The sequence below is a fragment of the Oculina patagonica genome, chromosome 2 (genome assembly GCF_052425735.1).
Source record: "Oculina patagonica isolate OP01 chromosome 2, crgOcupat, whole genome shotgun sequence".
In the NCBI taxonomy this organism is placed as follows: Eukaryota; Metazoa; Cnidaria; class Anthozoa; order Scleractinia; family Oculinidae; genus Oculina; species Oculina patagonica.
The window spans coordinates 4,175,617-4,246,079 of record NC_135759.1 but is presented as its reverse complement, the minus strand read 5'-3'; the positions used below and the strand labels follow the sequence as shown (position 1 = coordinate 4,246,079).

The window sequence follows — 70,463 nt, the reverse complement described above, 5'->3', positions numbered from 1 at the left end:
GTGTGTTTGCCAGAGAAAAACGAGCGAGATAAAATTGAGAACTAGTAGTTTTTCAAATTCGTTCTGTTGTAATAACTTTAAAAGGAAACTGCAACTCAAGAACCGGCCGCTGATTCATATTCTGCGGGTCTTCTTTACTCGAGTTAGGTCGCCATACGAGGAAGGTAAGATCTCAGTAGTCGCGATAAACATATAATGCACCAACTGCCGTCTTGGTTAAATTTGTAAACTTTCGATTCTTTGCAAACTTAGTATGTTGCAGGACTTTTCTAAAGGTATGCTGCTAAGACAAGTTACAGTTGAATCCCGGTAACTCGAACCCTCAATAACTCGAACCTCCCGCTGACTCGAACCTTTTTTAATTCCCGTTTAGGTCATTTTCTTACTAATTTTACACTCGGTAACTCGAACCTTCAATAACTCGAACCTTTTTTAATTCCCGTTTAGGTCATTTTCTTACTAATTTTACACTCAATAACTCGTACCTCCCGCTAACTCGAACCTTTTTTAATTCCCGTTTAGGTCATTTTCTTCCTAATTTTACACTCGGTAACTCGAACCTTCAATAACTCGAACCTTCCGCTAACTCGAACCTTTTGACTTCCTATTCCCCTTTAGGTAATTTTCTTACTAATTTTACCCTCGATAACTCAAACTCCCGATATATAATTCGAACCTTTTTCGATTTCCCTTGAAGGTTGGAGTTATCGGGATTCAACTGTACATGCTTTTGAACAGAAGAGCGCTTTTTTGTAAGTTGCGTAGTTGATCGTGTATAGGCATGAATAGATTGTGCTTGTAAATTCAGGAAATGTTGCTCCACAATATACCCAAAAGTTGCTCTAAAGTTGCTCAAATATCAAAAAGTTGCCACCAAAATTTAGAAAAGTTGCTTGCTCTCTAGAGTCGTTTTGTTTTAGATAAATACTCAAAACGTGTTTGTTCGTTTGCCATCTAAACATTTTCATTAAATATTCTTACAATTATTAAAAGGATCCAAAAATCAATTGTTATGCTGTGTGCTACTCACTAGTATTTTTAAAATAAAAAAAACAAAAAATAAATAAAAAAATTAATTAAAAAATTTAAAAAAAAAAAGAGTTTTGATAAAATCCTTCGAAATGAAACGACCTTTTATGGTTTGGATCGGTTTTATATCAATTTTTTGCTCAAAAGTTGCCAAGGAAGGCAAAAATTGCCCTAGGTTGCTGGTACTTCAAAAAGTTGCTCAAAACGCTAAAAGTTGCTCAAAAGTTGCCGAGCACAATCTATTTATGCCTACTGTCTAGCGCGTGTTGGAATTTAAAATGAATTAGTAAGTTAACATGGAACAGTTACATTAACATCAACAAGTTGGGTGGGGTTAGATAAGTAAATTATAAGTAAGGTACCTAAACCAATTTGTAAGCAATCAGGTGTAAGAAAGCGTTTATAAAATAAATGAGAGTTTTTACTGATCAATTTTAACAATGTAGCTGTGTTGGAAAGCGTGATTTTCCGGTTTTCAATCTTTTGTTTTAAAATTTTCCCGCGAAACTTCCACTCGGTCCTCTCCACGTCTACCTCATATCCAAGCGCTGTGCTGCTGTATTTCGTCAATTAATAACGGAAAACAGTTAACGCGAGGCTTGATGATCAGGTGCCAGAGCTCATCTGCCTTTTCGTCTATAGCAGTCCCACAACTCCACGCGCTCCGAGCACTACCATGAAACGACAATTCAACTGGTGACGACCTCGTCAGCCTTAAAAATGCTGGGCTGATTTCTGCTATAATTTGTCGGTGAATTTTCGGTGTTATTGTAAAAAAGCATTTCTATGATTTGCCCTCCCAAAGACCAAAGAAATAACGCCATAACTTGTACAAACTTTGCAGAAATAACGCCATAACATGTACAAACTTTGCGGCTTTAACCTCAGGCTCGTGGTTTCATTTGAGATTTGAAATTTAATTTCTTTTCAACAATTAGACTACGAGCCCGAGTTTTCTATGAACGAATAGTCAACGAGGAGCAGCCAAGTCGACTATTGCCGCTAGAAAACCAGGGATTGCAGAGGATTGCAGTCCTAAAACTACAATTTTATGCACTTTTAATCCAATCTGGATTTTCAATAGAACATGGCCGAGATTCTACTAAAGTTTATTAAAGTCCTGGGAAAAGGTGGTCGATTTATTAATTATAATGTTTCTCTATCTGAATCTTCAAAAGATTTCACCGGTCAAATACTATACTGGAGCACATTTGCATGGAATTTTATAATAATAGTAAGAGTAGAATGAAAAATTTTAAAACCTATCTGCAAAGGAATGATCCTAAAAAGTTTCTTTTATCTATTGTACTACTTCAATTGACATGCCCGTTCTTTATCCCTTATGGGGGGAAAGGCTCTCATCATTCAATCCTGAAATATCACGTGACGTACACGTCCTAATTTCTCATTAGTATTTAGTGCGTGCATCAGCCCTCCTAAAATCCTATTGTTCTCTTAGGAGGGTCAATAAAAGCCACAGAAAGAAGCTGCCTGGAATATACCCAGTAATGCTGTGAGCCGAAGTAATTATCTATATTAACTACCCATACTACCTTTCTTGTCGCACAAGCTTGAAGCTTTGATTAGACAACATTGATTGAAATAGCTTTATATATTGACATTTTGGATATAAATATATTATAACTTGGACATAAATATAGCAACTTGACATATAAATATCATTTTTCGACTATTTGATCATATTTGACAAGCATTTAGGCCATACAGATCTTAGTATTTCTCCACACTAGGTACCAAGTATTCCCTGTCCGCTGTTCGTGGTGAAATCTTCTTCTTTTCATTTCTTAGGGAACTTAGAAGTATACATTGTCTGCAAATTGGTAGGTTTAACTGTTTTTTGTTTTGCGAATTTGTCACAATTTTGAAATGTTTTGAGGATGATTTGTTGAGATAACAACGACTACATAAGCAACGTGACCGAGTGTGGACAAAACCTGGGCCCGGGCCCGGGCCCATGGGCTAGCCCATGGTCCGGCCTATGGGCTACCCTATGGGCTACCCCTAAATTTTATTTTTTTTTAATTTAATTTTTTTTCAGACTGTTATTAATTATTAATTATGTATTAATAAATTATAATAATTATTATATAAACATCAATGACATACTAGGAAATCTTTCGCAGGAAACGTTGTCTCACAATACTGAATAAGCCCAAGTTTATCGATATTAAGTCAAAACATCTTCCGGATTTTCCTCGGCAATCTTCGGAAGTCTTCGCAAATTTTCGGAAAAGTTCGAAAACTGTTTGAAAACATTTATATGACCCTCGGACAACATTTTGAAAATCTTCGGAAATCTTCGGAAAACGGTCGGAAATATACGGAAAATCTTCAAAAGCCTTGTTCATGCTTGTTGGTTGCTTGGAGATATGAAATGTACCTTGCACACTCGAAGATAATTTCATATTTCCACACAACCATGTATTATCTTCTATATATTATCATATATTTTTACATAAGGAAAGCTGGAAACAAGCAGCAGGGTTTTTTCCTGGGGTCCCAACTTATCAATGAATTATTGAGTGTTTGCCGCGGCCCTGTTAGGGTAGGTATACATGTCTCCCGTCTCCTTTTTCAAAGCTTGCCATGTCGCAACTAAGAATGGTCCGCATGTCACTGTCGTAATTTCGTCTTTCGTCTAAGGACGGGCGCGAGTAACAGAGCAGAAGCTTCTCAGATATTTTAATTTCTCAACCAATTAAAAACGTGGTCCTGGCCGGCGTAGTTCGTTGGATCGGGCACCCAACGAGAAAATTTTACTATAGGTGTCGGAACATCGTTTTTACGTTATAAGTGTCCTTTTTGTGTGATTTAAAGCCTTATTTTTAAACACTAAGAAAAGTGTATCTTTTCGGATACGCAAGCTAGTACTTTCAAACTTCAGAAAATTTTATGGACCAAAATACTATTACCCGAATTTACACCGAAACGGTCTGCTGGGTGCCCCTGTATTTTAAAAAGGGAGTTCATTTTTTTAATATCTGGACCAATTAAAAACGAGCAGTAGTTTTCGAGCAATTAAAAAACGACATGACTCTGAACTAAGTACACAGAGCAGAAGTTTTTTCGTGCATTTTTTTAAAACACAGTACACGTGAGTAACCTAGGTACACAGAGCAGAACTTTCTCCGGTATTTTAAAAAGGCAGTTAATGTTTTTAATGTCTCGACCAATTAAAAACGACGTGATTAAATTAGGTACGCAAAACATCGCAAAACATTTCTCCACCGATTTCTCGACCTCGACGGGCGATTAATTTTAGACTGCTGTCCGCTGTTTCAGGCGTTCACTGTCAATTTTTCAAAGGTGGGTTTGACCTCGCTCGGCTGAAATGACATCTGGGCTTGTTTGTCTTATTTCTTTATACTTTGCTATGCTTTATCAGGATGAAGTACGTTAGTTGGTTGCCAGCTCAGTGATTATAACAGCAACATTCTCGCTCTTCCGCTCTAATGCAAACCCTCATTAGTTTAACCTGAGTTTGTTCCTTTCAACTTTTTTTTATTGAATTTATAACTTTTTGATCAGCCACAGCCATAACGAATAAGGATCTGTCATATTGTACCCTTTATAGCGAAATACTGGTGAGTAGGACAAGCAAAGAAAATTTTTGACTGTTTGTATTTATCCACTTTTCGACTTGATAGCTGCGGGACCTAAAAGCATTCCCTGCATGCTGATGGGGCAGGGGATTTGTGTCGATTTGTGACTACATCAGGTTCGCCGTCGACCATTTAAGAACCCAAGAGATTCGCCGGTTTTTTTTTTTTAATTTTTTCCTTCGCTGTCGCTATTTCAATAAAAGTCTTGTCGTTCGTCGCCATTTTATTTTTTCCATGTCGCTGTTTAAACGCCGTGTCGCTTGTCGGAATTTACCCTTAAAGGGCCTCTTTGCCTTGCTAGCCGTTAACGAGCAGCTGTAAGATGTTAAAAGATAGTACATTTGTACAGTGTTTATACTGGCTAAAATAGCCGAGGTAAATCTGTCATGAAACACGATCACGATCAAATCGAATTGGCGGCCAAAGAAAGAGAAAAGCTGTGGCTCTTATTTTTGAGCTGCAAACTCACGTCTCAAGATTTCAGCGGTCTTACCTTTGCAGCACCCCAAGCTCAAGAAGTCGAGGCCAATTTCTCTTTGAAAGACAATGCGCGCTGGACGTGCAAAATCTTGGCCGAGAAACCAATTCTGGTTTAAATCCCTTTAACCCAGAAATTTCGTTGATTACATTGTCCTAGTGGTTGCTCCGGATTTGGCAAAGAAGGACGCCAGATTGATAGGTAGATTAAAAACGTGGAAACAATCAAAACGTGATAGAATGAGACTGACACAATCAGAAAATGGTTTACGGGGAGATCGAAAATGATCTTAAAAGTTATATTCCTTGCGCAAGTCAACAGACGCGCAGTTTACCTCGGGTTTACTTGTTTGCGCCTCCACGGCTGCCATCATCATGATCTAGACCACAAATGATTGTGTGAAAACGAAACCAAGCTCAGAATTGATCAAGTTCGCTGAAGTAAAGGACAAGGCCCAAATCAATTGTCTGTGCAGAAAATTTTTCTGCTCCTACAGAACTCCTGCCATATCAGTGTTATCATATGTGTTCTTCGATTGTCAGCGGTTTTGTGCTAACAGCATTTTTCTTCATTGTCTCTAACAGGGCCACAGGGCAGCAGCGCAGGATTTAAAATGGATGTGGCCAAAACGAAACTAAGGCTCTTTTTTTGCTTCTTCGTTCTGACGAGGAAACAGAAAAGAAACATACGAGTTTGTTTTGGCACAATCTTCATATTGTTGGCATTTTATGGAATACTCTATTATATTCAGGAAAAACAATCCCGCGGTATCAGCGTGACAAGTCCTGAAGCGTTTCAGTTAAATGCAACAAAGTTGATCTTGGTTTACACTCCACGGCGTTATGATCGCCAGCCATGGGGTCCACGATATGCCAAACAAGCGCAAGGTTACAAATTGGGTGTTGGCGTGACAAGTCCTAAATTAAAGGGAACAAAGTTGATCTTGGTTTACACTCAATGGTATTTCGAGCCATTGGGTCCACGAAATGCCAAAGAAGCGCAACGTTACAAATTTACAGATTGGGATGGCACTCCTTGCGAAGAGTCAAGATGTCAAATCACTTTTGATAAAGGCTTACGCAACGTTAGCGATGCAGTGCTCGTACACATCGGAGGAACGTACAGCCCCACATTTGACACTGAAGAAGCAAAGAGAAACAGGCCGTCCGCACAGAGATGGGTCTTGTACTCAAAAGAAAGTCCCGCAGTGGTGCCCGTAGGACCTCGAGCTGACGGTGTGTATAACTGGACTGCAACATATCGCCTAGATTCGGACTTTTTCGTCCCTTATGGATCTTATGCCCCATTGAACGTCCGAAACAAAGCAACTGGAGATGATATTACAGATGTCGAAGTAACTTCCGATCAGATGACGAAAACCACCAGGGACTTAAATATACAACCCGACGAGAATGTGAACTACGCACAGGGAAAAGATAAAATGGTCACTTTTGGTGTCAGCAACCACTGTGATGGACATAGAATTGAATTTGTGCGCGCACTCATGAAACACGTAAAAGTAAGTCTGTTTGGAAAATGTGCAACTAGGTTTGAATCGAATAACACGTGGAACTGTCCTCACAACATGGGAGATGGTTGTCTTGAAGAGTTTCAGCGCCACAAGTTCTACCTCGCATTTGAGAATAGTTTGTGTGTAGATTACATAACAGAGAAGTATTGGAGGAATTCACTAGAGCGAGGATTAGTGCCCATCGTTCTTGGAGGCGCACGTTACAGCCCCGAGCAGGTAATTCCTGGGTCTTTCATCAACGCAGCCGACTTTGATTCCGTTAAAGATCTTGCAGATTATCTAAAGTATTTGGATAAGAACGACACTGCCTATAACCAGTATTTTCAGTGGAAAACCAAATACAAGGTTGTCAAGTACCAGTTTTGGTTATGTCATTTGTGCAAGGCCCTTCACGATCCAACGAAACCGCACAAAATTTATCACAAAATGTCAGAGTTTTGGGGGGTTAAAGGAGCTTGTAAAGTTGGCGAAGAGCGCATTCAAAGAATTATCAGCAGGGGCTGAGAAAAGGGCACATTGGTTTAGAACATCCTACAATTTAGAGCAAAAATTTGTGCGATTTTATGCCTCAAGTCAGATTCTACCAATACAAGTAATGTGTCGTTTTTTGTTTTGTCCAGCGCATTTTCTGCAATTTATTGGGATTTAAAATGATTGAGTATGTCAACATGGTACAGTTACACCTTTCCGGACACCTTTGGGACCGGCCGCAGCTGTTCGTCTTAGAGAGGGTGTCCGCTCTGTAGAGAGTCGAGGTAATTTGACACCAGTAATTCTGAGATAATAAAGCTAAACCTTTGCACAATGCAACAAACCTTGCTTACTGCAACAAGACACAAATAATAAAAGGACCGTAGTTTCTTGTTAAAGCAAAAATTGAGAGTATCTACAAACTGTAATACTGTAAGTAGAAAACGACCTCTTTAGTGTCCATACACGTAAGCAGAGAAGTAATCCGTTAAAGCGTCATTGTTTGTGGTTAGTAAGCTTTGTAAACACTTATCCTTAGGGCGCTGACTAACTTTGCTTTAGGTCGATACGAAGTTTGGGCGTATTTTTACTAATAAAACATGATAAAAACACTCCTCAAGTGTCCGTTAATGATTTCAAAGTGTCCATTGTCCGTCTTATAGGGAGTTTGGTTACAGTAAAATGACTGAAAAACGGCAGGGACCATCAACAGGTGTCCGTCTTATAGAGGTGTCCGTTACGAGAGGGTTGACTGTAGTAAATTATAGGAAAGCTACCTAAACCAATTCTGTACGTTTATAAATAAATTAATTCTGAAATGAATTGCAATGTAATTCTGACTTATCCTGCAAAAGAAGGAAAACAGAAGTCCACTCCATGAGCACGCCAACGAATTAAATGGCTTTCCGGCTTGCACCGGAAAAAACATCCTGGCAAGACATGAAATAAGAGTAGGGAAGCACATGTTACTTTTAATAAACACGCTAATTAACCAAGTATAGGAGATACTGTGATATGAAATTTATTGCTGGCTGAAGATCGACTGTGTCGACAGTGAGGGATCTCAGCTGCTTATCTCTTTACGAGCGGAGGTCACAATAAGTCTATTCAGATTTCCAAATCGTTTCTGGAGAATGCCCCCACGCCCCTTTGTACTTGCTACCCTGCAAAAGTCTTGAAAGAGCCTTTCCCTTCTCTCTGCCAAAAGCTTATCTTCCAAATAAATACCCTGCCTTTCAAGTTGGCTGAATTATGCCTTAGTTCCTTGTGTTTCCATCAAAAGTCCTTGTTTTTGGGTCTTCAGAATTGCTTCGGCTAATAGATTATTAAAACGTCTGCAATTAATTGGTTGCAACCGGCGTAAATAACTACATAGTCACGGCCGTTTTCGGTGAGAGATGTGGTGAAAGTGAAAGCTGTTTGCTTCGTTTGGCTGCTTTCAGTGGATACTGGCACTTTTACTCCTAATTTTCGGTGACACCCAATATAACTCGGTTGACCACTCCCAGTAGAGTCAAATATATTTTTTTTGCTCCATTCTAAGTCCAGTCCACTTCCTTTAATGCTTCTTTTTCATCAAGAACTTCAACCAGCCTGTTATTCGTTATCTTAAGTTCTTCACAAAGTCTCATTGCACTATCCATCATATATCCCATGCCTTGGACTCTGGCCCCTTTTTCCTGGATAAGTCGATCAATGTTCATCAGGTCGTTGCGTAATTCGTCGTCTGACGGCGCCTCAGGCACCATAACCCTGTCAGTGATATCAGCGAGTGTCAGGCAGTCTTTAGATGTTCCTGTGTTATCCATATATAGAGCGAATGGAAGTGGAAGCGATCCCACTTACAAACGGCATTGAGCCGGGTGTTCAATCCATAAAATAAACACTGTTTTCAAATTACGCCTTGTTAACACTCCACTCTTTAAGAGAAAATCCGTCTTGAAGGACCAAAATTGTGTGCAGAAAATTGCTTGTTTTAGTGAAAACACGACATTTATTACAACGTACAGACAAAAAAAATTTGATCATAGAATACACTCGGCTGGTCGGCTAGATAGCTTGCTGTCCCTATGTTGACAATTAGGGGTGGTTGTTTAGGCGGTTCATGGACCGGTTCCACAAGGTAGTCTATGACCTGGGTCCAAGTTTTGCAAACCGAATAAGGAGCGCACCTCAAAATTACCCAAAAATACTATACTGACCGCCGTTCGTGGTTGAATTGCTCCCTTTTCATTCCTTGGGAAACTGCATTGTTTGCACATTGGTAGGTTTACTTTTGTATTGAGAATTTTATCTCGATTTTGAAATTTCCTGAGGATAATTTATTGTGGATAACCACTAGTATTTACGCAAAGTGACTTGAGTGCATAAGGCAGCCGCGTTTCTGACACGAAAATTCTCTAACTCTTTCTTCTTGCACGAACGCACAAATAACATTGTTCTGTGATTTAATTTCCTGTCATCAGTAACTTGTATTTTTAAAACATTTTGCTTTGGAAAATTAAGCAATAATGTATGTGTATTTTTGTTCCTTATTCCCAAACTACCTATGGTTTATATCGTAGATTACAGTCAAGTTAGCGACATGATATCGAAGGATATAACTCTAGTTAAAACTTGAGTTGCGACGTCCTAATCTTATTAAGCAAAATTGAATAAAAAAAACAAAAACTACCATTAGGAAATAGATTTTAATACTTTTCGTGGCTTAAGAGAAACAATATTTATTCATCACTGTCTTATTATATCTGAACTGATATAAATGCAAATTTCAGATCAGTAGTTAGCACAAACGGAAGCGTCATACGCTATAATCTAAGAATATTCACAATAACATTTTCAGCCTAACTTCGGCCGAAAAATAAGAATGTTCAGCTTGGGCCGGAAAAACAATATTCTTATAGAAAAAAGAGTGTACTCAGCAACGATAAACGTAGTAGTGAGAGGCGAATTAAAGTTTTTAACCACACGAACCAAAAAAAAAAAAACAAGATAACACCATTGTAGCAAGCCGGCGCTTCGCAAATTATAAACTGGAAAACCCGCAGGGTAAGTCAAATTACAGACAATGAGTAAAATAAACGAAACTCTGAAATAATTGCGTTGTTAAATGTTATATTCCTTGTGCAAGTCAGTTGAAGTAGTTAACATAGTGTTTACTTGTTTACGGCTCCGCGGCTGTCATCATCCGCCGACTATAATCTGATTGACAAAATAGGCGTACGAGGCGGGAGGGCGAGGGGGGGCTGCAGCCCCCCCCCACTGCCAAAATTTTTCGGGCAAAATGCTTTGAATTCGGGCAACAAGCCTAAAAAAAAAATAGAAAATAAGCCGAAAAGTCTATATAGTCAAATTACGTTCAAATCGAATTACTCCAACCGGAAAAGTATTGTAAATAATTTATACCTAACTTTGTTGTTCAAAAGTCCAAATTTCTCATTCATCTGCGTTCGTTTCCTCTCGCAAATTGCTATGATCATGTTCGATTTTTCTCGCAAATTCTGCGTGATTGACTCCTCAGTTGCAATCAGCTTTTCCATAGCTTGAGCGTTTGTGCACAGTGGATTTAGTGTAAGATCTTTAAGGTGTTAGAAATGTTATGAAGCTCATGCTTTCGACTCAAATGTTGAGTTCTAGCTCAGGACTAGCTGAGGGTGCTAATGGGGTTAACAGTTAACTGACAATTGGCCAAAAAAATAGTAGTTAACTGATATTTGGCCAAAAAATTAGTAGTTAACTGATAAATGAAACGTTAACAGTTAAGTGACATTCTATTAATTTTACTGAATACGATTGTTGCTGTTATTAAAAACAACAAGTTTTTTCCTAACACCAAAGCCATTTCGTGGCATTTACCTGCCCCGCTGCGTGACCAGGTGGCATATTAACTGATATTATAATTATGTGGAAGGTACCAGGGTCGTCCCAGGCACATGTTGATCTCCGCATGGTGATGGCGTCAAGTGGGGTGTGGTCAAAGTTATTCTAAGTTTTTATCGAGATGATGACGAAGGATCGACATTCAAACGAAAACAGAGTTCGCGTACGGCTTGACATGGCAAAGCACAATTCAATGGACATAGCTTGTAAACATTTGATCGATTTCATGGAAATCAGTCAAATGACAAGCGGAAAAGTTTGGACTCGCTGCATTTGATTTTAAGTTGTTGCCTACACACGGAACTGCCATGGACACTAAAATGGCGGACGCATCATACTAGTCAGGGTTTGTTTCAGTACACTTCTCGTGTCACCCACCGAAAGTTAGTAAAGGTTTTATCAGTGGGGACGCCTGAGACTGCTTAGAACAAATTCCTGTCAAACAAAGTTTGATGAGAAAATCCAATCAAGAGAAAAGCCCTAGGAACGAGGTTGGAAAAAATCAAGCACTTCCAATCACATTTTATAGAGAGAGGTTACCCATAAAGCTTAGTCTAAAGAACTCTCTTGGAAGTTAATTTTGAAATCAGGGAGTAGACTCTCCAACCAAAACTTAAATCTTGCCTTTTGTAACGCAATACCAACCAGCAGTACCAAACACAGTCCGAACTTGAAGCAAATACTCATGAAAAATTGGCATTTTATAGAACAACAACCATTGCACAAAAAAATATTCAAAGAACCTTCCTTAATATTATACAAAAGGGGTATTAGGTCTTTCAAAGATATACTCGTGAGATCGAAATTATGAAAATGGCTAATACACGTGCGTGAGAGTCATGCATGCCTGTATTTTTATTTTTTATCACTGACGTGCTGAAGTAAAGAAAATTCAGGTTATGACGCAATAATTTTCGCTGTAAGAATAGGAAAGTTAATAGATAACTAAAATTAGTAGTTAACTGACAATTGGCCAAAAAAATAGCAGTTAACTGACAATTGGCCTACAAATTAGTAGTTAACTGACAATTGGGTACCCCCATTAGCACCCTCCTAGCTTGAAACTTTCAACGAAATGTTTCAAAACCAATTCATCCCTGCATGTTTTACACGCTTTTGTATTACTTTCAAATGGAGGAAAACAATGTAAATTGGCTCCCCAAAATTAATATCATTTTTTTCTGAAGTAGAGTGAATAAATAAAAGATATCCGAAAAAGGATTCAGTGCATTGACCCTTCGGATAACGCCACGAAATTAATTTAAGAACTTAAGCACGCAGGCGAAGTTTGTACACAACTATTTCAATGCATGTTTTATTTTTTCATTTTACATGCCTCTTTATTCGGCTTTCAACCCATGCCATTTTTTTTTTCGGGCAAAAAGGTTTCCGCCTCCCTGGACCGAAGGTGCCCGTACGCCTATGCTGATTGTGTTAAAACGAAGCTAAGCACAGAATCGATCAAGTTGACAAACATAAAGGACAGGACCCAAAGAAAAGACCCAAATCAATTGGCTATGCAGAAATTTTGCTCTATTCCTACAGAACTTCTGACCTACTCACGATTCTTCCTTTGACAGCGCTTTTGAGCTAACAGCATTTTACTTCATCGTCTCTAACAGGGCCAGAGGACAGTAGCGCAGGATTTAAAATGGATGTGGTGAAAAGGAAACTGTGGCGCTTTTTCTGCTTATTTCTTCTGTCAAGGAGACAGAAAAGAAACTTACGGGTTTGTTTTGGCGCAATCTTCATATTGTTGGCATGTTATGGAATATTCTATTTTATAAAATAATTAAGATAGTACGCGCGCTCTCATTGGTCGATAGGTGTGTTTAGATGAGAGTATGTAAACACGGTTCTGACGTCACGCTTTCTGTGTTTCCCGGCACAATTTTCTTACTAATTTTCTTACTAATTTTACCCTCGATAACTCAAACTCCCGATATATAATTCGAACCTTTCTCGATTTCCCTTGAAGGTTCGAGTTATCGGGATTCAACTGTACATGCTTTTGAACAGAAGAGCGTATTTTTGTAAGTTGCGTAGTTGATGGTGTAGCGCAGCAAATTTGCGAGTACGCGCTTGCGGATAAATAATAATACATGTAATCACGAATATCGCATAAAAATTAAGCTGCCCTTAGAAACTCGAAACTTTCTAAAACAGCCGGTGTTCCTAAGGCCCGGTTCAGACGCCGTACTTTTCATGAGCCGAATTCAATTCGAATTTGGACCGACCCAAATTGACAAAAGTACGCCTCTCGATTCAGACGCCGTACTTTTGGCCGTTCCGAGGCCGTTCCTAATACAGATCCAATAAAACCAATCAAAGTTTTCAAAATACATTATAATGATTTATGAATTAGGATCGGCACATGAAAAGTACGGCGTCTGAATCAAAGCCGTTCCACAGGCGAAATTCTCGGCCAAGCCAGGCGGGAAGAACGGGTGAGCCGTTCCAAATTGAAATAGCCGTTCTAATTTGATTCAGACGCCGATCTTTTCATGTACTTAATTCAAGGAATTACGGTTCGGCTCATGAAAAGATCGGCGTAAAAACTTCGCCTAGATTCTTTCTATTTTTCTCAGAACACGCTGATGTTTTCTGAGCCTCGTGAGGGGTATATTCATTTGCATTCTTTTTTCAGACCTCGCACGCGCGGGCTTTGCTATTGCTGACTCTTCTTAAGACCACTTAATGCTTGGTGTGATGTTTGTAAATTTAAATTTATATGTAGGAGACCAATTATATTTTTGACGCCCATCAGTATAACCGGTATTTTTATCTAGTCCCTCTGGTCCCCTTGCGTCTGCGGAGAAAGTTGAACCAAATCCATTCTTATCCGCAGACGCGAAACGTCCATACATTTTCCCTTTTTTATTTTACGCACGTAAAGCCAGTAAAATTCGCGTCCATTAACGTGTGTGAAATTATGCAACAGAGAAATCTACCCTTACAGCCGCGTTCCTGATGCGAAAATTGCTTAACACTCCCTTTTTACGTTGTTCTTTGATATATTTCCTGTAATTTCACAACATTTTGCTTTGGAAAATCCCGAAATAATGGATGTACAATTCCTTTTCCTTATTGCTACTTCTGTTACCACCTATTGTTTATATTTAACAATTATTCAACAATTATCACTGAGCCTGAGGCGAATGATTGTTTAAGTATAATTTTTAGAAGTGATTATCAAGAACTGAAAAATAACAAAAGAACATAAAAAGTGCTCGCGTGCATACGGTGTAAACCAGTTTAATTCATCGATTGCAATCAGAATTTACACTTTTAACCCTAACACTAACCCTAACTGCACTCTTAAAAAGACTTTAAGCAATAAAACGGAACAAAGCAAACGCTACGAGAAAGATAGATATCCGGTGCCTTTGTTTAATTGTTTATGGCTTCTGAGCGAACATGCGAGAATCCTCTCCAAAGCTCCTGTCAGAAGAGAATTGAATAATGTTTGCTCAATCGATCTGACTGAGTTTTTCATGGCCGCGTACGATCTCCAAAATCACCGTGTTTACGATCAATTCTAATGCCTTGAGAACCATCTCTTGAAAATATTTTCGGTCCAAAAGCCTCGGTAGTCAATTTGTAAAATTCCAAATGTTGTAAAAATCCATAACTTGAAGTGGTTTCTTTCAAATGAAGGAAAATTTTACTCAGCAAAAACGTCCATGTTCACTTGCCTTGATGTCACAGAATATTAGGAACCTTCAAATCGGAGTACGAGTACGAGATAGAGTACAAGTACGACTTTCAAATTTCAATCCTGTTACGTTCCCAGACTCTTTACTCCTCCCTGGTGCCGACCAGTTGAAAAGAAGATTATTGGAAAGAACGATAATGTCGTCTAGACGTCTTTAACATCTAAGACGTTAAAGGCGTCTGGTATAAAAACGGGACGCATTTAGTGGACAGCTTTACAGAAAAAAATAATAAGAAAGATTGGGTTCGACACTCGGCGGACACTGGACACGAAAACGTAAAGCCATCAGACGTTAAAGGCGTCTGTCTTATATACTGTTTTTATACTAGTTAACGACGTCCCGTTTTTATACTAGACGGCTTTAACGTCTGAGACGTTAAAGCTGTCCGATAAGAGCGTCGTTCGGACGCTTTTACGAAAAGACGTTAAAGCCATCAGACGTTAAAGGCGTCTGTCTTATTTACCGTTTTTATACTAGACGTTAATGTCGTCTCGAGACAGCTTTAACGTCTAAGACGGCTTTAACGTCTCTAGCATAAAAACGGCCATTCTCGTTACCGTACTCCGATGTGAAGGTCCCCATTGTCAAGTCAGTAGCGACTTCCTTTTTATTGCAGTTTTTTTGCAAATCTTCGTTTTTTTTAAAGCAGATCTTCACTTTATCTTCGTTCTTTTTTTTTCGCGAAATGCGGTCAATGTAATGTTTACGAGTTTTGACAGTTTTAGATCTGAGTGTTCAATTTGATCACGCGAATTTAAGTCAATTTCAGATCTTCGCTTCAATATTGAGATAGTTTTTTCCGCGGTGATCTTGGCGTCCTTGATTTCTTCGGAAGTACCCATAGAGAGGCTCTACTCTAGTAAAACATGCCTTGCGTCATCATAATCTTATTAAGCACAATTGGATAGCAAAAAAAGCAAAAACTGATGTTAGGAAATATATTCTACACTTCCCTTTACTAAAGAAAGAGCAATTTATTCATAACTGTCCTATTATGTCTGAACTATAGATATGGAAATTTCAGATCAGTAGTTCTTCTGAAAGCGATTGCAGTTGCCAAGGCTATGAAACTCTTATGCATTTTTATGAAATTAATTAGATACTACGCGCACCCTGATTGGAACATATGTACCACTACCGGTAACCCCCGCTTCTCTCCATCTTCCCGATCTCACCACTACGCTCGAGTTATTTGAGTTCAGACCGACGGTTTTTGCCGTGCATTGCTTATCAAAGCCAAACGGAGTACTTAGCGACGATAAAAGTAGTATTGACAGGCGAAGTACTAACAGAAGATAAAACAGTATACTTCAATATACAATATCACTTCAAAGCAAAACATCTTATTATATTAAGACATTGTTACCCAACTGCTTTATTTTACTTGCAGTTTTTTTTCGGTGAGTGTAGCGAAGCCTCACACACGTAAATCTGGTGTCAGCATTACCGTAAAGCGCGATTCATTGAATAAAATCAGTACTTGTTTACTCCCACTATCCACGAAATGCCTGTTAAGGTTTAGCGAAATCAGCCTCTAAACGCCCAAGATATAATGCTTTTAAATGTGGTATCCCTGCCAAACTTTGGCCTTGTGAATTTATTCATGGCTTGGTCAACCTCGTTCCCAGGGCTTACCAAGGGAAAAGCCCTGGGAACGAGGTTGTGGCCAGGTATCCCCTGCGATCTTAAGGCGCCCAACTGGCTCGACTCGCGGCCGAAGAACTTGGGCTGTATAGAAAATGGCGGTTTTTCAAAATTCTCAAAATAGAGAACAACCTGGTGAGGTAAACCCAAATTTCCGAAAAAATTTCCCGAAAATTTCAGTTCCATTCAACTTTGTTCCTGGAATTTTTCGAAATTTTTGGATGAATGGTTCGCATTTCAGAAACTCAACAATTTTTCTGATTTTCTTGAAACTTTCCCAGGAAATTCATGTGCCATTCGCTCCTGTTCCGAAATTTCTGTAATTTTTAGCCAAATCGAAAGCGCCTCCTGAAAATGGCACCATCAGGTAAATTCAGAGTTAAATACAGGGCAAATGAATAAGTGTAAAGCTCCACTTTTAGGCTTTTCTTGTATTGGCTAACACATTTACGCAAAACATTTTCGGTTTCGTTGCGAGTTACTTGAGTTCATACGGTATGTCCCGTATATTGTTTATCAAAACCGAAGGGATACTGTGCAACTACAGTATAAAAGTAGAACTTTATAGAAGCGAAGTACCGAGCAAAGATGATACAGCCGAATAGTGCAATCTGAAATAATGTTTTCAGCCCCACGGATGAAAAACAAGATAACGCCTTTGTAGAGAGCAACGCTTCGCAAATTATAAACTGCAAAGCCCGCAGAGCAAGTCAAATCACAGGCAACGATTAGAAACTACTCAGCCGGACACTACAAAGCTGCAACTGAAATGAGAGATTTATTATTCAACGACGGGAAATGAGAACACGAGATTAATTCGGGTCGTATTTTCTGCATTTCTCAAGTGTTTGCAAATAACACTTGAGACACCAGTAATTCTGAGATAATAAAGCTAAACCTTTGCACAATGCAACAAACCTTGCTTACTGCAACAAGACACAAATAATAAAAGGACCGTAGTTTCTTGTTAAAGCAAAAATTGAGAGTATCTACAAACTGTAATACTAGTAGAAAACGACCTCTTTAGTGTCCATACACGTAAGCAGAGAAGTAATCCGTTAAAGCGTCATTGTTTGTGGTTAGTAAGCTTTGTAAACACTTATCCTTAGGGCGCTGACTAACTTTCCTTTAGGTCGATACGAAGTTTGGGCGTATTTTTACTAATAAAACATGATAAAAACACTCCTCAAGTGTCCGTTAATGATTTCAAAGTGTCCATTGTCCGTCTTATAGGGAGTTTGGTTACAGTAAAATGACTGAAAAACGGCAGGGACCATCACCAGGTGTCCGTCTTATAGAGGTGTCCGTTACGAGAGGGTTGACTGTAGTAAATTATAGGAAAGCTACCTAAACCAATTCTGTACGTTTATAAATAAATTAATTCTGAAATGAATTGCAATGTAATTCTGACTTATCCTGCAAAAGAAGGAAAACAGAAGTCCACTCCATGAGCACGCCAAGGAATTAAATGGCTTTCCGGCTTGCACCGGAAAAAACATCCTGGCAAGACATGAAATAAGAGTAGGGAAGCACATGTTACTTTTAATAAACACGCTAATTAACCAAGTATAGGAGATACTGTGATATGAAATTTATTGCTGGCTGAAGATCGACTGTGTCGACAGTGAGGGATCTCAGCTGCTCATCTCTTTACGAGCGGAGGTCACAATAAGTCTATTCAGATTTCCAAATCGTTTCTGGAGAATGCCCCCACGCCCCTTTGTACTTGCTACCCTGCAAAAGTCTTGAAAGAGCCTTTTCCCTTCTCTCTGCCAAAAGCTTATCTTCCAAATAAATACCCTGCCTTTCAAGTTGGCTGAATTATGCCTTAGTTCCTTGTGTTTCCATCAAAAGTCCTTGTTTTTGGGTCTTCAGAATTGCTTCGGCTAATAGATTATTAAAACGTCTGCAATTAATTGGTTGCAACCGGCGTAAATAACTACATAGTCACGGCCGTTTTCGGTGAGAGATGTGGTGAAAGTGAAAGCTGTTTGCTTCGTTTGGCTGCTTTCAGTGGATACTGGCACTTTTACTCCTAATTTTCGGTGACACCCAATATAACTCGGTTGACCACTCCCAGTAGAGTCAAATATATTTTTTTTTGCTCCATTCTAAGTCCAGTCCACTTCCTTTAATGCTTCTTTTTCATCAAGAACTTCAACCAGCCTGTTATTCGTTATCTTAAGTTCTTCACAAAGTCTCATTGCACTATCCATCATATATCCCATGCCTTGGACTCTGGCCCCTTTTTCCTGGATAAGTCGATCAATGTTCATCAGGTCGTTGCGTAATTCGTCGTCTGACGGCGCCTCAGGCACCATAACCCTGTCAGTGATATCAGCGAGTGTCAGGCAGTCTTTAGATGTTCCTGTGTTATCCATATATAGAGCGAATGGAAGTGGAAGCGATCCCACTTACAAACGGCATTGAGCCGGGTGTTCAATCCATAAAATAAACACTGTTTTCAAATTACGCCTTGTTAACACTCCACTCTTTAAGAGAAAATCCGTCTTGAAGGACCAAAATTGTGTGCAGAAAATTGCTTGTTTTAGTGAAAACACGACATTTATTACAACGTACAGACAAAAAAAATTTGATCATAGAATACACTCGGCTGGTCGGCTAGATAGCTTGCTGTCCCTATGTTGACAATTAGGGGTGGTCGTTTAGGCGGTTCATGGACCGGTTCCACTAGGTAGTCTATGACCTGGGTCCAAGTTTTGCAATTGTGTACGTCCGAATTCGAAGGAGTCGCTAGCCTCAATATTACCCAAAAATACTATACTGACCGCCGTTCGTGGTTGAATTGCTCCCTTTTCATTCCTTGGGAAACTACATTGTTTGCACATTGGTAGGTTTAATTTTGTAATGAAAATTTTCTCTCGATTTTGAAATTTCTTGAGGATGATTTATTGCGGATAACCACTAGTATTTACACAAAGTGGCTTGCGTGCATAAGGCAGCCGCGTTTCTGACACTAAAATTCTCTAACTCTTTCTTCTTGCACGAACGCACAAATGACGTTGTTCTTTGATTTAATTGCCTGTCTTTAGTAAGTTGTAATTTTAATACATTTTGCTTTGGAAAATTCAGCAATAATGCATGTGTATTCTTAATTCTTATTCCCGAACTACCTATGGTTTATATGGTAGATTACAGTCAAGTCAGTGACATAATATCGAAGGATATAACTCTAGTTAAACTTGAGTTGCGACGTCATAATCTTATTAAGCAAAATTGAATAGAAAAACAACAACTACTACATTAGGAAATTGGTTTTAACACTTTTCGTGTCCTATGAGAAACAAAATTTATTCATTATTGCCTGATATATATGCAAATTTCAGATCAGTAGTTCTTCTGAAAGTGATCGCTGCTGTCAAGGCTGTCAATCGTTATGTATTTTAATAAAATTACTTACATACTACGCGCGCTCTGATTGGTCAAAAACATATGTACTATTGTACCGGTAACTGCCCAATTCCCGATATGACAACACTACGCTCGAGTTACTTAAGTTTAGACGGTTTTTGCAGTGAGTTGCTTACCAATACCAAAGAAGTACACTATTTTTTATATAAGAATTTATTTTATAAGAATATCGAAGCTGAAATTTGCCAAATTTTAATGAACAATTTAAGAATACCCCCCCTAGGCTAAGATTTTAAAGGATATTATTTTGTGTGATGAAAATTTGTAAATACAATACTATTGTATGTTTTTAACTAAACCGTATAAAATTCTTCCTTTCTCTAAACTGCAAAGCTAGCCAATAAAACCAAAAGACCTCCACTAGCCAAATGTTTGATGCCTCGAATAGCTAGGCTAATTGCGGAAGGTGAAAAATATTGTAAATAATTTGATTGCCTAAATGAAGTTTTGTTGTTTGTTTGTTCTTCGATGAATAGTACATGTAACACATATGTATGGTTTACAGCACAAACGGAAGCGTCATACGCTATAATCTAAGAATATTCACAATAATATTTTCAGCCTAACTTCGGCCGAAAAATAAGAATATTCAGCCTGGGCCGGAAAAGCAATATCCTTATAGAAATCAAAGGCCCTTCGAGCAACCTCATGGTAAGTCGATGAAATGGCGTCCTACGCTTTCTTTTTTTTCAAATACCGTATTTACTGGAATAAGCACCCAGCGCTTATTAAATTTTTCGCGCCTCAAATGCAGTGCTTATTTAAAAATTGGACGCCACAAAGAATCAAATCTTTTACCGTAATTGAAAATGGCGTCTTTTAATTGTCAGTCTTCGTCTCTTGCTGATGAGAGAAGTAGCGCTAGCTGTCCTGGCAAAGTCTGTGGCCTTCACAACATTTACAGAATAACGTATTCGAAAAACAAATGGGCGAGCGGTAAAACAATCGCTTTTCATGGAAAGAAATGTCCAAGTTTGTTTTTAGAGTTGCTTTGTAGTTCTGTTTTTAGTTAAACGAAATTCCTGTGGCGGTAATTCGGGCGCGGCGCATATTAACTATTTGGTCCTAAATGCGGCGCTTATTCGAATAAATACGTTAAGCGTTCAATAATGTATACGTAACGGTCTCACTTCATGTGCCTTTGAATTTTTTTTCATGGGAGTTGCGCCAATGGGTCACTGATGCCGCCTTTGTGCTCTCTGGCGTCGTATATTTTTTCACCACCAAAATAAAGTGTAATTATGGTAACCTTTGAATATGTTTTTTGACTGTCTGGGATGCGCTGAAGTACTTTTCTGTCAGCACGTAAATTATATACGTACCGGGCAGCGACAAGCGTTATTTTGAGCAGCCGATGAAATTTAAGAGAAAGATGCGCCAGAGCATTTCCTGTTTCTGCTCACCTCAAAAAGATGAAAAAAGGGATGACGTGACGCGAAACAAAAACGCGCAGTGTGAAACTCCCGTTTTTCAGTGAGCTGAAACGTTTACTAAATCACGTCACATGGCAAGCAAAACTGCATGTATCTCATACCTGCTTTCAGTAAAAGTCACATTCTCACTTTATTTGCCTCTTTGAATGTTTTCGTTTTTAATGGGAGTTGCCCTCCTGCCGTTGTACCAGCCTTGCAATCAATCTGGTTTTATAAGCACCTAGAGTGACGTCTGGTACGAGCATTTCTTGAGCAAGAGATCCGGTAGCAGACAAGCCAAGCAGTTTTTTTTTTCTTCGTTGCGTGGTCCCCTGCATCCAAACTGTTTTTGGTCATTGATAGCTTGTGCTCTCAGGCTTCCAAGGGGGAATTTTTTTATCAAAACGGATGACGTGACAGTGACGCGAAACAAAAACGTGCTGCGAAACAAGCTAAAATGTTTATTAAATCACGTCACATGGCAAGCGAAACTGCATGTATCATACCTGCTGTCAGTAAGTCGCAATCTTACTTCATTTGCCCCATTGAATGTTTTTTTTTCTACATGGGAGTTGCCTGAATGGCTCATTGATTGCTTGTGCTCTCAGGCTTCGTAAAGCCAATTTGTTTTACCACCAGAATAAAGTGTAATAACCCTTGATCCTCTTTCACATTTAGGAATTTTTTTTTGTAAATAATTAACCTCGTTCCTTGGAAGAGAGAGACCCTGGGAATGTGGCTGGAGAATAATTTGTTTTTGATTGACATGTGCTGAATGGCGTTTTAAAGAACCTTTCTGACAGCACGTTTACCGTTAAATGCATGAATTAATTGCGGTTTAATATCAGATTGGAGTGAGTGTTCGAGTGAGGGAAACGCGTGACTTCGAGAATGATCACTAAACCTTCATTGCCATTCGGTAAAAAGAGTGTACTCAGCAACGATAATAGTAGTAGTGAGAGGCGATCGAAGTACCAAGCAACCTTTGACTAGTTTATTACGTTAACGAGTACAATTTTTGCACGCGAGTTGCTCGGAGGTGAATAGTTAACAATTATCCTGCGAAATCGCGCGGAATATCGCCTGATACTTAGCCGACGAGGCCGTAGGCCGAGTATGGCTAAAATCAGACGATATTCCGCAAGATTGAGCAGGATAATTGTTTTATTATTCAACAAATTGTCAACGAAACACATTTTGCAGATAGAAAAACTGTCATTATGCAGCGCTTTACAAGATTTCGGACGAATCTTCGATATCGCAGATATCGCAGGATATCTGTTATGTACGGATGACAGATAACGTTAACATTTTGACCATATATGGGCAGCGCCCGCATTTGTTGAATAATAACGAAGGATATTCGGAGTTTGAGTAGCCAATCAGCGCGCGCCAAAAACGCTATCGACTGTTTGAGTATATACTAAAACAGAATAGTTCGACCTAAATTAAATTTTTCAACCACAGGAACCAAAAAAATAAACAACAAGATAACGCCGTTGTAGCAAGCAACGCTTCGCAAATTACAAACTGCAAGCCCGCAGGGTAAGTCAAATTACAGACAACGGGTAAAACTACTCAAAAAACAAAACATCTACAGTTGAATACCGATAACTCAAACCCTCGATAACTCGGACTTCCCGCAAACTCGAACCGTTTTCGATTCCCCTCCAGGTCATTTTCTTACTTATTTTACCCTTGAAGGTTCGAGTTATCAGAAATAATGAGAGATTTATTTTCCAACTTCAATATCCAACTTATCGTACTTTATTTTACTTGCATTTTTTCAGTGAGAGTATTGAAATCTCACATGCGTAAATTTGGTTTCGTTGCGCGGCGTTCACTTTGTGAGATAAATAAAACACTAGGAAAGCTTTTCTTTCGAAATTAAAGTTTCGGCCAACGAAACTCTGAAATAATTACGTTGTTAAAAGTTATATTCCTTGTCGACTGGAGCAGTTTACATCGGATTACTTGTTTACGGCTCCGCGGCTGTCATCATCCGCCGACTACAAACTGATTGTGTTAAGGAGGCTCGATGTAGTTTCTTCAGCCCTAAGGTGGTCGTTTGGAAAATGAAAATTTTCCTGGAAGCCAATGTTCGATTTTTGCCAAAATTCACCATAATGGTCAAATATGACCAAAGTTTAAGTTTTTAATTGTCACCTCGTCACAAAGATTACCATAGCAACGATTGTCCTTTTCTTTTGTTTTCAAACTGGCTTTATTTTCTCGAAATCTAGATTGACACTTGGTATTCGTTTTTTGATATGTTCAAGTATAGTGGATTGACTACCTGTAGACAAAATTTTAGAAAAATCTGTAAGAGCGTTTTAGAGTAAATAAAGAATGAAGTTATTGGTAACTTCTTGTAGTTTCCTTCAATTGACAGTCGATATATTTAAACAAATTACAGCAAAACTCTCTCGCTTTTAGTAAATGGTCTTTGATGGCTTAAATATTAATATTTTATTTTGAATAACTGAGCTCAAATACTACGAAACAATTTAAACGCGCCTATTTCACATTAAAACGGGATTTTTTAAAAAACTTCATTCATGATTTACTTGAAAACGCTCTTACAGATTTTTCCAAAATTTCGTCAACAGTTGGACAATCTACTAAATTTCAACATATCAAAAAATGAATACCAAGAGTCAATCTTGATTTCGAGAATATCAGGCTTGTTTGAAAACAAAAGAAAGCGACAATCGTTGCTATGGTAACCTTTGTGATTAAGTGACCAGTAAAAAATTCAACTTTGGCCATATTTGATCATTATTGTGTATTTTTGCAAAAATCGAAGATTGGCTTCTTTGATAATTTTTATTTTCAAAACAACCACCCTAGAGCTAAAGAAACTACATCGAGCCTCCTTAAACGAAGCTAAGTACAGAATCGATCAAGTTCACTAAGGTAAAGGACAGGCAATTGGCTATGCAGAATTTTTTTCTGTTCTTACAGAACTCCTGGCCTATCAGTGTTGATTACTATTCTTCCTTTGTCAGCGGTTTTGTGCTAACAGCATTTTACTTCATTGTCTCTAACAGGGCCACAGGGCAGTAGCGCAGGATTTATGATGGATGTGGCGAAAAGGAAACTAAGGCTCTTTTTCTGCTTATTTCTTCTGTCGAGGATACAGAAAAGAAACATAAGGGTTTGTTTCGGCACAATCTTCATATTGTTGGCATGTTATGGAATATTCTATTATAGTCAGGATAAACAAGCCCGCGGTCTTGATGTGACAAGTCCCAAATTAAAGGGAACAAAGTTGATCTTGGTTTACACTCCACAGTTTTTCAAGCCATTGGGTCCAGGAAATGCCAAAGAAGCGCAGGGTTACAACTTTACAGATTGGGATGGCACTCCATGTGAAGAGTCAAGATGTCAAATCACTTTTGATAAAGGCCTACGCAACGTAAGCGATGCAGTACTCGTACATCTCGCAGCAATTTTCCGCGCCACATTTGACATTGAAGAAGCAAAGAGAAACAGGCCATCCGCACAAAGATGGGTCTTCTACGCAAGGGAAAGTCCCGGATTGGATTTCGTAGGACCTCAAGCTGACGGTGTGTTTAACTGGACCGCAACATATCGGCAAGATTCGGATTTTTTCGTCCCTTATGGGTATTATGCTCCATTGAAAGTCCAGCATAAACCAGCTGCCTATCACGTTACAGATGACGAAGTAACGTCCGATCAGAGAACGAAAACTACCGAAGACTTTGAGGCACAACCCGACGATAATGTGAACCACGCACAGGGAAAAGATAAAATGGTCACTTTTGGTGTCAGCAACCACTGTGGGGGACTACGATTTGCATTTGTCCGCGCATTAATGAAACACGTAGAAGCAAGTCTCTTTGGAAAATGTGCAACTTGGTTTGAATCGAATAACACGTGGAGCTGTCCTCACAACATGGGAGATGGTTGTCTTGAAGAGTATCAGCGCCACAAGTTCTACCTCGCATTTGAGAATAATTTGTGTGTAGATTACATAACAGAGAAGTATTGGAGGAATTCACTAGAGCGAGGATTAGTGCCCATAGTTCTTGGAGGCGCACGTTACAGCCCCGAGCAGGTAATTCCTGGGTCTTTCATCAACGCAGCCGACTTTGATTCTGTTAAAGATCTTGCAGATTATCTGAAGTATTTGGATAAGAACGACACCGCCTATAACCAGTATTTTCAATGGAAAACCAAATACAAGGTTGTCAAGTACCAGTTTTGGTTATGCCAGTTGTGCAAGGCCCTTCACGATCCAACGAAACCGAACAAAATTTGTCACAAATTGTCAGAGTTTTGGGGGGTAAAAGGAGCTTGTAAAATTGGAGAAGAGCGCATTAAAAGCATTATCAGCAGAGGCTGAGAAAAAGGCACATTGGTTTCTACAATTAGAGCAAAAATTAGTGCGATTTTATGCCCCAGGTCAGATTCTACCAATACAAATAATGTGTCGTTTTTCAGTTCTTTTGTTCAGCAATTTTTTGGGATTTAAAATGATTGAGTAGGTTAACATGGAACAGTTACATTAAAATCAACAAGTTGGGGGTTGTTAGATTAGTAAATTATACGAAAGCTACCTAAACCAATTCTGTAAGCGATCAGGTGTATGAAAACGCTTATAAATTAATTTATTATTAATTATTATTAATTGCAATGTAATTGTGACTTGTCCTGCAAAAGAAGGAAAACAGAAGTCCACTCGATGAGCACGCCAAGAAATTAAATGGCTGTCCGGCTTGCACCGGAAATATCCTGGAAAGACATGATAAAAGAATAGCAAGCACATGTTACTTTAAATAAACACGCTTATTAACCAAGTATACGAGATATTGTGATGTGAAATTTATTGCTGGCTGAAGGTCGACAGTGTCGACTGTGAGGGATCTCAGCTGCTCATCTGTTCTTTCCAAAATGACTTGATTGTTTCCCCCAGCGGAGGTCTGTTTCACGTGCCACAATAATTCTTTTCAGATTTCCAAAGCTTTCCGCTCTCCCCAATGCCCTTCTGTACTTGCTACCCTGCAAAAGTCTTGAAAGGGCCTTTTCCATTCTGTCTGCCAAAAGCTTATTTTCCGAATAAATACCCTGCCTTTCAAGTTGGCTCTTGCTATGCAATAAAGTATGTGTGTATGTATGAATTATGCCTTAGTTCCTTATGTTTCCATCAGAAGTTCTTGTTTTGGGTTCTTCAGAATTGCTTTGGCTAATAGATTATTAAAACGTCTGCAATTAATTGGTTGCAACATAGTCACGGTCGTTTTCGGTGAGAGATGTGGTGAAAGTGAAAGCTGTTTGCTACGTTTGGCTGCTTTCAGTGGATACCGGCACTTTTACTCCTAATTTTCGGTGACACCCAATATAACTCGGTGGACCACTCCCGGTAGAGTCAAATATGTTTTTTTTTGCTCCATTCTAAGTCCAGTCCACTTCCTTTAATGCTTCTTTTTCATCAAGAACTCCAACCAGCCTGTTATTCGTCATCTTAAGTTCTTCGCAAAGTCTCATTGCACTATCCACCATATATCCCATGCCTTGGACTCTGGCCCTTTTTTCCTGGATAAGTCGATCAATGTTCATCAGGTCGTTGCGTAATTCGTCGTTTGACGGCGCCTCAGGCACCGCATAACCCTGTCAGTGATATCAGCGAGTGTCAGGCAGTCTTTAGATGTTCCTGTGTTATCCATTTATAGAGCGAATGGAAGTGGAAGCGATCCCACTTACAAACGGCATTGAGCTGGGTGTTCAATCCATAAAATAAACACTATTTTCAAATTACGCCTTGTTAACACTCCACTCTTTAAGAGAAAATCCGTCTTGAAGGACCAAAATTGTGTGCAGAAAATTGCTTGTTTTAGTCAAAACCCGACATTTATTACAACGTACAGACAAAAAAAATTTGATCATAGAATACACTCGGCTGGTCGGCTACCCCCCCCAAAACACGACCGATAGCTTGCTGTCCCTATGTTGACAATTAGGGGTGGTCGTTTAGGCGGTTCATGGACCGGTTCCACTAAGTAGTCTATGACCTGGGTCCAAGTTTTGCAATTGTGTACGTCCGAATTCGAAGGAGTCGCTAGCCTCAGTATTACCCCAAAATACTATACTGACCGCCGTTCGTGGTTGAATTGCTCCCTTTTCATTCCTTGGGAAACTACATTGTTTGCGTATTGGTAGGTTTTACTTTTGTATTGAGAATTTTATCTCAATTTTGAAATTTCTTGAGGATGATTTATTGCGGATAACCACGAGTATTTACGCAACGTGACTCGCGTGCGTAAGGCAACCGAGTTTCTGACGCGAAAATTCTTTAACTATTTCTTCTTGCATGACGCACAAATTACGTTGTTCTCAGATTTAATTTTCTGTCTCCAGTGAGTTGCAATTTTGAAACATTTTTCTTCGGAAAATTCACCAATAATGCATGAGTATTCTTGTTACTTATTCCCAAACTACCTATGGTTTATATCGTAGATTACAGTCAAGTTAGTGACATGATATCGAAGGATATAACTCTAGTTAAACTTGAGTTTCGACGTCTTAATCTTATTAGGCAAAATTGAATAGGAAAACAAACACTACTATTAGGAAATAGATTTTAACACTTTTCGTGGCTTAAGAGAAACAAAATTTATTTTATTACTGTGTTATTATATCTTAACTGATATATATGCAAATTTCAGATCAGTAGTTCTTGTGATATTGATCGCGGTTGTCAAGGCTGTGAACCGTTATGCATTTTATTAAAATTACTTAGATACTACGCGCGCTCTGATTGGTCAAAAACATATTGTACCATTATCTCTTACAGAGCCAGAGGACAGTAGCGCAGGATTTAAAATGGATTTAGTGAAAAGGAAACTGTGGCGCTTTTTCATCTTCTTCCTTCTGTCGAGGAGACGCAAAAGAAACAAACGGGTTTGTTTTGGCACAATCTTCATATTGTTGGCATTTTATGGAATATTCTATTATATTCAGGAAAAACAATTCCGCGTTGTCGACTTGACAAATCCCAAATTAAAGGGAACAAAGTTGATCTTGGTTTACACTCCACAGTATTTCAAGCCATTGGATCCAGGAAATGCCAAAGAAGCGCAACGTTACAAATTTACAGATTGGGATGGCACTCCTTGCGAAGAGTCAAGATGTCAAATCACTTTTGATAAAGGCTTACGCAACATAAGCGATGCAGTACTCGTACATCTCGCAGCAATTTACCGAGCTACATTTGACATTGAAGAAGTAGAGAAAAACAGGCCATCCGCACAACGATGGGTCTTCTACGCAAGGGAAAGTCCAGGAGTGGAGGCCGTAGGACCTCATGCTGACGGTGTGTTTAACTGGACCGCAACATATAGACAAGATTCGGACTTTTTCGTCCCTTATGGATCTTATGCCCCAATAAAAGTCCAGTATAAACCTGCTGGCGATCACATTACAGATGGCGAGGTGACGTCCGATCAGAGAAGGAAAACTACCGAAGTCTTTGAGGCGCAACCCAACGAAAATGTGAACTACGCACGGGGTAAAGATAAAATGGTCACTTTTGGTGTCAGCAACCACTGTGGGAGACAAAGATTTGCATTTGTCCGCGCACTTATGAAACACGTAGAAATAAGTCTGTTTGGAAAATGTGCAACTTGGTTTGAGTCCAATAACACTTGGAACTGTCCTCACAACATGGGAGATGGATGTCTTGAAGAGTATCAGCGCCACAAGTTCTACCTCGCTTTTGAGAATAGTTTGTGTGTAGATTACATAACAGAGAAGTATTGGAGGAATTCACTTGAGCGAGGATTAGTGCCCATAGTTCTTGGAGGCGCACGTTACAGCCCCAAGCAGGTAATCCCTGGGTCTTTTATCAACGCAGCCGACTTTGATTCTGTTAAAGATCTTGCAGATTATCTGAAGTATTTGGATAAGAACGACACCGCCTATAACCAGTATTTTCAATGGAAAACCAAAAACAAGGCTGTCAAGTACCAGTTTTGGTTATGCCAGTTGTGCAAGGCCCTTCACGATCGAACGAAACCGAACAAAATTTATCACAAAATGTCAGAGTTCTGGGGGATAAAAGGAGCATGTAAAGTTGGCGAAGAACGCATTAAAAGCATTATCAGCAGGGGCTGAGAAAAGGGCATACTGGTTTAGAACATCCTGTAATAAGAGCAAAAATTAGTGTGATTTTCTGCCTCAGGACGGATTTGCCAAGTAAAGTGCCGTTTTTTGTTCTGTCTAGCGCGTTTTCCGCATTTTATTGGGATTTAAAATGAATGAGTGAGGTAATATGATCGAGGTCTGTTTCATGTGGCACAATAATGCTATTCAGATGTCCAAATCGTTTCTGGAGTATGATCCATGCCCTTTTGTTTTTGCTACTTAAGACAAAATCTTTGAAGAGCCTTTCCCTGTCTGCCAAAAGTCGCCCCAGTATCATGTGAACTGTGAACTCCCCCTAAACAACATACTGACTAACGCTGAAAACTCCTGCTTCTTTTAATGTTAGTTGATTTATATTGTACATATTATCTTCAATACCAAAGGGTGTTCGTCGGTATCTTGAAACCTGGCGTGTCACCAAAGCTTCCAACAAAAGGTTAAGGACCTTCGTCAATCGCTGTCTCAGGCATATCCTCTGAATTCAATGGCAAGACAAAGTCAGGAATGAATATCTATGGAAGAGAGCAGAACAACAACCTCGTCACCTGCAAGTCAGGAAAATGAAATGGCGCTGGCTAGGTCATACGCTGAGAAAGCCCTCTGCCAATGCCACCAGGCATTCCCTTCGATGGACACCTCAGGTAAAAAGAAACCGAAGAAGGCCCAAAACAACATGTAGAAGATCAACTGAGGCTGAAGTACAACGGACTGGGATGAGCTGGAACCAACTGGAAAAAGTGGCCAAAGACAGGGGTAGATGGAGATCTCTGGTGGACGACCTATAAGTTTAAACTTGATTTGAAATGATCAATTTAGAACGCCAAGTCAAAAAACATGCATTGTAAAGTATTCACTGGGAATGACCTTCTTGTTGTCTCTTGACATATTTGAGGTAAATTTGCCACCATTTCTTCGCATACATGTCTGCATCAGGTTCTAGTCCATTTGTTGTTTCGTTCAAATTGAAGTTCCACGGTTTTCTCTCTACTGTCCCAAGAAAATGAATCACTTTTACTTGATCTTTATATCTATAAAAAAAAAGAAACAGAAAAATGAAGATAACCAAAATTGCCGGATTACTTTTTCAATTTTTCTAATGAATTTGTAAGGTCGTGCAAAAGTCAACTAACTGGTCAGTGATTGGCTGAGTCTGCAATCGTCGCATATCGGTCAACTGTGTTACTACCAACATCTCCCAAAACAAAAGAATGATCGAGCGCCTCCACTATTCACTGTATTTAAGCGCCTGGCTGCCTCTTCTTTACATGACAATTTTGTGGATATTTACCGTATTTATTGTGCGCCCTGGGCGCTTATAAAATTTGGACCTTGAGAGTGGGCGCTTATTCTAGGTGGGCGCTTATTCGCGGCTGGGCGCTTATTAAATTTTCACGATTTTCAGCAAATAGTAAGTTTGTTTTTGTAACAAAACAATAAAAAATACACAACATAAAGGTGTTTTAACTGTTCTTGAAAGTTTCTGTAAAATATTAAGAAAACTCGGTCATGGGGGAAGTCTTCTTAACAGTTCTTAGTCAATTTCAATAATCAATACTCCTCTTGTTCACTTCAGTTTTTTGTGGGGTGGGGGGTGGGCGCTTATTCGAGGATGGGCGCTTATTAACTTCTCCTACGTTCAGGGTGGGCGCTTATTCGAGGTTGGGCGCTTAATCGAATAAATACGTATATATATTTTAAAAAAATATGGTCATGACTGACTTAGTGTCAAAATATGCAACGTGAGCAAATAATGTATAACAATACTATTCATAAATGTATCTGGAATTCTTTGAACGCCCTTTTTTTTTATAAGATTAATTTTGAGCGACTCTTTATAATTTGGCCCATTTGCATCCTTTATGCATTACTCACTGAGATATGTTTTAAACTCTTGGACCAGACATGGGAAGATGATTGGGCAACTTAGTACACTCCTTAAATAATAAAGGGTCATTTTACAAAACAAAAAGGGATCAGTAGGAAGAATTAAAGTGGGTCTTTTTTCTCTTCCTTTATTTTTTTTGTGGGCGCTTGGCTTTGTATGCGTTATATAGCCCTATATCATTCATTCATTTTAACCATCATTTTACCTTTCAATTTATCATCACCTCGTTGATGTTTCTCTAGCATAGCAAAGTTAGAAACGATTTAAAGAGTCCGCATAAAAAACTGTCACTTAAGGTAGAATTACTTAGCATTTTGAGATCAGGTAACAAGTTTTTCGTACTGTTTTTCAAATATTATCTCGTGCAAGGGACTTATTAAAAATTGTTCGCTACTGGTAAGGCGTGAAAGTCACAACATACCTATCATGTGCGCTTCGATAGATTTTGAATGTTGAGTACGCCATGTTGTAGGTGTAAGGCAGACGTCTTCTAAGAACATTACGCCACTGGTCACCGTAGACGTCGTTTAATAGCCCTTGATCTGTCCCTTAAAGATAAGAGGGGAAATGGAACAGGTAGACATTTGCAGTGGGAATTAGAAACGTCAATAGTGCCGGGGGGTTGGGGGGGATAGCATGAGCAAATTGCTTCCCAATAGTTTTAAAAGCGGGTATCGATGTACATTTCCACCGGCAATGTTATAAAACAATTGGTTCATACTTTCAGCTGTGCACTTAAAGTTATGATGCACTTGGGAAGTTTGGAGAGCACTCAAGAAGCTAGAGCTAGTCTCAGCTCTTACGCTTCTTTCGTGCTCTCCAAACTTCCAAAGTGCACCATAACTCGATGGAGCACGCTAAAGCAAGACCTAGTTGCTAAATAATATACAGCAACACTGTCATGTAATATTTAACAATTATTCCACGAGCGCGAGCTGGATATAAGTTGGCTATAACGATCTCATATCCAACAAGCGCGAGTGGAATAACTTTTTTTATGAAAAACGCCCAAAGAATTGCAATGATTGAGCTCCCCGGCTAATTTCGTTGACGTGTATCGGCTACCATATTTGTGTCAATGGTATATGAGCTCATATACCATTGCCCGTTAACCAATCAAAACTCAGGAATTGCAATATAACATTGCTAGTTCTTAATAAACATATTTAATACATACCATCCCAGCTGGGTTCTAACTGTGCCAGTTTAACCAGTCTTGTAAATGTTTTCATTGATGGTTCAATCACTAACACTCCGCTATTGAAGAAATCTGGCCACAAATCCTCACAACCAGCTGATAGTTCTTCCCGGTCAAACAAATCATCGATGTTCTTAACAACCAGGATATCGGAGTCCAAGTACACTAACTTGGTGTAAGATGTTAATGTCCAAATATTGAGCTTAGAAAATGTTTTTGTTAACCAGGGTCGTAACAGAAGATTTGGGTTTTGCGCGTCTTGAGGTATTTCAAGAGCCGGTCGTATTACAACTTCGTCGAAAATGCCAAGATTACGAAACCTGTAGACAAAAAAACACTACCAATAATATAGGCAACCTAACAGTTTATTTGTCGTATGATCTGCGATATATTTTTGGATGTACTCTGTTGAATGCAAGTGTCCCAAAAAGGTGTTTTGATTCCAGGCCGTTTTGACCACGCAATATCTCATATAATAATGATAATAGATTTATATAGTGCCATATCCATGGCTGATGGCGCTTTACAGTAAAATGTTATTAAAAATAATAAAAATTTACATCAGTGATAAAAATTACTAACAAATAAAATAGCTAAGCTGTAAAGATGAAAATAAAACTAAGAATCATTAAAACCTTTAAATGAAAACTAACTCGTTAACTGACTACTTTAACTAATCGACTAAGTAAATAACTGACTGACTAGCTAAACTCTCTAATTTACTAATTAACTGACTAACCAAAAGTCAAATTAAATTATTACATTTCAAGCAATGCAAATTCTCTCTGCGCCAGCAGGCAGTGCCTGCGGCATTAGTATTGTTATATGCGCGCGCATGTTTTCGCGCCACATGTTCTGTATGTGTAATATGTCCGCCATCTTGGTTGCATTAAACACTGCTGTTGAAGTTCTTTCGTTGTGACGTGCGTTCTTGTCTCTTAAACATTGGCGTGGTGGCAGCGGTGGGATTAATCCACGTCCTCAAGAGCCTGAGTGTCGTCTCGCTGGTCCAAGCAACAACGAGTCTACCTATCCTATGGTCGAGTGAACTCTGAACAGCCGTCTCATCGTAAGGAAAGTATAACTTCACTGTTCCTTACTGTTACTGTGTTAAACATGCATTCAAATAGAGCCCCGAAACAGTGGTCCCTAACAAAGAATGAAAGTATCACATCATTTGAAGCCTGGCGCCAGAATCTTCAGTATTCCCTGTCTTTAGACGCTAATTTCGCCCCGTTTTTAGCAGACAATTTTACATGGCAGAAAAAGTCGTCCACTGCCCCCAATAGAGGGCTCACTACCGATGGGGAAGACGTCCCATCAACTCGCCGACGTACCGCCGCACAGAAGAACGTACACCTTGAACTCATGTTAGGTCAGATAGCAAATTTTTGCCCCGTTATTTCACGCAATACCATTGTGAAGAATACCACTTCAGTCAAGTCCATTTGGCAAGCAATAAGGTCCCACTTTGGCTTTCAGTCCACGGGTGCTCATTTTCTAGATTTCTCTAACATTAAACTCGAAGTTGATGAACGCCCTGAAGACTTGTTTCAACGGTTAATGTCCTTCACTGAAGATAATTTGCTTGTTGCAAATGGCAACATAACCCACCATGGGGAAGTCATTACTGTTGATGAGGAACTGTCACCCACACTTGAGAATTTCGTGGTTTTAACCTGGCTAAGACTCATTCATAACGATCTACCTGCCCTTGTCAAGCAGCGCTACGGAACTGATTTAAGATCAAGAACACTTGCTTCCCTAAAACCTGAAATCTCGCAGGCGCTAGACTCTCTTCTCGATGAGATTCACTCCAACGCCGACACCAAAGTTCTCCGAACCACTGCTTCGCGGTTCAGGCAGCCACCTCCTCGCCCCTCCGTTAAGTCTTCTGCACAACCATGGCCTCCGAGGCGACCGAGGTCCTGTCCTTTATGTAAACAAGCTGGTCGCAACGACCAGCACTTCTTAAGTGCATGCTCATATTTACCTCCGGAGGACCGTACTTACCTTTCTCGTTCTCGCCTTACCTCTACCCTTGACGACGAGGAACCTGACTACTCAGACTATGTGCCCTCAGCCTTCCCTGACGAGGACGACCCCCCTCCACACACTACAGCTCGTACAGTTTCACGCCGTGTCAGCACTAAACAGTCACCCCACTTTAAGGCTTTTTACAAACAGCATCCACTCCGACTGACCCTAGACACAGGTGCAGAGACTAGTATGATCAAGTCATCCGTGGCCCGTTCAATTGGTGCAACCATTGTAAAGTCTTCCCAGCAAGCTTTACAAGCCGACGGCATGACTTCCTTAGCTGTAGCCGGGGAAATTCACCTCATCTTATCCCGAGCAGACAAACAACTCGGTCTTGACGCCCTCGTTGTTGACGACTTAGACGTAGACGTCCTGGCTGGCACACCCTTCCTTATTGCTAACGACATCACCGTCCGTCCCGCTTTGTGCCAAGTACGTATTCAGGACTCTGAGGTCATACATTATGACCCCGATAGTGATTCAACTGGTTCTCATGCTGTGCGACGTGCACAAAGTTACGTCCTACGCGCTTCCTCCTCCGCAACCGTTGTTTGGCCTGGTGAATACTTGGAACTGGACGTCCCCTCCGACCTAGGTGACGATTGCGTACTAGCACTTCAACCGCGCACAGACACCCCAATATCGAAACACACCAAACCCACCTGCATTTGGCCTGAACCTCAAGTTGTAGAAGCAGTCGGATCCAAAATCCGCTTAACCAACACTTCCAACGAGCCGAAAGCCATAGGTCGCCACGAGCACCTCAGCGAGATTCTACCCACAGCAGAAACACCGTCACCGACCCCCAACCCAGCATCCACCACTAAGTCAATTCCAGTGAAGCCACACAGTCTACCTCCCTTCTCGTCTTCCGTGTCCTTAGACCCCGACAAATTGCTGCCAGATGAAACCCGTCTCAAGTTTCAACAGCTGCTGCAGTCATACGACAGAGTCTTCAACCCCGACATAGCCGGTTACAATGGTGCTGCTGGTCCCATCCAAGCAACTGTGAATATAGGCCCCGTACAGCCTCCACAACGGAAAGGCCGCGTACCTCAGTACTCTCGCAACCAACTGGTAGAACTCCAAGCTAAGTTTGACGAGCTGGAACAGGCCCAGGTCTTCCGTCGCCCCGAGGATCTAGGCATAACCGTTGAGTATCTTAATCCTTCATTTCTTGTAAAAAAGCCTTCAGGTGGTCACCGACTCGTGACCGCATTTGCCGACGTAGCACGCTACAGTAAACCGCAGCCATCTCTAATGCCAGACGTCGACACAACCCTGCGCACTATCACACCATGGCGCTACATGATCCAAACTGATCTCACCCGAGCATTCTACCAGATACCTCTCTCCCAGTCTTCTCTAAAGTACTGTGGTGTAGCCACCCCCTTCCGTGGAATCCGTGTATACACAAGATCAGCAATGGGGATGCCTGGCTCCGAGACCGCACTCGAGGAAATGATGTGTCGTGTTCTGGGTGACTTAATTCAAGAAGGCTGCGTGGCTAAGCTCGCAGACGACCTGTACTGTGGCGGCGATACACCCGAAACCCTCTTGACCAACTGGAGACGGGTACTGGAGGCGCTTGATCGTTGTAACCTCCGTTTGTCCCCTACGAAGACTGTCATCTGTCCAAAGTCTACCACCATCCTTGGCTGGATCTGGTCTCAAGGCCGTCTATCAGCCAGCCCTCATCGTATTGCCGTCTTGCAATCATGCCCTCCTCCCCAAAGTGTGAAAGGCCTACGTTCCTTCATTGGAGCCTATAAAGTCCTCAGTCGCGTACTCCCAAACTGCTCGGACATAGTGGACCCCCTCGAGAGCACCCTCACGGGCCTCCAGTCTAAAGACAAGCTGCTTTGGGATGAGAACCTCACCTTCAGGTTCAAGCGTGCTCAAGAGTATCTGTCCAAACACAAATCCATAGTCCTACCACGTCCTTCTGACACTCTTTGGATAGTCACCGATGGCTCAGTCACCAAGAGAGGCCTTGGTGCTACATTGTATGTTACCCGTGAAAGTCATCTTTCCCTTGCTGGCTTCTACAGCGCCAAGTTGCGGAAACACCAAGTCACCTGGCTCCCCTCGAGGTCGAAGCATTATCTATTGCTGCTGCTGTCACCTTCGCTCCATTCATCATTCGTCGCAACAGCCTACGACTGTATTCTGACAGCAACCGTGCGTTCAAGCAATTGAAAAGTATGTCGCGGTGAATTCTCGGCCGCCCCCGAGTACTTCCTTCCTCACGACTGTAGCCGTTACCTCATCTTCCATTTGGCTGGTAGGCCAACCTTCCGTCTGACTTCACCAGTCTCCCCCGACTGCAGTGAGCCTAATGCCAAATTTGCACCTTCGTCCACGAAATGGAGACTCAGTCGTGCGTAGCGTTTCGATTCAGGACAGTCTCGACAAGAAGTCCAACCTCCCGTTCACCACAAGGTCAGCATGGCTACGTCCAGAACGACTGCCCCGACCTCCGAAGGGTGCATGCCCACCTCAAACAAGGCACTCGCCCGTCAAAGAAGATCACCAATATTCGCGACGTTAAGCGGTATCTCAGCTGCACCTCCATTGCTCGTGACGGAGTCCTCGTAGTCAAACACTCCAAGCCATTCGTTCCTGTTTCCGAAGCAATTGTTGTGCCCCGTTCTGTACTGGATGGTCTTCTAACTGCCCTCCACATCAAACTAAACCATCCTTCCCGCCATCAGCTCCAAACGGTGTTCCAACGACAGTTCTTTGCCCTTGACATGAGCGACGCCATTTCCTGCGTTACATCTGCCTGCCACACGTGCGCTTCACTCCAGTCGTTTCCGAGCACCTTGGTATCCCAATCCTCTGATGACCCTCCCGAAGTGATAGGAATCTCCTTTGCCGCTGACGTAATCAAGCGCCACCGTCAGTTCATCCTTGTTCTTAGAGAATGCTCCACGTCACTTACTGCATCTTGCTTGATACCGGACGAAAAGCATGACACTCTACGCGATGCCCTCACAAAACTAATCGTCGGTTTACACCCTCTTGATGGTCCTAGAGCTGTTATACGTGTTGATCCTGCTCCTGGTTTTTCATCCCTGAGCAACAACGACTCGCTTGAACATTTGAACGTCTCAATCGATGTCGGCCGTATTAAGAATAAGAACCACAACCCTGTCGCCGAGAAGGCAGTCCGCGAACTTGAAGAAGAGCTCCTCCGACAAGAACCAGGTGGAGGACCAGTAGGCGAAGTTGGCCTCGCTCTGGCTACCGCACGTCTTAACTCCCGCCTTCGTTTCTCGGGTCTTTCTTCTCTCGAGTTGTGGACCCAACGCAACCAATTCACCCATGAGCAGTTGCCGTTGTCTGATTACCAACTCATACTCGATAGGCACAAACATCGCTCTACTAACCACGCCTATAGCGAGAAATCCAAGAACCCCCGCGGTCTTGTCGCAAACACGCCACCTCTACAAGTTGGAGATATTGTCTACCTCTTCTCTGATAAGGACAAGTCACGCGCTCGTGATCGCTATGTCGTTGTCTCCATCGACACCCCTTGGTGTTTTGTAAAGAAGTTTCGTGGCTCACAACTCAGAGCCACTTCTTACAAAGTCAAGCTGTCCGAGTGCTATTCCGTTCCCTCTTCCATCATTGTGCCCAGCCTCCCAGGTCCTTCAGCCCCTCCAGACATGGACGTCGAGCCTCCAGTAACTCCTGCGGTGTCCCCTGCCCCGGTACATCCTGTGTTACCTCCCCCTGCACCTCCAGAACTCATCACCATTCCGTCTGACGAGGAACAAGTCCAGTCCTTCACCAGTGATGACACACCACTTGATACCACCAGTCGCTCACCTTCCCCAGTCGCCGTACAAGACGAGTCAAGCACAAGTGTTGCAGCCACAGATCAACCATTGTTGTCTCCTCCCAACTTTCCTGATCACCCAGCTTCAAGACCTCAAAGGCAGCGCAGACCTCCTTCACACTTGCAGGACTATGTTAGATTTTAACCTGCGTGTGGTACCTTTAGATCCACAGTTTAGTTTTAGGTTTACACTTTCACAAGGTACTACTAGAGACTGAGACATTTGGTTAGTCTGTCTTAATTGACATGCAGTTTTCTTCGTTTAAGTTCATATTTTTATTGCCCATGTATTTCAAGCCTGTGTACAACTACAGTTTGTCAGTTCGCTACCATTTAAAGGAGAGAAGAGGTTGCGCCAGCAGGCAGTGCCTGCGGCATTAGTATTGTTATATGCGCGCGCATGTTTTCGCGCCACATGTTCTGTATGTGTAATATGTCCGCCATCTTGGTTGCATTAAACACTGCTGTTGAAGTTCTTTCGTTGTGACGTGCGTTCTTGTCTCTTAAACATTGGCGCTGCTCTTCTCATAAATTTATGTTTTGGGTGTTTTATAAAAAATTTGGGTTATTTTGAGGCAAGTTTTGGAGGAAATAGTTTTTTCCCAAAAGGAGTTGTAAAATTAAGAGAAATGCGAAATATTGGAGATTAAATGTTGTTTAAAATAAGAATCTGAAGTTGAAAATTAGTAGTTGGACGCCAAAACAGTCCCCTGACAACCTGGAGTGCTCTTGAGTGGGGGTCAACTGTCTGGTGGTGTTTCAAAAACAATTTTCTTTCTCCTATCCTTTCTTTAAACCTCAAATTTCACTCAAATTCTCAAACACCCCCAGTGAAGTCTTCTAAAGCTCAGTGCGAGATTCAAACGGCGTGCTGACAGAAGTTATTATTCTGAGTTATTATTCTGAGTATTTCTTTTGTCTCTGTTATAACTAGCCTCACCTTGAAACAGAGGCTACCCCGGGTACAAAGAAGGACAATTCGCTTGGACGTTTGGACTTCCTTCAAGGAGTAAGCGGGTACCAGGGCTCTCTCGGCATATTTGTCATCTGTGGCCACGAATACATACGCTTCTCGTTTTTTGTATGGAACTGAAATGAACAAATTTATAAAACCATTAAAAAAATTCTATAACTCTTAAATGGTCGACCTGCAAAAAAATGAAATTGCTGTCTGCACCTCAAACCAAATAACTTAACAAATTTTATTGGCCTAGGTTGAGCAAAATATCGTGATTTGTCGCTGAGCTTCGATTCTTTTTGGCCATGTGGATATTTAAAATCATTCTCCGACAACTCTGGAAAACGATTTGCCATTTTTCATGGAAGTGCACACAACTACACACGAGCAAAACGTTGTTTGAAGATTGCATTTGAACAATTAATTACACTACACCATACGCTAGCTATTTTAAGAGCTTTTAAGAAAAAAATCGTGTCTCAAAGAATTTCAGTGCGTAGAACGCTAGAGTTTATAGTGGAGAATCACTTTAACGTACCAGCGTTTTTCAAGTAAAACTAACAAACTCACGTTTGCAGAACTATCCGTGGATAGTTTGTATGTTATTTTTGCATCATTAGTAGTGTTCAAAGTTGAGTTAAATGTAAAAACCTTGTATTATCAACAAGAACAAAACTAAGGAAGCGACTGCAAAGATGACCAGGAGACGAAAACGTACAGTTGAGGCTTTCATTAAATCTGAAACAAAAATCTTAGGTGGAAAAAGGACAAAGCAAAATCCTTAATCTATTGAAAGGCTCTTTACTATGTTAAAAATGTTCGGGTTGTAGCCAGGCATGTTAAAAAATTCAAATTAATAAGTTGACACTGGCTAAAAATATTGTTTTTGGACGTTTCGGCCACTACTGTTGCCTTCTTCAGCAAGATAAAAATGCAAATGTTCAACGGCGTCCTGTTAAAATATGTGACGAATTTGTGATAGAAACTAAATGAACTTTCCGAGTGCAACAAAAGTCTCTAGAGCATTCTTAATGAGTCTATGAATTCTTAATGCTATTGTAAACGTTTGGTAGCGCTATGTGTTCGTTTATAGCGTTCCTATCTCGCATAGAATGCCAAGCTTCAAGAATTAGTCGTTGTTTCCACACCGTTGACCTGTCAACAATTTCGGCGCTCTCCAAACCTATTTTATGCTCGTTAAGCATATGGTGTTTTTGCCAACAAAGAGCTTTTGTCCCATGTTGCGATGGCCTTTGCGTGTTCTTTCATGCGTGTTTTAAGCGCGCGTGATGTTTGACCAATGTAAACACAGTCGCAATCGTTACACTTGATCTTATATACAATTCCTCTGGTATCCTCTTTCTCGATCCTGTCTTTTGGTTTTTTCAGTATGTTCGAGATGGTACGTATAGGTTTATGGGCGACCTTGATGTTGAAGCCACGAAGAACGTTTGCAATTCTTTTGGAAAAACCTTTGGCGTAAGGGGGGATAACAAAACCACGATGGTCGATATCATTTGTTTCTTGTTGTCTACTCGGTTGGCGCAGATTGTGAATAAAATTTGCAGGGTAGTTATTAGTGGATCGATCTTTTCGTGCAAAATGAACTCTTTATTGGCAAAAGCTGGTCACTAATCGATAGCACGCATTGATGGCTGTCTAGGTATTTTGCAGACAATCGGTAAGAATTCATCATCAAACTACAAAAGAAGACCATTATTTCTTATTTCGCCTACAGCACTTAACCCAAATCTCAGGGATGATTTTTTGGTAGCTTGTTCTCAAACGACAACAATTATTCAATGTTAAAAAGCAAGTTTTTTTTCCTTTGCTTTCAAATACCGCAAATATTTAACAACTATTCATCTCAGTGTTGGTGGCTAGTTGTGGATATTTACCTCGTCGCGAATGTTTTAGTATATACTAAAACAGTGAGATAATGTAGCCCGAAAGGATAATTTTTGACTAGTGTTTGATGTTAAAGGTTACAATTTCCCGCCCGCGTTGCTCGGAGGTGAAAAGCAAAGGATATTCGGAGTTTAGTAGCCAATCAGCGCGCGCCAAAACCGCTATCCACTGTTTTAGTATACATGTATACTAATTCCAGTTATCTTAGGGAATGACCTGAAAGAGATGTAATAACGACTGTGTTAGCTGAAAACGTCTTTTTTCACTCTTGATAATCTTCAGAAATGCGTTTTCACTTTTCTGTACAGTGATAACTCCACTAAAGATACTTTTAGGGATAACGCTGTTGATACTTTAAGGGATAAGGGATAACTGTGCTCCGAATTAAAGGGATAAGGCATAACTGAACCCCCCCTAACAGGGCCTCTACAATACTTTCAAGGTATGCGACTACCTCCTCTAACGGTCCTCCTACTACGATTTGATCTCAATTGATGCTGTTGATCTTCCTGATCTATGATCTACCCCGTTGATTTTTAAACCAGTTCTTTCTGATGTTGGTCTTGCCCTGTATTTGGTCATAGTTATGTGAAAGGAGAGCCAGATCATCGCAAAGTCTAAATCCTCCAGCTGTGTCCAAGGGGTCCACTGAATTCCATTCAGCTTTCACTTGGTGGTGGTTCTCAAACTCCAGCCTATAACAATAAGAAACATAAAAGATGATTTCAAGCATCTTTGTCGAACGCCAGTCCTGACATTGAAGAAGTCTGAAAGCTGGAACATTCCCACTTACGTTTGCTAATGAGTCGAAAGAGAGTAATCTTTTCTGGTGTGTCATAGTGTTCACGTGGGTGGGGATTGACCCTCTCAATCCGCCTCCAGGTTTTAGCATTCGTGGTCAAACTTGTAATCCAAGTGAGGGGGGCTGCAGAACTGTCGAAACTGGAGGCCTTGCTCTGAGTTACAACCTCCGCCTTACAAAAACTAGTATTAGAGTCAGTTATTTTAATTTAGGTAAACATGATATCGGATGGTTTGTAATTTCATTTTTTTGTAATTAAAATTAGGCGAATGATCACAAATTGGCGTTAGAAATATGATAAATTAAGACAAAAGAAAGAGTTTTTATCATAATTCATGAATCAAATATGACTTTTTCAAGGCAATCAATCACTTAACTCTTCAAGAACATTCAAATACCGAGACGCGACCGATGAAAAGTGACGCGAATAATCACGATTCGTCGTCAAAAATGATAAATATAAGACTTCAGAATGACTAACTAATCATTAATGAGAAGTGACCATTTTGCTCGTCAAGTGCATTCAAATAACAGGGAACCGAGACGCGGGATATGGAAATTGAGGCCAATATCCAGTGAATCGACATCTAAAAATGATAACGTGCGTTGAAGAAAGCAGAAGAAAGTGAAGAGAAGAATACTGATGTAACGAAATAGACTAAACTGAACACCTTTCAGACCTTGGCCGCTTTTGCGTTTTTATGAAAGCAAGCCCCGTTGCCAGGAATGTGATATTCCTTTGAATTCGTGTATCCCCAGGCTAAAAGCAGAAGTCACGGTTTCAGTGCCATTAATCACCAAAGTCTAGAATGATCACAATTTCAGCGTAAACCTCCGGGCTCAATTGGGCTTGTCGAATCGGGCTGTGTGTTTGCCAGGGAAAAACGAGCGAGATAAAATTGAGAACTAGTAGTTTTTTAAATTCGTTCTGTTGTAATAACTTTAAAAGAAAACTGCAACTCAAGAACCGGCCGCTGATTCATATTCTGCGGGTCTTCTTTACTCGAGTTAGGTCGCCATACGAGGAAGGTAAGATCTCAGTAGTCGCGATAAACATATAATGCACCAACCGCCGTCTTGGTTAAATTTGTAAACTTTCGATTCTTTGCAAACTTAGTATGTTGCAGGACTTTTCTAAAGGTATGCTGCTAAGACAAGTTACAGTTGAATCCCGGTAACTCGAACCCTCAATAACTCGAACCTCCCGCTGACTCGAACCTTTTTTAATTCCCGTTTAGGTCATTTTCTTACTAATTTTACCCTCAATAACTCGGACCTCCCGCTAACTCGAACCATTTTTAATTCCCGTTTAGGTCACTTTTTTCCTAATTTTACACTCGGTAACTCGAACCTTCAATAACTCGAACCTTCAACTAACTCGAACCTTTTGACTTCCTATTCCCCTTTAGGTAATTTTCTTACTAATTTTACCCTCGATAACTCAAACTCCCGATATATAATTCGAACCTTTCTCGATTTCCCTTGAAGGTTCGAGTTATCGGGATTCAACTGTACATGCTTTTGAACAGAAGAGCGTATTTTTGTAAGTTGCGTAGTTGATGGTGTAGCGCAGCAAATTTGCGAGTACGCGCTTGCGGATAAAGAATAATACATGTAATCACGAATATCGCATAAAAATTAAGCTGCCCTTAGAAACTCGAAACTTTCTAAAACAGCCGGTGTTCCTAAGGCCCGGTTTAGACGCCGTACTTTTCATGAGCCGAATTCAATTCGAATTTGGACCGACCCAAATTGACAAAAGTACGCCTCTTGATTCAGACGCCGTACTTTTGGCCGTTCCGAGGCCGTTCCTAATACAGATCCAATAAAACCAATCAAAGTTTTCAAAATACATTATAATGATTTATGAATTAGGATCGGCACATGAAAAGTACGGCGTCTGAATCAAAGCCGTTCCACAGGCGAAATTCTCGGCCAAGCCAGGCGGGAAGAACGGGTGAGCCGTTCCAAATTGAAATAGCCGTTCTAATTTGATTCAGACGCCGATCTTTTCATGTACTTAATTCAAGGAATTACGGTTCGGCTCATGAAAAGATCGGCGTGAAAACTTCGCCTAGATTCCTTCTATTTTTCTCAGAACACGCTGATGTTTTCTGAGCCTCGTGAGGGGTATATTCATTTGCATTCTTTTTTCAGACCTCGCGCGCGCGGGCTTTGCTATTGCTGACTCTTCTTAAGACCACTTAATGCTTGGTGTGATGTTTGTAAATTTAAATTTATATGTAGGAGACCAATTATATTTTTGACGCCCATCAGTATAACCGGTATTTTTATCTAGTCCCTCTGGTCCGCTTGCGTCTGCGGAGAAAGTTGAACCAAATCCATTCTTATCCGCAGACGCGAAACGTTCATACATTTTCCCTTTTTTATTTTACGCACGTAAAGCCAGTAAAATTCGCGTCCATTAACGTGTGTGAAATTATGCAACAGAGAAATCTACCCTTACAGCCGCGTTCCTGATGCGAAAATTGCTTAACACTCCCTTTTTACGTTGTTCTTTGATATATTTCCTGTAATTTCACAACATTTTGCTTTGGAAAATCCCGAAATAATGGATGTACAATTCCTTTTCCTTATTGCTACTTCTGTTACCACCTATTGTTTATATCTAACAATTATTCAACAATAATCACTGAGCCTGAGGCGAATGATTGTTTGAGTATAATTTTTAGAAGTGATTATCAAGCTAAGAACTGAAAAATAACAATAGAACTTAAAAAACATCTAACACAAGTGCTCGCGTGCATACGGTGTAAACCAGTTTAATTCATCGATTGAAATCAGAAGTTACACTTTTAAGTGTACTCTTTAAAAGAGTTTAAGCAATAAAACGAAACAAAGCAAACGCTACGAGAAAGATAGATATCCGGTGCCTTTGTTTAATTGTTTATGGCTTCTGAGCGAACATGCGAGAATCCTCTCCAAAGCTCCTGTCAGAAGAGAATTGAATAATGTTTGCTCAATCGATCTGACTGAGTTTTTCATGGCCGCGTACGATCTCCAAAACCACCGTGTTTACGATCAATTCTAATGCCTTGAGAACCATCTCTTGAAAACAGTTTCGGTCCAAAAGCCTTGGTAGTCAATTTGCAAAATTCCAAATGTTGTAAAAATCCATAACTTGAAGTGGTTTCTTTCAAATGAAGGAAAAATTTTACTCAGCAAAAACGTCCATGTTTACTTGCCTGGATGTCACAGAATATTAGGAACCTTCAGATCGGAGTACGAGTACCAGATAGAGTACAAGTGCGACTTTCAAATTTCAATCCTGTTACGTTCCCAGACTCTTTACTCCTCCCTGGTGCCGACCAGTTGAAATTAAAGAAGATTATTGAAAAGAAATTAGTTTGAAATGTGATCATCGAAAGAATAAGACCTCCAAAATTTTCAAAGTCGTACTTATACTAAATCTCGTTACCGTACTCCGATGTGAAGGTCCCCATTGTCAAGTCAGTAGCGACTTCCTTTTTATTGCAGTTTTTTTGCAAATCTTCGTTTTTTTTTAAAGCAGATCTTCACTTTATCTTCGTTCTTTTTTTCGCGAAATGTGGTCAATGTAATGTTTACGAGTTTTGACAGGTTTATATCTGAGTGTTCAATTTGATCACGCGAACTTTGGTCAATTTCAGATCTTCGCTTCAATCTTGAGATAGTTTTTTTTTTTTTCCGCGGTGATCTTCGCGTCTTCGATTTCTTCGTAAATACCCATAGAGAGGCTCAACTTTAGTAAAACATGCCTTGCGTCATCATAATCTTATGAATTGGATAGCAAAAAAAAAGCAAAAACTGATGTTAGGAAATATATTCTACACTTCCCTTTACTAAAGAAAGAGCAATTTATTCATAACTGTTCTATTATGTCTGAACTATAGATATGGAAATTTCAGATCAGTAGTTCTTCTGAAAGCGATTGCAGTTGCCAAGGCTATGAAACTCTTATGCATTTTTATGATACTAGGCGCACTCTGATTGGAACATATGTACCACTACCGGTAACCCCCGCTTCTCTCCCTCTTCCCGATACGGCACCACTACGCTCGAGTTATTTGAGTTCAGACCGGCGGTTTTTGTCGCGCATTTCTTATCAAAGCGGAAGAAGTACTTAGCGACGATAAAAGTAGTATTGACAGGCGAAGTACTAATACACTCTTTTTTTTTTATAAGAATACAGTTTTTCCGACCCAGGCTGAATATTCTTATATTTCTGCCGATTTTAGGCTGAAATTATTCTTATGAACATTCTTAGAAAATACCGTTTGACATTTCCGTTTTAGCAAGTATTGGGTAATCAATTACAAGTGTTTGGTGTCCAGATCTGTATCGTGTTGCATTCTGCACATGTACCATTGCTTTTCGTTGCAGCCTGGCCGTTTTGGCTTTAAACAAAGCATTCCTCACAGAGATAAAGTGACGAAAATGAAAATACCTGATTTTGTTTCAACTAAAAACTTTATTCTTTTCAAAATCTCAGCCTCGGGTTTATTCTTAAAATATTCTTAAAAATTGGCAAATTTCAGCCTCGATATTCTTATAAACTAGATTCTTATAAAAAAAAGAGTGTAGACGATAAAACAGAATAGTTCCACCTAAATTAAATTTTTCAGCCACACGAACCAAAAAAAAGCGATTGTAGCGAAACCTCACACATCAGGTAAATTTGGTGTCAGCATTACCTTAAAGCGCGATTCATTGATTAAAATCAGTACGTTTGGAATTTTCGGTTGAATGGTTTCTCATTTCAGAAATTTAACACTTTTCCGATTTTCTGGAAACTTTCCCAGGAGATTCATGTGCCATTCGCTCCTGTTCCAAAATTTCTGTAATTTTTGGCCAAATCGAAAGCGCATCCTGAAAATTAAATGGCATCATCAGGTAAATTCAGAATTACAGGGCAAATGAATGAGTGTAAAGCTCCAATTTAAGGCTTTCCTAGTATTGGCTAATTTACGCAAAACATTTTCGATTTCGTTGCGAGTTACTTCAGTTCTTATGGTTTTGTCCCGTACATTGTTTCTCAAAACAAAAAGAAAACTGTGCATATTTAAAGGGACCCGGTCAGCGTTCAAACTACGCTGACCTGGACACTGTAGTTTTCACGTTTTGAAAAAAGTCCAAGTAGAACTTAGAAGCAAAGTACCGAGAAAAGATAAAACAGAATAGTGCGATCTAAATTAAATTTTTCAACCACACGGATCAAAAACAAGATAACGCCATTGTAGCAAGCAACATTTCGCAAATTATAAACTGCAAAGCCCGCAGAGCGAGTCAAATCACACTGAACGAGTAAAAACTAATCAGCCGGACACTACAAAGCTGCAACTGAAATGAGAGATTTATTGTTCAACGACGGGAATTGAGAAAATTTCGGCTCGTATTTTCTACATTTCTCAAGTGTTTGCAAATAACCAAAGCGTTTACTGATCAGTGTTTTTTTTACCAGGGAGAGTATTGAATCCTCACACGGGCAAATTTGGTGTCGTTGCGCGGCGTCCGCTGTGTGAGTTAAATAGCACGCGAGGAAAGCGAGCAAGACGCAATTTTCTTCTGAAATTAAAGTTGTCTGTATTCCGCGAAATTGTGCAAGTCAACTGACACAGTTTACCTCGGGTTTTTACTTGTTCACAGGCTCCGCGTCTGTCATCATCAAGACTGCAAATGATTGTGTTAAAACGAAACTAAGCTCAGAATCGATCAAGTTCGCAGTAAAGTATGCAGAATTTTTTTCTTTCCCTAAAGGAACTCCTGGCATTTCAGTGTTATCAAAAGTGTTTTTTCCTTTCTCAGTATTTTTGTGATAACAGCTTATTTCTTCATTTTCTCTCGCAGGGCCAAGAGGCAGTAGCACAGGCTTTAAAATGGATGTAGCGAAAAGGAAACTACGGCTCTTTTTCTGCTTCTTCCTTCTGTCGAGGAGACAGAAAAGAAACATACGGGCTTGTCTTGGCACAATCTTCATCCTGATGGCATTTTATGGAATATTCTATTATATTCAGGAAAAACAATCCCGCGGTGTCAGCGTGACAAGTTCTGAAGCGTTTCAGTTAAATGCAACAAAGTTGATCTTGATGTACACTCCATGGCCTTATGATCGCCTGCCATGGGGTCCAAGATATGCCAAACAAGCACAAGGTTACAAATTCACAGATTGGGACGGCACTCCTTGCGAAGAGTCAAGATGTCAAATTACTTTTGATAAAGCCTTACGCAACGTTAGCGATGCGGTTCTCGTACATCAAGGAGGAAAATTTGACATTGAAGAAGCAAAGGGAAACAGGCCTCCCACACAGAGATGGGTCTTCTACGTGAAGGAAAGTCCCGGAGTGAGTTCCGTAGGACCTCAAGCTGATGGTGTGTATAACTGGACCGCATCATATCGGCTAGATTCGGACTTTTTCGTCCCTTATGGATCTTATGCCCCATTGAACGTCCAGCATGAACCAGGTGGTGATCACATTACAGATGACGAGGTTACGACCCATCAAAGGACGAAAACCAACAAAGACTTTGAGGCACAACCCGACGAGAATGTGAACTACGCACTGGGAAAAGATAAAATGGCCACTTTTGGTGTCAGCAACCACTGTAATACACATAGAATGGAATTTGTCCGCGCACTCATGAAACACGTAAAAGTAAGTCTGTTTGGAAAATGTGCAACTAGGTTTGAATCGAATAACACTTGGAACTGTCCTCACAACATGGAGGATGGTTGTCTTGAAGAGTTTCAGCGCCACAAGTTCTATCTCGCATTTGAGAATAGTTTGTGTGTAGATTACATAACAGAGAAGTATTGGAGGAATTCACTAGAGCGAGGGTTAGTGCCCATAGTTCTTGGAGGCGCACGTTACAGCCCCGAGCAGGTAATTCCTGGGTCTTTTATCAACGCAGCCGACTTTGATTCTGTTAAAGATCTTGCAGATTATCTGAAGTATTTAGATAAGAACGACACCGCCTATAACCAGTATTTTCAATGGAAAACCAAATACAAGGTTGTCAGATACCAGTTTTGGTTATGCCAGTTGTGCAAGGCCCTTCACGATCCAACGAAACCGAACAAAATTTATCACAAAATGTCAGAGTTTTGGGGAGTAAAAGGAGCTTGTAAAGTTGGCGAAGAGCGCATTAAGAGCATTATCAGCAGGGGCTGAGAAACGGGCACATTGCTTTAGAACATCGTACAATTAGAGAAAAAATAGTGCGATTTTATGCCTCAGGTCAGAATCGACCAATACAAATAATGTGTCGTTTTTTGTTCTGTCCAGCACGTTTCTGCAATTTATTGGGATTTAAAATGATTGAGTAAGTTAACATGGAACAGTTACAGTTAACATCAACAAGTTGGGGGTTGTTAGATTACTAGTAAATTACAGGAAAGCTACCTAAACCAATTCTGTAAGCGATCAGGTGTATGAAAACGCTTATAAATATATTTATGCTTAAAGGACTATGTCACGGGGATTTCGCAGATTTTTGGTCTAAACTGTTCTGAAATTAGTAGTAGGCAACTTAACCCTATATAAACATCATCTTTGAACATTTAAAGGAAATTATAACCTTAATTTTCGGATAGAAATCAAGCTAGCGCTATAAATATCGATATTTCGAAGACGCGCGGTAAAAACGTTTGCCTAACGTTTTCAAATTGCAATCCGTTTCCATCCGAGCCATCCGCAGCCAAAGATGCTCATACACAGTTTCAGTGCTTTAATTATGGGTTAGAGACTGTTGTGAAAACACGATTTAACGAACTTTGAACTAGACTTTAAATGAATAAGAATTTGAGTAGTACATAATTAATTATACAGGCTAAGATCAATAAGATAGAAATCCAAACTGAGCTGTATATAAATAAAGCTTAAAATGGTCCATTAAATTGTTCTTAAGCTGGAGTGGTTCATAAATACAGTCAGCGAGAAGCTTGTTCAAGGCGAGAAGCGAGAAGCTTGTTCTTGCTAGCCAGCAAGTCAATCACACACAAAAAGTTCAGCTTCATTTTACCTTTGAAGATGAAAGCACTCCAGGTTGTTTTCTTCTTGGTATTTTTTGTATTGAATCGTTGATAATTTGAGGAATATATTTTTCTTTAACTTCTGCAAGCCTTGAAGCTGAAGAAATTTTCAATAATGCACGATTTTTGTGCATTATCGTCAATAACGCACTGTCGGAGTTTGCTGACGACAGGGACGACAGGTCGGGTAAAGAAAAATCACGTGATCGATTTTAACCAATGGCGCGCGTGGATTTTGGACAGTGAACGAAGATTGTATATAATATTAATATAGTAATTTTTAATAAAAATAGACTATTATTTTTAGGTTTCCTTCAACACAAATGTACATTTTAGCGGTTCAAAAATCTGTAATTCCGACTTGTCCTGCAAAAGAAGGAAACAGAAGTCCACTCGATGAGCACGCTAAGGAATTAACTGGCTTTCCTGCTTGCACCGGAAATATCCTGGCAAGACATGATAAAAGAATAGGGAAGCACATGTTACTTCAAATAAACACGCTAATTAACCAAGTATACGAGATGCTGTGATGTGAAATTTATTGCTGGCTGAAGATCGACAGTGTCGACTGTGAGGGATCTCAGCTGCTCATCTCTTCTTTTACAAATGCCCTTATTGTCCCCCCCCCCCCCCCCCCTCTCTCCGCAGGAGTGGTCTGTTTCATGTGGCACAATAATTCTATTCAGATTTCAAAATCGTTTCTGGAATATGCCAAATGGCCTTCTGTACTTGATACCCTGCAAAAGTCATAAAAGAGCCTTTTCTCTTCTGTCTTCCAAAAGGTTATTTTCCGAATAAATACCCTGCCTTTCACGTTGGCTGAATTATGCCTTAGTTACATGTGTTTCCATAAAATAAAAAATAAAATAAATAAATAAATAAATATGTGTTTATAGTGGTCATGCACTAAGCTTCATAGCTCAACGAGATAGCTGGTTTACAGGCATGCCACTGAAACAGAGGAAACAAATAATTTAAAAATGAACATAACAAGGTTAAAAATCCCAACTGGCAGAAGGCAGACCAGTTGGCTATATACAAAGCGTGGTCGAGGATTTGAACTCGGGACAACCGAGAAACAAATCCAGCTAGTGGCAAGGGCAGGCCTCGAACCGGTGACCTCCGGATTACAACACCAGCGCCCTAAACCACTCGGCCATGCTTGCCTCCAAAGTTCCTTGTTTGGGGGTCTTCAAAATTGCTTCGGCTAATAGATTATTAAAACGTCTCCAATTAATTGGTTGCAACCGGCGTAAATCGCTACATAGTTACCGTTTATCAGTGAGAGGTGTTTGATCAGTGAAACGTTTTGTTGCATTGCTTTCAGTGGATGCCGGCACTTTTACTCCTGATTGTCGGTGACACCTAATATAACTCGGTGGACCACTCTCAGTAGAGTCGAAAATACTTTTTTGCTCCATTCTAAGTACAGTCAACTTCCTTTTATGTTTCTCTTTCACCAACGACTCCAACCAACCTTTTTACGTCATCTTTAGTTCTTCACAAAATTTCATTACACTACCCACTATATATCCCATCTCCCACGCCTTGGACTCTGTCCACTCTTTCCTCGATAAGTCGATCAATGTTCATCAGGTCGTTGCGTAATTCGTCTTTTGACGATATCAGTGATATCAGCGAATGTCAGGCAAGGGGCAAAGTAGTCTTGAGATGTTCCTGTGTTATTTATTTATAAAGGGGCCTGAAGAGATCTGGGCAAATTTTCATTGGAAAAAATGACGTTTGGGTCACTGGGACTGGTATTTGGCCACTGGGACTGGGAATCACAGACAGAAAACAATAGAACTGGGACTGGGGTTATGAAAATTTGGGAAAACAATAGGCTGAAACAGGGGACTTGGCAAAACTTGGGCTGGAAAAATGGAATATATACCCCCCTTCAGGACCTTCTTTATAGAGCGAGTGTAATATTTTCCACTTACAAACGGCAGCCGGTGTTCAATCCATAAAAGAAACACTGTTTTCAAATTGCGTCTTGCTAACACTTCACTCTTCAATCAAGACAAAAGCCGTCGGGTAGGTCCAAAATTGTGTGCACAAAATTGCTTGTTTTAGTGACAACACGACATTTATTACAACGTACAGACAAAAAAATTGATCATAGAATACACTCGGCTGGTCGGCTAGATAGCTGGCTGTCCCTATGTTGACAATTAGGGGTGGTCGTTTAGGCGGTCCATGGACCGGTTCCACAAGGTGCTCCATGGACCTGCGTCCAACTTTTGCAATTGTGTACGTCCGAATTCGAAGGAGTCGCTAGCCTCAGTATTACCCCAAAATACTATACTGACCGCCGTTCGTGGTTGAATTGCTCCCTTTTCATTCCTTGGGAAACTTAGAGGAATACATTGTTTGCATATTGGTAGGTTTAATTTTGTATTGAGAATTTTCCCTCGATTTTGAAATTTCTTGAGGATGATTTATTGCGGATAACCACGAGTATTTACCCAACGTGACTCGCGTGCACAAGGCAGCCGCGTTTCGGACGCAAAAATTCTCTAACTCTTTCTTCTTGCAAGACGCACAAATTACGTTGTCCTTTGATTTAATTTCCCGTCTTTAATAAGTTGAAATTTAGCAACAGTTTGCTTTAAATTTTTTTTAGCAATAATGCATTCGTATTTTTGTTCCTTTTTCCCAAACTACCTATGGTTTATATTTAACAATTATTCGCCGAAGGCGAAGTGATTATTGTTGAATAATCCCCGAGACGAAGTCGAGGGGTTGTATTTAACAATAATCGCTGAGCCTGAGGCAAATAATTGTTTTAGTATAATTTTTAGAGGTGATCATCAAGAACTTAAAAAAATAACGATAGCAAACAAGAAAACAGCAAACACAAGTGTTCGCTTGCATACGGTGTAAACCAGTTTAAATCATCGATTGCAATCAGAATTTATTTAGTTACAAAGCAATAAAATGGAACAAAACAAACACAATGAGAAATATAGATGTCCGGTACCTTTGTATGATTGTTGATGACTTCTAAGCGAATGTGCGAATCCTCTTAAAATGAGTAGCTCCGGTGAGAAGAGAACTACCTTATAATGTTTGCTCAATTGATCTGACTGAGTTTCTCATCGATCGCCCAAACCGCCGTGTTTACGATCATTTCTAATGCTTTGAGAACCATCTCTTGAAAATATTTTCGGTCCAAAAGTCTTGGTAGTTAATTTGAAAAATTCCCAATGTTTAAAATATCCAGGACTTGGACTGGTTTCTTTCAAATCAAAGAAATTTTCATTAAGCAAAAGCGGCCATGTTTACTTGCCTGGATGTCAAAGGTGGCGTGGCTAAGTAACCAAGCCTTCAAAGCTATAATCACCTCGCGCGGGGTGATTACTGTCGATTGCATCTACCTGTGAACGCACGCGCTGAAAACATGTTTTCAAATGATGTCAAACGTCAGCGTTTCAGGTGTCAAACTTTGAAGTTTAGCAGTTCGTAACGGCAACTTTCGCGCCGAAAATTCAACACATTCCGGTTTCGAAATGGCGGAAAGATTAGATATAGAAACTTCTTCTGAGAAACTGATGCTGATCTGTGTCGATATGCATACACAGGTTCACTTGAATCATTTCTAGTGTAAAGTTTCGCCCGTACTCAGTGTTTATGGTGAGTATTTTGAGTGCAAAAGTTCGCGTTTCGGTCGGCTAAACTTCACAGTTTGACACCTGAAACGCTGACGTTTGACGTCATTTGAAAACATGTTTTCAGCGCGTGCGTTCACAGGTAGATGCAATCGACAGTATAGCCTCATAAGCCGAGCTTCTCGACCAATCAGAATGCTTCAATTCTTATAATCACCTCTGAAATTATACTAATGTAGATTACAGTCAAGTTAGTGACATGATATCGAAGGATATAACTCCAGTAAAACTTGAGTTTCGACGTCATAATCTTATTAAGCAAAATTGAATAAAAAAAACAAAAACTACTATTAGGAAATAGATTTTAACTCTTTTCGTGGCTTAAGAGAAACAAAATTTATTCGTTACTGTCTTATGATATCTGAACTGATATATATGCAAATTTCAGATCAGTAGTTCTTGTGATATTGATCGCGGTTGTCAAGACTGTGAACCGTTACGCATTTTAATAATGGTAGTTGTCGTATACAAAACATATGTATTACATGTACCGTTCATCGAACTGTCATTAGCATCAAACATTTGGCTAGTTCAGGTTTTTTGGTTTTATTGGTTAGTTTTGCAGTTTCGAGAATGGAAGAATTTTATACAGTTTAGTTAAAAACATATAATTGTATTGTATTTACAAATTTTTAACACACAAAATACTATCCTTTTCCAAATCTCAGCCTGGGGGGTAATTCTTATATTATTCATTAAAATTCATAATTTTTTTTGTTTTCAAAAAAAAATTGTTCTTATAAAATAAATTCTTATATATAAAAAAAAGTGTACTTCTTTGGTTTTAGTAAGCAACTCATATTAAAAACCGTCCAAATTCAAGTAACTCGAGCGTAGTGCTGTCATATCGCGACGTGGGTGTTGTTACCGGTACAATGGTCCATATGACCAATCAGAGCGATACAACACAAACGGAAGCGACATACTGTATTTTCTCAATAAAACGCCCCCGGCGTTTATTTCAAACTTGACTCCGTGGATCGGCGTTTATTTGAATGGTGCAGTTTATTCAAGCAATCATTATCTGCGACATGAATGTATCTTGCCATCATACCTAAAGCATATAACACCTCGAATAAATGCCTAAAAGGCTTACTTACCACTCTACCTTGGAGATCGAGAAAATACGGTACGCTATAATCTAAGAATATTCCTTTTACAAGTCAACTGAAGCAGTTTACATCTGGTTTACTTGTTTACGGCCGCGCTGCTGTCATCAAACTGATTGTGTTAAAACGAAACTAAGCTCAGAATCGATCAAGTTCACTAAAGTAATGATAATGATAATGATAATGCATTTATATAGCGCATTTTTGATATGTATATGTTCAAATGCGCTTTACACATACTACAAAGTAAAGGACAGGACCCAAAAGAAAACTCACATACAATACAATACAATACAATACAATTATTATACTTACATTTGACACTCCCTTTGCGGGGCTTTTCAGTGACAATAAATTACAGTAGAAATTACAATTTTAAAATTATAAAAAAAAATACAATGATAAAAATTTGGATAAAATGAATTACTCCTAATTAATCTATGTTAAAAACTCCTCCATTAATTGGCTATGTAGAAATTTTTTTTTATTCGTACAGAACTCCTGGTCTGTAAGTGTTTTTGTTACTTGTGGTTCTTCTTTTGACAGCGCTTTTGAGCTAACACCATTTTACTTCATTATCTCTAACAGAGCCACAGGGCAGTAGCGCAGGATTTAAATGGATGTGGCGAAAAGGAAACTAAGGCGCTCTTTCTGCTATTTCCTTCTGTCGAGGAGACAGAAAAGAAACATACGGGTTTGTTTTGGCACAATCGTCATAATGTTGGTATTTTATGGAATGTTCTATAAATTTCAGGAAAAACAAACCTGCAGTGTTGGCGTGACAAGTCCCAAATTAAAGGGAACAAAGTTAATCTTGGTTTACACTCCACAGTATTTCAAGCCATTGGATCCAGGAAATGCCAAACAAGCGCAGGGCTACACATTTACAGACTGGGATGGCATTCCATGCGAAGAGTCAAGATGTCAAATCACTTTTGATAAAGGCCTACGCAACGTAAGCGATGCAGTACTCGTACATCTCGCAGCGATTTACCGAGCCACATTTGACATTGAAAAAGCAAAGACAAACAGGCCGGCTGCACAAAGATGGGTATTCTACGCAAGAGAAAGTCCCGGAGTGGAGGCCGTAGGACCTCAAGCTGACGGTGTGTTTAACTGGACCGCAACATATAGACAAGATTCGGACTTTTTCGTCCCTTATGGGTATTATGATCCATTGAAAGTCCAGCATAAAGAAGCTGCCCATCACGTCACAGATGACGAAGTAACGTCCGATCAGAGAACGAAAACTGCCGAAGACTTTGAGGTACAACTCGACGATAATGTGAACTACGCACAGGGGAAAAATAAAATGGTCACTTTTGGTGTCAGCAACCACTGTGGGGGACTATGATTTGCATTTGTTCGCGCATTAATGAAACACGTAGAAGCAAGTCTCTTTGGAAAATGTGCAACTTGGTTTGAATCGAATAACACGTGGAACTGTTCTCACAACATGGGAGATGGTTGTCTTGAAGAGTATCAGCGCCACAAGTTCTACCTCGCATTTGAGAATAGTTTGTGTGTAGATTACATAACAGAGAAGTATTGGAGGAATTCACTTGAGCGAGGATTAGTGCCCATCGTTCTTGGAGGCGCACGTTACAGCCCCGAGCAGGTAATTCCTGGGTCTTTCATCAATGCAGCCGACTTTGATTCCGTTAAAGATCTTGCAGATCTTTAAAGATCTAAAAGTATTTGGATAAGAACGACACAGCGTATAACCAGTATTTTCAATGGAAAACCAAATACAAGGTTGTCAAGTACCAGTTTTGGTTATGCCAGTTGTGCAAGGCCCTTCACGATCCAACGAAACCGAACAAAATTTATCACAAAATGTCAGAGTTTTGGGGGGTAAAAGGGTCATGTAAAATTGGCGAAGAGCGCATTCAAGGCATTATCAACAGGGGCTGAGAAACGGGCACACTGGTTTAGTACATCCTATAATAAGAGCAAAAATTAGTGCGATTTTATGCCTCGGGACATATTTGCCAAATAAAGTGTCGTTTCGTGTTCTGTCTAGCGCGTTTTTCGCATTTTTTTGGTAACGGGTAAGCTAATATGATCGAGGTCTGTTTCTTGTGCTACAATGATTCTATTCAAATTTCTAAATCGTTACTGGAGTATGCACCATTTCATTTTGTAATTGCTATCCAAGGTAAAATTCTTTGAAGAACCTTCCCCTCTGTCTGCCAAAAGTCGCCGGTATCATGTAAACACCCCCTAAACAACATACAGGCTAACTCTGAAAACTTCTGCCGCTTTTAAAAGTAGTTGATTTATATTATACATATAATCTCCAATGCCAATGTGAAGGGTGATTGTCTGTATGCTTGTGAAACCTGGCGTGTCACTAAAGCTTCCAACAACAGGATGCAGACCTTCCGTCAATCGCTGTCTCAGGCATATCCTCTGATTCAATGGCAAGACAAAGTCAGGAATGAAGATCTATGGAAGAGAGCAGAACACCAACCTCTCCACCTGGCTAGACCATACGCTGAGAAAGCCCTCTGCCAATGTCACCAGGCATGCCCTTCGATGGACACCTCAGGTAAAAAAGAACCGAGGAAGGCCTAAAACAACCCTGAGAAGATCAACTGAGGCTGAACTACAACAGATTGGAATGAGCTGGAACCAACCGGAAAAAGTGGCCAAAGACAGGGGTAGATGGAGATCTCTGGTGGATAACCTATAAGTTTAAACTTGACTTAAAATGATCAATTTGGAAAGCCAAGTTATTCCAAGGAATAATATGCATTGTAAAATATTCACTGGAAATGTCTTTCTTGTTGTCTCTTGACATATTTGAGGTAGATTTGCCACCATTTCTTCACATACATGTCTGCATCAGGTTCTAATTTATGTGTTGTTTTGTTCAAATTGAAGTTCCACGGTTTCCTTTCTAGTGTCCCAAGAAAATGAATCACTTTTACTTGATCTTTATATCTATAAAAAAGAAACAGAAAAATGAAATTAAAGATAACGATAACGATAATTGGATTATTTTTTATTATCTAATGAATTTGTAAAATCTTCGTAAGGTCACACAAAAATAGACTATCTGGTAATTAGTTAGCTGAGTGTGTAATCGTCGCATATCGGTCAACTTTGTTACCTACCAATAACTTCCCAAATAAAGCAAAGAGTAATTGAGAATTTTCCACTATTTAAGCCTTAATGTAAATGGTTTTCAGGTACCCGTTTTTGATGTTGTTGTATTAGTAAATAAAAATATGTCCATTACTGACTAAGCATAAGTGTCAAAATGTACAACGCGAGCAAATAACTTGGCCCATGGCCATCCAAAATGCAATGCGCACTGAGGTATATTCTTTACTCTAGAACTAAAAGGCGGGAGAGATTATTGGAATATATAAGTCAGTACACAGCTTAAGTAATGTAGGCTAATTTTACAAAACAAAAAGGAATCGGCTGCACAAAGTGAGGAATGAAAGTGGGTCTTTTGAAATCTCTTTTTCTTTTCGATTTATCTTCATTTTCTTTATGGTTCTCTAGCATAATAAAAGTTAAAAACTGTAAAACTGTGACTTAAGGTAGAATCACTTAGCATTTTGAGATCAAGTTACAAGTTTTTCGTACTGACTTTCAAATATTTTCTCGTGCAAGGGACAAATTAGGCATTGTTCGCTACTGGTCAGGCGTGAAAGGCACAACATACCTATCATGTGCGCTTCGATAGATTTTGAATGTTGAGTACGCCATGTTGTAGGTGTAAGGCAGACGTCTTCTCGGAACATTACACCACTGGTCACCAAAGACGTCATTTAACAGCCCTTGATCAGTCCCTTAAAAGATATGAGCGAAAATGGATCAGGTAGACATTTGCAGTCGGAATTAGAAACGTCAACAGTGCCGGGGGACTGATAGCATGAGCTAATTGCTTCCCAACAGTTTTTAGTGCGGGTATCGATGTACATTTCCACCGGCAATGTTATAAAACAATTGGTTCATGCATTTAGCTGTGAACTAAAAGTTATGATGCACTTGCAAAGTTTGGAGAGCACTCAAGAAGCTAGAGTAGCACTCGGCTCTCACGCTTCTCAGTTTCGTGCTCTCCAAACTTCCCGCGTGCACCATAACTCGATGGTGCGCGCTAAAGCAAGACGTAGTTGCTAAATAATATACAGCAACACTGTCGTGTTTAGCGATTATTCCGCGGGCGCGAGTTGGATATGAGTTGGCGATAACGATCTCATATCCAACAAGCGCGAGTGGAATAATCTTTTTTTATGAAAAACGCCCAAAGAATTGCAATGTTTGAGCTCTCCGGCTAATTTCGTTGACGTGTATCGGCTACCATATTTGTGTCAATGGTATATGAGCTCATATACCATTGCCCGTTAACCAATCAAAACTCAGGAATTGCAATATAACATTGCTAGTTTTTAATAAATATAGGTTATTCACCAGCCGGGAGGTCCGTATTGGGAAAAACTGTGCCCGAGGTCTTGGATACCGCCCGAGGCCGCAGGCCGAGGGCGGTTCCAAGACCGAGGGCACAGTTTTTCCCAATACGGACCGACCTAGGCTGGTGAATAACGTTTTTATTTTTTTCCCCACTTTATCTGTTTTTAAAAGAAACCTAGAAAGATTGTGTCACAAAATCTTTGTCTGTATACGCGCGCCATTTAATTTCAATGCCGTTGAGTCGATCGACGGGTTAGCAAGAGTGTAAAATGCTGTTTGTTATTTAGTTCAAAATAAATAAAATGAACCGTATTTACAGAAAAGTTCAGCATATTAAATTAACACTGAAGAGATTCAATCAAAGATATTGAAGTAGTAAATATATCATAAATGTAAAATCGAGCCAAAGCATTATCATTGACAAAACTAAACGCCGATTCCGGCTTCCCGATGAATGTTTTGATAAAGAACTCTGTTCGCAGGATGTTAAGTTTGAGAATTTCCCGAAAAAAAAAAACTATCTGACGGAAAGACAGTTGCGGTATAGCTATACACACTTGTATTTAACGAATTAATAAGCTCTGCGTTAATTCCCAGCATAATTATTATTTTGTGATAAACAGTGCGAAAGTGAAACTAAATGAAATGCGAAGCTTGGACGTACGGCACAAAATTGTCAGAATTATTTTGGCTGTTTTTAATTAACGAATCTCATTTTCTTGAATGATGGCAACTAGTGTTTTGTTTTGGCAAAGAAGTGGCCGATAAAAAGACAGTTTTTACTCAAAATTGAAGTTTAAAACCGGCGCAGCTTATCGTATTAAAATGGCGTGCAAATGATTGCAAAATGCACAAACAACCACAAACTCAACAAACTATCAACTAGAACTTAATTTATTGATAAACAAAATCAACACTCGCCTTTAGAAGAACTTCGAGGCCTTTAATTCCACTTCTATTCTGTCTTTTCGCATTTACAACAGTTAGTGAGCGGCTATTTCGATTTTGCTGAGCAAATCTTTCATGTGTTCGTTCGTACAACGCTGCAAAATGATTTCGCGCGGAAAGTACACTCGACGATTCATCTCGCAACGGATACCGCCCGCTGTCGAGGGCCGGATTGGAGAATACCGCCCGCTCCCGGAACCAATCAGATCGCAGGATTTGTAGAATACCGCCCGCTCACGAACAAAGAAAAAAATAAACATATTTATTACATACCATCCCAGCTGGGTTCTAACTTTGCCCGTTTAACCAGTGTTGTTAAAGTTTTCATTGATGGTTCAATCACTAACACTCCGCTATTAGTCAGGTGGCTTAAGGTCATTTTATAACAAGACATTTTATAACAATATAGGAAAAAGGATAAGCTATGCGCGATCAAGAGCTCTGCATGGCGTCGCACTCGTTTGCTGAGGGCTACTTAATGAAACACAGAGTCTTTGGTTGGAGTAAATTTGGCCACCCAAGGTGACGAAGTTTATTTTCAAGATCTGCCGATATACACTTAACAAATATCTACTCAGCAAAGGTGGGGGGAAAACCGCCACCTACTAAAATTGTAAATAAAACACTAAAGCACAAAATATATAGGTAAACTACGGCAGTAATCCACAGGCAGGCGGAAGGGGAGGAGGTGGAAAATTAAAAATTCACTGACAGCGAAGCGATGTGACCAGTGAGATGGTGCGCATCTAAAAGGGGCGAGTGCAATGTAGAGCACACTTAAGAACTGTGACATCCCGAGGTCGGTTGATCGTGATTGGTTGGAAACTCAATAGTCATTTTACGTCAAACGCCTTAGCCTGGGGGCGACTGCCTTCAAGGATGCCTTGTCATAAAATCCCCTTTCCCCCCCCCCCCCCCCCCCCCCCCCCCCCCCCCCCCCCCCCCCCCCCCCCCCCCCCCCCCCCCCCCCCCCCCCCCCCCCCCCCCCCCCCCCCCCCCCCCCCCCCCCCCCCCCCCCCCCCCCCCCCCCCCCCCCCCCCCCCCCCCCCCCCCCCCCCCCCCCCCCCCCCCCCCCCCCCCCCCCCCCCCCCCCCCCCCCCCCCCCCCCCCCCCCCCCCCCCCCCCCCCCCCCCCCCCCCCCCCCCCCCCCCCCCCCCCCCCCCCCCCCCCCCCCCCCCCCCCCCCCCCCCCCCCCCCCCCCCCCCCCCCCCCCCCCCCCCCCCCCCCCCCCCCCCCCCCCCCCCCCCCCCCCCCCCCCCCCCCCCCCCCCCCCCCCCCCCCCCCCCCCCCCCCCCCCCCCCCCCCCCCCCCCCCCCCCCCCCCCAGGGTCGTAACAGAAGATTTGGGTTTCGGTGCGTCTTGAGGTATTTCAAGAGCCGGTCGTATTACAACTTCGTCGAAGATGCCCAGATTACGAAACCTGTAGAAAAAGAAAACACTTTATTATATAAACATCAGTGAAATACCAGGAAATCTTTCGCGCGAAAAAATCATATCTTCACACGTGAAAATAACATGTTATTTTCACATGTGAAGATATCGATTTCGAAACATTTTCTGACAAGTTTGCCCTGTTTCAATGCTGAATGAGCCAAAGTAAATCGATGTTAAGTCGAAACATCTTCGGATCTTCCTCGGCAATCTTCGGAATTCTTCGGATATCTTCGGAAATTTTCGGAAAAGTTCGGAAAATGTTCGGAAACATTCGTAAGACCTTCCGACAACATTTTGCGAATCTTCGGAAATCTTCGGAAAATGGTCGGCAATCTTCGGAAAATCGTCAAAACATCGTAATTAGTAGGTTTATATAATAAACAGAATATTACATGGTTGCTTGGAGATATGAAATTTATCTTCTCGTGTTCAAATCGATATCCCACTCGTTCGCTGCGCTCACTCGTGAGATATCGATTTTAACACTCGAAGATAAATTTCATATCTCCGCGCAACCATGTAATATCCTCTATATCATTAATATTTACAACCTAGCGGTTTGTTTGTAGTGATGCCTGCGATATATGTTTGGATTCACTCTTTTGAATGCACGTGTCCCAAAAACGTGTTTTCATTCCAGTACGTTTCGACCACGCCCTTCCGATTTAACCGCGTTCTTGGGAATCGGTGCCTGATGATGTCGCTTCAGAGCTTTCAACTTGTTTTCTTTTCTGTTCTGCTGATACAAGGACTTTAGAATTAAAATTTCTCTGTCTTTACATGCGAGGTTTTTTATCTGTAGTATTTCTACTAATCTAGGTCTTCATTTGTTTTTTTAACATGGGTTTTCATACTGGCAAAATCTCATTCACATTTCAAGCAATGCAAATACTCTCTGCTCATCTCATAAATCTATGTTTTGAGGTGTTTTATAAATTTTTTGGTGAATTTTGAGAGGTTTTTGGGAGGAGATAGTTTTTCTCAAAGGAGTAGTAAAATTTGGAGAAAAAATAAATACTGAAAATTAGAATTTGAAGTTAAAAATTAGTAGATGGACATCAAAACAGTCCCCTGACAACCTGGAGTGCTCTTGCGTGGGGTCAACTGTCTGGGGGTGTTTAAAAACAATTTTCTTTCTCCTTTCCTTTCTTTAAACCGCCTTAAATTTCACTTTAATTCACATTTACCCCGCCTTAAATGAAGACGCTCCAAATCTCCTATAGCTCAGTGCTAGATTCAATCGGCCTGCTGACAGAAGTCGAAACTATTATTCTGAGTACTTCTGTTGACTTTGTTATACCTAGCCTCACCTTGAAACAGAGGCTACCCCTTGGGTACAAAGAAGGACTATTGGCTTGGACGTTTGGACTTCCTTCAAGGAGTAAGCGGGTACCAGGGCTCTCTCGGCATATTTGTCATCTGTTGCCACGAATACATACGCTTCTCGTTTGTATGGAACTGAAATGAACATAATTATGAAACTATCGAACAAGTTCATTACTCCTGAATAGTCAGCGTACAGAATCCCTACGTCTGTAGACAAGCTTAACTATATTGTTCCGCATAAAGGGAAAATGTGTCCTCAGAAAAAATTATTTAACAATTATTGGACGAGGTTAAGCAAAAGATTGTGATTTTCAGTGGCGGACAGATTCGCGAGACACTGACAAATCACAACATTTTGCGATATCGGAGTTCAATAATTGTTTCATCATTTGATCACTAGGCTTGTTTTTGGCCTAGTAAATATATATGAAGTTTCAAATCGTTTTCCAACAACTCTGGAGAACGCGGCGCCATTTTTTTCGGAAGTTGCCACAACTATAAAATTTGTTTGGAGATTCCATTTGAACAACGGGCCATACCCCAACCCTTTTTTTAAAAAGATCTTTTAAGGCGAAATTGATGTTTCAAAGGATATCGACGTTTTGGGGTGAGGAACGCTGGAGTTTACGAGGGGAGAATCACTTTTAACATCGCTATTCAAAATTAAGGAAAACGTACCAGCGTCGATACCAGCGCTTTTCAACAAAAATTATCTCAATCAACCTCCTTTTCAAAACTATCGATAAGTAGTTTATATGTTATTTTTACATTATCAGTTGTGTAAACAGTTGAGTTACATATACGAACCTTGTATTATTAACAAGAACACAACTAAGAAAGTGACTGCAAAGATGACCAGGAGTCGAAAACGTACACTTGAGGCTTTCATCAAACCTGAAATAAAAAAACTTAGGTGAAAAAATTAAAGGCAAAGGAAAATCCTAAATCTATTGAAAGGCTCTTTACTATGTTCTCCCAAGTTTAAAGGCTGGTTTTCATTAGCAACAAAGTCATAATCGGCGTCGTAAGAGCGCTCACGACCTATTCAGTGAAAATATAATGTAATCGAAAATTAGAGTCGTAAGCAGAGTCAGAAGCTCGACGGAATCGGAGTCGGAAGAATCAGAAGGTTTTCATTTTCTTCCGGTGCTGCTAATGACTCCGTCACTTATGATCTAGTGAAAACTAGATTGCCTTAGCCGCAATAAGAAGCGGAAGAACAAACCAATCACAATGCTAGTTTTCACGCCCTCCGAGTGCTTCCTTTCTGCTTGCGACACCGACAAACTAGTTTTCACTGGACCATGAGCGACGGAGTTATAAGCGCAATCGGAAACTCTACTTACGACTCCGTCGGTTTGACTACTACTTCGGCTCTCACCGGTCACTGGCGATATCCAGCCTTAAGAACCCAAAATGGATAAAATTACGAAGATATTAAAACCAACCCCCCCCCCCCCCCCCCCCCCTAGCATCCCTCCAAACGTAATTGTACTTATGTCACCATATTCAACTTTCTCCAGTGGTTTGTCGAGCCAACGATATTCCTTGGGAAGAATTGCTTGTGCGTGACATTAATCTAACTTTTGAACATGAAAGGCAACTTACAAAACATGAACGAAACCACAGTTAAGTTAAGGTGGAGGCATGGATGCCTCGTCGCTCGAGGAGAGGCGAAACGCAAGGGCGTCGCCGCTCTTCTTGCGAAGTGCTTCTTGCGACATTGTAACAAGCAAACAAATCGTAAAATGGATGCAAAATGGGATAGGTTTATTTGGCTCTTAATAAACATATAAGCAAAAAATCGCGACATCGTAACAAGCAAACAAATCGAAAAATGGATGCATAATGGGATATGTTTATTTGGCTCTTTTAAAACAAAAAAATCGAAATTTCTGTTCATTTGACCTTTAATATGTTATTACTTATAAATTCTTTCTTGAACATCAAATTAGGTAGTTAATGCGTTTTCTCGCCGTGATCTGTGCTATGCACCAACCAGGAATCGAAATTTATGCAGTTTCACAAAAAGTGGAGCGCTCAACAAAATTACTGCCTATGGCTTCCCAGCAGGCCTTAACTCGATCCACGACAAAACGCTTTTGTCCAGCAGTTCAATAGCACTTTACAATTATGACAACTGTACATGTGCTATATACGACATGTATGTATTTGAAAAAAAAAAAACATATCCCTTCAGTGTTTTAAGTATTAAAGTACCTCAGAAAGGCTAAATAAAAAAGAAACGTAAGAGAGCTCGTCAGAACGGCTTTTAGCTAGTCAGGGGAATCGTTTGTTGCTTCTCGCGTTCTCGTCGAGACCGGAGCACGAACAATTTACTCAGCTTACCTTAAGCCAGGAGATGTTTCCGCCCAGAACCTATTGCCATAACAACTGGTATAACCCGATACATTATAAAGCTGTATTGGAGGATGAGCAATAACACTTTAACAGTAATTTTTTTAATATTCTTTTTAGCTTTATTTGAAGCAAGGTTTGGGCACTTCGATAGCATCTTTTTTTTTTTTTAAAGTGCTGATGGCACAGTGGGATATCAAAAGAATCTCTTATCTTAACATTAGCATTTAACAAGGAAAAACTTCTACCCGCATGAAATCGTCATGATTAGCAATGCTGGGAATCATACCTAAGAAATAACTAATTATTAGCAATTACATCTTTTAAGAGCCTGCTTGCGAAATGTGAGTTAAATGCGTTTTATATTAATACCACCACTTAGGTTAAAAAAAACGAATGGAAGTACAAAATATTTTGTAATGATAATAGGAAAAAAATTATTAACAACAGAGCCGGATCGTTCGATATGCGAGGTACAAATAAACCTCTGACGAGAACCTGAAATCTTGTGAAATATCGATACGATACAAATAAAGTTTAACATCTCGATAACTCGAACCCTCAATAACTAGAACCTTTTTCAGTTCCCCTCAGGTCATTTTCTTACTTGAAAGGCTCTTTACTCTGTTGTTCACCCTTGATTTATACTCGAGCCCCGATAACTCAAATCTTTTCCGATTTCCATTGAAGCATGTCGAAGGTTCGAGTTATCGGCATTTAACTGTATTGAATATGGCAAGCAGAGCTGAGAGATCTGTTTAAACGTTTTTCAATTGCCTGTTTTGTAATGTTTCTCGTCAACAAATTCCCAACGCAGCAAAGGTGAAAAGAACATTCGCACGAAAAGAAACGGCATAGGTGCCAAAGGTTGGAATTGCGCCGGTCACGTACAGAACTGTTACAGACAAAGCTATGTGTGAATTTTCGTGAATTTTGAACACCTGAAGCAATCGCGCATAACACCTATTCAAAAAATTCAAATAAAACTACTTACCGTCAGTCGAAGTCGCCAAAAGTCGAAGAAGTAGTTCAGTAACGTGTACAAAATAAATCTCACTTCACTCGAAAATCTTACTCAATTTTAAAAGCTGCGGCAGCTTGTGCAAGTCACCAGGAAAACGCATTCACTAATTAAGTTTCAGCTGATGATCAGATATCGAGATGTTTATTGTTTAGAAACATTGACGTCAAATTATTTTTGTTGCTCACTGAATTGGCCCTCGCTAAAACAATAAGACTTTGTTTCGATAGCCAAAATCTCTTTGGATGGTTCAGTTATAATAGATGTCGTTACAAGAAGGACAATATCACAATATTACATTTAATTTAAAAATATTGTATGCCTTTGTTACAGACGAAGTAATCGCATTATCACGAGGCGAAAACCAGTCGGCGCGGCCGCTCGTGCTCAGCTCGCCTTCGTGCACGTCGGCGTTTGCTCGTGTAGAAATTTCCGTGCAGAGTTGAAGGATTTATAGTTGTTATTAACAGTTTAATCAACTTAGTATAAAATTTGACGGATTAAATGTCACCGAATGCTGGTATAAAACCAGTTCCTTCTTTATTTTGAAAGTACTGCCAAACATCCAGTAAGCGGAGACCTTTCAGACCGCCGAAAGTGACCGCTTAAAGCCTGGCTTTCACTAGCGACGCAAGCATAACAGCTTTTATTTCACCGTGAAAACGGCCTCGACGGAAAATGTTTTCCTTTTCTTGTGTTTAAGTTTGTGCTTTCGTTTGCGTTATGTCGTGTGATAACGAAACACCGCATAAGTACAAGAAAATTTACGACTTGTGCTTGCGCTTCTGCTTGCGTCGATAGTAAAAACAAGGCTTTAGGAGAGGCGTTCGCTCGTGGGAGGTTAATTTTGTAGTGTTTGTGTGTGGCTAGGACCATAACTTGGTGTCCTCTCAGGGGAGGTATCCCTTAGCAGAGCTGTAGTCAAAAAAAAAATTGATTGCATTCAAGAGTTCAGATGCCCTCAGTAGAGAAGCCTGCTTTTCTCACTTCGGTAGAAAACATCTGATCTCCGTTATTAAAAGGATGGATATAATGCTATCCACGCGATCAACAATAACATTAGTCGTTCGTTTTGCTAACACTTATCCACTGGATCAGGGTTTTTGTTTTGTTTGTTTCTTTTTGCATTTAACCCAGTTTAATACCTATTTCTTTGAAACTGATGTTCTAGCTGAAAACTAATCACCGTGATTAGTTCTATAGGCGTGAATGAAATTGCATTAGAACTCTAACTTGTCCCCGAGGCATAGGTAGTATTTTTTGAATAATTGGTTTACAATACTTTATTTATCGGTTATTATGCCAGCTATAAACCCCGTCTGTTCCTGGGCAGAGAGTACTCCTTTATGTAACGTTTCAAATAACGGCTGTTAAGAGACGTGAGGGGGGATCAACAGGATTTGAATAAATGACAAAAAAATTCCTGGAAACAGAGAGGGCATAGCAGTATTCAAATGGTTGTTAAGTAATACTGTATATCAAACACAAGGGACAGTGTTTCATCGCGGTCGCTCTAAAACGCAGACCACGCAGACTGCAGACCGTGCAGACTGAGTATTTTTTTTTCTTCGTTTTTTTTTTTTTTTTTACAGCGCGTTTTACAAAACTTTTGACGAACGGTTTCCGAAGTTCGTTTGAAATTCGTGAGCTTCAGTGGTTATTTCATAGTTGCAAACTTCGAAATGAAATTGTGAATTTCACGTGCAGCGAGGTTGGAAGGTTGAGAAGTTTGCAAGTTGAGAAGAAGTTCGTCCAGTTCGTTTAATTTGATGAAATGAATCCGTTTCCAGTACAGCAAAATGCAATCCCAAGTCCAGTTAGGCAGGACATTAACGGACTAAAGCAAGGTTGCCCTGAAAATGGTTTGTGAATGTTACAACTGAGTTTTCCCAAAAAAAAACCGCCACCCGACTAAAAAAAAATACAAGTTCTGCCGTGTGCAGTTTCAAAGCAAACAATTTCAACTAGCCTGTAAATACGAATGAGAGGGAGGGTCTAAAATAGGCTTTTGCAATCCCGCATCCCGCTACCCTATTTGGCCCTTATCCCGCCATTCTGCCTAGCTGAGAGTTTTCATCCCGATCCCGCCTACTTACGTCTCAATTCATCGACTTTTTTCCCATGAAGCCTATAAGGATAAGTTTCCTCCGTCCGTTATACGCAAAAGGGAAGTTTACGTTAATTGTTTAGCTTAGTAGCTATTGAAATCCAAATTACTTTCCTAAGCTAAGGTAAGACCAACTTTGTAAAGGGCTCAAGTTGCTTCATAACATGGAAACCGTATTACTGAGCTACGGCTGTGAACGCCACTTTGCCATTAATGCGATTTTGATACTTTTTCACCTTAGTACTTCAGGCATAGGATTTGTAAAACGAATCGACTGTTAAACCGTAAAGGACGGCTAAATAGAGATGTTATCCCGACTAGAAAGTCGACAGCTTAAGTCGCTTTTTGATGGCCAAACCACTGTCCTCTTCTACAAAGCCTTCACCCTCGAGCTCACAAGTTTCACTGCCCGAGTCGTACTCAGTTGCTTTTTCTTCTAGGGTGGGATTCTGCTGTTCTTGTTACACTAGTCGGGAAACAGTTGATTTTTCTCTACCTGGAGAAAATACCAGTTGCATGCGCAGTGAAAACAGTTTGTTTGAGCTTTAAAAGAGTTAAAATTGTTAAACAACTTTAGAAGACTTCGAAATGCAAGCTGGTTTTAGACTCTTTTCCGAGGTCCTGCTAGGATAAATTCCGAGAAGCGACGCAGCATTTTAACATCGACATAGAAGAAATAAAATTGTGACAAACGACAAGACTTGTGTTGAAATAGCGACTATGGCGACAGCAAAGGAGAGAATTTTGACAACTTCGGCGAATCTCTCGGTTTCTTAAATGTTCGACGGAGAGCTAATGTAGTCACAACTCCCCTGCACCATTAAGAAGAATTGGTCATTAAAATGTTTCGTAAATACAGCGATCTCTCTAAAGCATCCCTGATGAAGGGATATTTTCCAGCAGATTTAACAGGCAGAATCCAGTGGATAAACACAATGGCAACCAACTAACATATTACATTCTGATTAGCAAAGTACAAGCATGCATAAAAGGCAAATTAGCTCAGATGTCATTGCAGTCGAGCGAGATGCAAACCCACCTTTGAAAAACCGCAGTAGATGAATGCCAGCACACTGAGATACCTGTTGTATGTTATTACACGACCATCGAAGTATAAACGATTTGTTTGGGAGAACGGTTTATTTCAAAAATGAAAATATCAAATTTGTTGATGCCCGAGAAACTCCTGCTCTTGTGTACTTAGTTTGACCACATGTACTTGACATGTGTACTAAAGATAGTCACATCGTTTTTTAATCTGTCGACTAGAAATGCACGAGAAACTCCTGCTCTGTGTACATAGTTCAGAGTCACGTTTGTTTTGTATGTACAGTCAACTCTCAGTCAACGCTCGGGGCGTCGTTTATTGCCCGTTATAGCGAGTGTCCGTAATAGCGGGAGTCATTTCCAGTCAAACCTCTTCCGCCGGGGATCTGGATTTTGTCCGTAATAGCGAGTGTCCGCAGTAGCGGGGTGTCCGCAAGGCGAGAGTTGACTAGGTTGGTCACATGTACTTGGCATGTGTACTAAGTTAGTCACATTTGTTGACATTATCTGTCAACAAATTAAACTGTAGTTTTATCGGCTCTTTCAAAATGCACGAGAAACTCCTGCTCTGTGTACTTAGTTTAGAGTCACGTTGTTTTAAATCGGTAGAGAAATTAAAACTGTTTAAAATACCATATTAAAGTGCATGGGGAACTCCTGCTTTCATGATACCTAAGTTAGTCACGTTGTTTATAATTGGTCGAGAAATTAAAACTATTTATTTTGGTAGAAACACAACAGTCACCGAAACAAAGTTTATCAAACAACAAAGATCGTGTTTGATATTTCATCTCGCCTTAAATTTCAGAACATCACACATTCCGCCTACTAAAAGTAACACATCCCGGTCCCGCCAAAACAATTTCATCCCGTATCCCGCCACTAAAATTTTTCACATCCCGCATCCCGCCTTGATTTTGAGCCCCATTCCGCATCCCGCCAAACCTATTTTGGACCGTCGAGAGGCGG

General features: G+C 40.3%; 6 protein-coding genes, 1 long non-coding RNA gene and 1 pseudogene across 10 annotated transcripts in view; 5 read left to right on the top strand and 3 right to left on the bottom strand.

Moving 5' to 3' along the window:
- The window catches only part of LOC144641720 (3-galactosyl-N-acetylglucosaminide 4-alpha-L-fucosyltransferase FUT3-like), a 7,906-nt gene extending 19 nt beyond the window's left edge, over positions 1–7,887 (top strand). Inside the window, exons 1-2 of one of the 2 annotated variants that reach the window (XM_078500750.1) lie at positions 1–164; positions 5,736–7,887. The exon at positions 1–164 is cut by the window's left edge and continues 19 nt beyond it. In XM_078500750.1, coding sequence (XP_078356876.1) covers positions 5,744–7,165 — 1,422 coding nt within the window. In that variant the 5' untranslated portion in view covers positions 1–164; positions 5,736–5,743 and the 3' untranslated portion in view covers positions 7,166–7,887. Of the gene's footprint in view, positions 165–4,340; positions 4,357–5,714 lie in introns of those variants that run through there. The other variant, XM_078500749.1, reaches the window with a different exon arrangement.
- Positions 7,888–19,111: 11,224 nt separating this feature from the next.
- On the top strand, positions 19,112–26,289 carry LOC144641719 (3-galactosyl-N-acetylglucosaminide 4-alpha-L-fucosyltransferase FUT3-like). The gene is made up of 2 exons (XM_078500748.1): positions 19,112–19,222; positions 24,266–26,289. Exon 2 carries the CDS (start codon positions 24,292–24,294, stop codon positions 25,582–25,584), a length of 1,293 nt encoding a protein of 430 aa, XP_078356874.1. The 5' UTR covers positions 19,112–19,222; positions 24,266–24,291; the 3' UTR covers positions 25,585–26,289.
- Positions 26,290–28,061: 1,772 nt separating this feature from the next.
- On the top strand, positions 28,062–29,442 carry LOC144641966 (3-galactosyl-N-acetylglucosaminide 4-alpha-L-fucosyltransferase FUT3-like). The gene has a single exon (XM_078500976.1). The coding sequence runs from the start codon at positions 28,062–28,064 to the stop codon at positions 29,349–29,351; it is 1,290 nt and encodes a 429-aa protein (XP_078357102.1). The 3' UTR covers positions 29,352–29,442.
- Positions 29,443–30,031: 589 nt separating this feature from the next.
- LOC144641717 (glycogenin-1-like) lies at positions 30,032–41,750 on the bottom strand. 2 transcript variants are annotated; one of them, XM_078500747.1, is made up of 5 exons: positions 41,669–41,750; positions 39,289–39,437; positions 32,444–32,784; positions 31,688–31,814; positions 30,032–30,409 (listed from the first exon to the last, which is right to left on the bottom strand). In XM_078500747.1, the coding sequence occupies exons 3-5, from the start codon at positions 32,496–32,498 to the stop codon at positions 30,232–30,234; spliced, it is 360 nt and encodes a 119-aa protein (XP_078356873.1). In that variant the 5' UTR covers positions 32,499–32,784; positions 39,289–39,437; positions 41,669–41,750; the 3' UTR covers positions 30,032–30,231. The 2 variants fall into 2 exon arrangements, with proteins under 2 accessions (XP_078356873.1, XP_078356872.1); XM_078500746.1 differs by lacking the exon at positions 41,669–41,750 and adding an exon at positions 39,958–40,043.
- A 1,086-nt stretch (positions 41,751–42,836) lies between these two features.
- On the top strand, positions 42,837–50,545 carry LOC144642689 (4-galactosyl-N-acetylglucosaminide 3-alpha-L-fucosyltransferase FUT6-like). Of its 2 annotated transcripts, none has more exons than XM_078501718.1 (2): positions 42,837–43,045; positions 47,885–50,545. In XM_078501718.1, the coding sequence occupies exon 2, from the start codon at positions 47,893–47,895 to the stop codon at positions 49,183–49,185; it is 1,293 nt and encodes a 430-aa protein (XP_078357844.1). In that variant the 5' UTR covers positions 42,837–43,045; positions 47,885–47,892; the 3' UTR covers positions 49,186–50,545. The 2 variants fall into 2 exon arrangements, with proteins under 2 accessions (XP_078357844.1, XP_078357843.1); XM_078501717.1 differs by having other exon boundaries at positions 42,838–43,045; positions 47,864–50,545.
- A 4,896-nt stretch (positions 50,546–55,441) lies between these two features.
- Positions 55,442–57,183, top strand: LOC144642688 (3-galactosyl-N-acetylglucosaminide 4-alpha-L-fucosyltransferase FUT3-like; annotated as a pseudogene).
- A 155-nt stretch (positions 57,184–57,338) lies between these two features.
- On the bottom strand, positions 57,339–60,553 carry LOC144642711 (glycogenin-1-like). Its single transcript, XM_078501754.1, has 3 exons — positions 60,475–60,553; positions 58,505–58,631; positions 57,339–57,771 (listed from the first exon to the last, which is right to left on the bottom strand). Exons 1-3 carry the CDS (start codon positions 60,527–60,529, stop codon positions 57,594–57,596), a joined length of 360 nt encoding a protein of 119 aa, XP_078357880.1. The 5' UTR covers positions 60,530–60,553; the 3' UTR covers positions 57,339–57,593.
- Positions 60,554–61,524: 971 nt separating this feature from the next.
- Positions 61,525–63,856, bottom strand: LOC144641716 (uncharacterized). Its single transcript, XR_013568609.1, has 3 exons — positions 63,748–63,856; positions 62,946–63,075; positions 61,525–61,621 (listed from the first exon to the last, which is right to left on the bottom strand). It is a non-coding gene; the product is annotated as an uncharacterized LOC144641716 (long non-coding RNA).
- Positions 63,857–70,463: the final 6,607 nt, after the last annotated feature.

Bases quoted from the DNA above. Each gene is read 5' to 3' on its own strand.
- LOC144642711 (XM_078501754.1), bottom strand. From the start codon at position 60,529: ATGAAAACTTTAACAACACTGGTTAAACGGGCAAAGTTAGAACCCAGC. The intron at 58,632-60,474 runs GTATGTAATAAA...ATATCTTTTAAG, and splicing joins GTTAGAACCCAGCTGGGATG to GGACTGATCAAGGGCTGTTA. The intron at 57,772-58,504 runs GTATGTTGTGCC...TCTTTTTTATAG, and splicing joins TATCGAAGCGCACATGATAG to ATATAAAGATCAAGTAAAAG.
- LOC144641966 (XM_078500976.1), top strand. From the start codon at position 28,062: ATGGATTTAGTGAAAAGGAAACTGTGGCGCTTTTTCATCTTCTTCCTT.
- LOC144641717 (XM_078500747.1), bottom strand. From the start codon at position 32,498: ATGAAAACATTTACAAGACTGGTTAAACTGGCACAGTTAGAACCCAGC. The intron at 31,815-32,443 runs GTATGTATTAAA...CTTATCTTTAAG, and splicing joins GTTAGAACCCAGCTGGGATG to GGACAGATCAAGGGCTATTA. The intron at 30,410-31,687 runs GTATGTTGTGAC...TTTTTTTTATAG, and splicing joins TATCGAAGCGCACATGATAG to ATATAAAGATCAAGTAAAAG.
- LOC144641719 (XM_078500748.1), top strand. From the start codon at position 24,292: ATGATGGATGTGGCGAAAAGGAAACTAAGGCTCTTTTTCTGCTTATTT.
- LOC144642689 (XM_078501718.1), top strand. From the start codon at position 47,893: ATGGATGTAGCGAAAAGGAAACTACGGCTCTTTTTCTGCTTCTTCCTT.